This window comes from Dromiciops gliroides, chromosome 6 (genome assembly GCF_019393635.1).
Source record: "Dromiciops gliroides isolate mDroGli1 chromosome 6, mDroGli1.pri, whole genome shotgun sequence".
In the NCBI taxonomy this organism is placed as follows: domain Eukaryota; kingdom Metazoa; phylum Chordata; class Mammalia; order Microbiotheria; family Microbiotheriidae; genus Dromiciops; species Dromiciops gliroides.
The window spans coordinates 24,761,072-24,820,758 of NC_057866.1; the positions used below are offsets into that span (position 1 = coordinate 24,761,072).

Consider the following 59,687-nt stretch of genomic DNA (forward strand, 5'->3'; position numbering starts at 1 on the left):
AGGACAGTGATTGTTATTAGTGACAGGCAATCTGTTTGAGTTGCTGTGGCCAAAAATAATAATCTAGTGGCCAGCTCCCTGGTGAGCAACCTGGCCAACCCAGCCGGGCTGGTCCTCAGTTGTCAGGCACACAGCTTGTCCCCGGGTCAGGACTTGAAATGTCTCCAGCTTGGCAGCACCCGCAGGAACTGGAGGTCTTCCGTCAGAGCCTCTCGGAGCCCAGGAAACTTCACAGAGGATGAGGACTTCAGTGGGGATCGGCCTTGCTGAATGAGCTCCGGAGCAGAGGCAGGAGAGGATGTAGAGATGGTGCTCCTGCCTGTCTGTGCTCCCAGAAGAAGGAGCGTCTGGTACAGGGTACCAGCGAAAGTGTATTGCGGGGTGGAGTCAGAAGCATTCAGGATGGGTCACTCGTTAATCGTTCATTGGCCTCTCTGAGCCTTCAGTTTCCTCATGTGTATAATGGGTTGTACAAATCTGGCAATGTCCTTTTACCAGAGCTGTGGTTAGTGGAGGGGGCGGGGGATGATGGTCATTTCTGACTCTATTTAATTTATCAAGAATTCATTAGGTGGGGCACAAAGACCACACTGTCTTTGCACCGGCGGTCTCTCATGCCTGGAATGCTCTCCCAACTCACCTCCACCTCTTAGCTACCCTGGCTCCCTCGAGACTCAGCTTGAATCAAACTTTCTTTTGTCTTGTTTTGTTTTGTTTTGTTTTTGTTTTGTTTTGCAGGGCAATGAGGGTTAAGTGATTTGCCCAGGGTCACACAGCTAGTAAGTGTCAAGTGTCTGAGGCCAGATTTGAACTCAGGTCCTCCTGTATCCAGGGCCAGTGTTTTATCCACTGTGCTACCTAGCTGCCCCCTCAAACTTTCTCTAGAAGGCCTTTCCCAGGCTCTCTCTTTCTTTCTCCCACTCTTTCCTCTTTCTCTCCCTCTATTTTCTCCCTCTCTCTCCTTCCCACACTCCTCTCCTATTCTTTCCTATTCTCTCAGTCTCTGTCTCTCTCTCTGTCTCTGTCTATGTCTCTCTCACTCTTTGTCTTTCACTCTTTCTGTCTGTCTGTCTCTCTCCTCATCCCACCTAAGTTCCTTCCATCTATTTTGTAGATACATTGGATAGACAGTACATACTTATTTACCTGTAGTCTCCTCCTTAGAATAGAATCTTCTGGAGGGCAAGGGACGGTTTTTGCCTTTTTTTGTTTTGTTTTTGTCGGGGCAGTGAGAGTTAAGTCACACAGCTAGTAAGTGTCACACAGCTAGTAAGTGTCAAGTGTCTGAGGCTGGATTTGAACTCAGGTCATCCTGAATTCAGGCTGGTGCTTTATCCACTGTACCACCTAGCTGCCCACCTTTGCCTTTCTTTGTATCCCCGTTGCTCAACACAGTGTCCAGCACAGAGTAAGCACTTAATAAATGGTCATCGATTTGATTATAGAAATGTAAGATTGTTCAGAAGAATCTGGCCTTGGAGGCCAGCTATTCCAACTCCCTCACTTTACAGATGAGGAAACAGAGACCCAAAGAGGTTGAGGACTTGTCCGAAGTCAGAGGGGAAGCATCAGAGGTGAGATTTCACAGATTAGGGCTAGAAGGCACTTTAGAAACAACTGAGTCCAATCTGCCCATTCTACACATGAGGAAGCTGAGGCACAGAGTGAAGCTGTTTATTGTTAGCCAGGTGTCAAGGAGGAGGACCTACCTAACAGTTACATGAGGGATTAAGATTCCATTCCATTCAACAAGCATTTATCAAAATGGATTGCATCCCTCAAAATGATACTATATCACATATTTAGAATTTTGCAAAAGTGAAAATAAAATGGCGTATGCATGCATGTATGTAAGATATCAAACAACCCTACTTCAAAGTAATCAAGGAGTTGTGGAAAGACAGACCTATAAACACACTGTTGTTGAAGCTGTGAATTGGTTCAATCTTTCTGGAAAAACGTTAGGAATTATGAAAAGAAAGTGACTGAAATATCTATACTCTTACCCAGAAATTCCATGACTGGTAATTTACCTCCAAGGAGGCCATTGACAAAGAGAAAGGCCCCATTTACACCAAAATATTTATAGCAGTATTTGTTGTGATTGCCAAGAACTGGAAAGAAAGTAGATGCCCATTGTTAAGGGATGACGAAACAAAATGTGCTGTAAGAAATAACAAATATGATGACTATAGAGATACAGAGAAACAAAATAAGATTTATGCCAACTGATGCATAGCATAATATACACACAAAGACCACAACAATGTTAATGGAAGGAACAATGATAATAAAAACAATTGAAACTGAATGCTGCGAAGTTACAATAACCGATCTGGGCCTCAAAGAAGAGATATGAGATGGCATTTTGGAAGGGAGGGGTCCATAGATGTGCGATAATTATAGATGTTAGACTTTTCTCATATCTTGATTTATTTTTTTGAGGTGTTTTTTTCTTTTTTTTTTATTACAAGAGATGACTCCTTAAGAGGGGGAGAAGGGAACGATACATTGGGAAAAACAAACTATTTCAGTAACAATTTATCATTTTAAAGAGAGTCCACTGTGTTTAGAGCACCGTGTTAAGTACTGGGAGTGAGGGTAGATATAAAATTCAGGCTAGAATGAGTCTTAACTTCATGAAGTTTATTGTAGTCCAGTGGGGAGGAGAGGAACACAGGTAGTTATCACCCCCACACACACCCACAATATGACTATAGAAGCACAAAAAAGTTCTTTGTGAAATTGGATGGGGAATATGGGAAATTTGGCATCTTAGATAGCAAATGTACTCCAGACCACAGGTTTCTACCTTGTATGGACTTGGAGAGCAGAATCTGATAGTATAACCAGAGATAATTGGACAGAGGTCCCACTCAGTGGAGACATGGTGGGATCCAGTGTCCAATGTCCAGTACCCAGAGCAGAGATTTACTAATAGCTCCCCTCCTCCATTGTGCAACTGTGAAATCAGCTACATTTATCTTTAATGTCATAACCTACTTTTGATCCCTCCATGATGTGTATGTCTCAATTGCTTATCATTATGCATCTTGTTTCCCACAATGGACTGTTAGCCCTCTGAGGGCAGAGTCTATTTAAATTGTTTTAATCTCGGTATCTCCAGTGCCTGGCACACAGTTGGTGATTAGTAAATGTTTGTTGAATGAATGTATAAGGTCTCTCTAGCCCCAAGGTCTTGTATGCTCTGGACAGCTCTCCTACTTCGGAGTCTGATAAATTCATTCATATTGAAGTACTAATACTAAGAGGAACCCCTTTTCTACAGTAAAAAATGTTAAAGGTTTACAAAGGCTTCCCTCACCATAGCCTTGGGGGAGATGCTAAGAAAGTGAAATGGATTGCTCAGGCACCTAGTAAACCTTGGAGCCAGGGTTCCTACCGGGGCCTCCTTACCCCAAGTCTAGCAAGCCCTCCCCCATAGCTTCCTGAATATAAAGAGCTCCTTGGTCTGGAGTCAGGATACCAGGATTGGAATCCTAGATGTAGGACTAAGGGAAAGTCAGTGCACCTCGATGAGCCTCAGTGATTTAATGTGTAAAATGAGTGAAGTAATCCTTATACTACTTGCCTTATAGGGAAAGTGATGTAGAATGTGAACTATTAGTATTTACTACCATAGTCTCTTCCCAATTCTCTGTGCTCTTCCCTCATTGACCCAAGGAGAGGCCTGGATCTGGGGTGGACCAAGGGAATACCAGCAAAACTTGAGAAATTTGAGAACATCTTTGTGGGAATAACAAAAACAGTATTTGGCGTTTATGTGTATAACCCAGAAACTGCTGCTGGGCTGGGGTCCAGTGTCTTCCCCTCCTTCTATAACCGGGCGTATGGCTTGTATTGAATTCAGTCCCGAGGAGCCTGGCTCCTAGTGAGGGGATCATTGATTTAGAGCTGGAAGGAACCCCTCATTTTACAGATTTGGAAACTGAGGCTTAAAGAGATTAAGTGATTTGCCTAAGGTCACACAGCTAGTAAATGTCTGAGGCAGGATTTGAATCCCCGACTATATAGCCAAGTACCATATCCACTCTACCACTTGGCTGCCTCTCTGTTCTCATACTCTTGGTTCAATAAACCCCGCCCCCCCCCCCCGGAAGAATTTACTAATAGCTTAGGTTATGGCTCACTTCTAGAGTTTCCTTACAATGGGGGATTTAAAATAGTATGAATTATGAATTAAGTATGGAACAGGTAATTTATTCCTACACACAAAAGAAATGCTAAACATAAAGAACCACACCATACATTAACAGAATTACTTAAAACAGGTTTCAACTCACAATTTATAACCACTGATACAATCTTCTAAAGATTATGTCTGCTGGTACTTAAATGTCATTAGAACACAAAGAACATTGCAAGACTGCCAATCAGGTACTTTGTATTTCACCTCAGTTCTGCACTGTCCAAACATCTCCTCCTAATAGTTTGCTGGTAAAACAGCTGGACTGGCTTAAATCATCAGTGGCTATCCTTTCCAACAGCCCTGGAGTAGTTTCCATGGACTCTAGCCCTGTCATCATTAAATTCTGATCTGATGAGACCCAGGATCTTTAGACCCCTTCATCTTACAAAATCCCCTCCAAGCATTCATGTGTCCATCTTGGGATGGTTACTCATTAGACCTTAGACCGGGAAAGAACAAACTAAAATGAAAAAATAGTGAGGTAACTTGAGTCCCCCTGAACTAGCTGCTATGTGGGTATGGTCAACATTATGCTGGGGGTTGGGGGTGGGGAGGGTGTTGTTCTTCACCTCCTTGAGTCTGAATTTCCTAATCTGTAAAATGAGGCAGTTGGACTCAGTGACTTCTAGGTTATGTGACTTGCCCAGAGTGTCATAGCTGCTAAGTGTCTGAGACCTGAATTCCAAACCAGGTCTTCCAGACTTTCATTCCAGCCCTTCAACATGACTACAAGAGGAAGAACAAACAAAAGAAAGGAGGAGGGGTGGAACTAGAGGGGCAAATCTGACCCCAAATGAAAGGTGGCCTGAAGTTTGGAGAAGGGGAGGTTGGTTTTATATGTGTAAGTGTAAGAGATGGAGTCTTTTTTTTGGGGGGGGGGCAGGGCAATGAGGGTTAAGTGACTTGCCCAGGGTCACACAGCTAGGAAGTGTCAGGTGCTCTATCCACTGTGCCACCTAGCTGACCCTCCTGGCTCTTATGAGAATGTGTTCATCCCCTCCTCCAACTTCCTTTATTGGACATAAGGAAACTGAGGTTCAACAATGAAAGTTGTTCAAGGCCATCTGGGAGGACAGTATTCCACCCTAGGTTTTCTGACTCCATCTCCCCTGCTCTTCCCACTGCACCCCAGAATGCAGAAAGGATTGGGGGACCCTTCCCTGTGCCCCCGAAATCCCGGCAGGCAGGCAGGCTAGGGGCTGCCTCCCTCCCTTATTCCCACAAGTGTCCTCCATCCAGGTTTTCGAGGCTGTGCAGGGGGTGGTGGAGCAGCCTCTAGAGACTGCTGAGCTTTCCTGGGACTCTGGTGGGCGGAGGGGTCAGGCAGCTGGAACAGCCAGATACCACAGATGTCCCACGTTTCCTGGATCCCAGCCTGGGCTCCTACTCTCCCTAATTCCAATATTTGGCTGCATCTCTCCCCTCATTCATATGCCAATGTCAACACTGCATAATCTGCCCCAAACACTGACAGCTCTGGGGCTGGGAAAGGGAAAGGACACGGGTGGGGAGAGAGGAGGCTGGGGGCCGGAGGGAGCAGGAACCTGGAAGTGTTCGGTCTGACCCTGTGGGGTCCTGACGCCTTCCCCGGGCCTCCTCTTCCCTCTTGGAGCACCCAGTGTTACTAAGGAGACCAGGAGGGCAGCAGTGAAACAATAGTGGGTGGTTGGGGCCAGAGAGTGGGACCCAGGCAGGCAGGGCTGAAGGAGGTCAGAGAAATGTGAAAAAAATGAGGTCCAGAGAAGGGAAGCAACTTACCCAGGGTCACACAGCTAGTTAGAGGCAGAGTCAAGATAAGACTCTAGGATCTCTTGAGGGAGACTTTATGGAGGAAGACAGACGTGTGTGAGGGAATGCATGAGATGAGGACCCAGGCCCCTGGAGACCTGGGTTCTAGTCGGGATCTGTTAATTCAGCGAGTGGCCTTGGACACGGTACTTCCTCACCTGCCTCATGAAGAGGGCGACCTGGATGGTTTCTGGGGTTTTCTAGCTTTGGTTTCCTAAGAGCTCTATCCTTCCTTCCCCCGGTAACACCTTATGATTCCTGTGAACGGAGCATTGAAGGACGGCTACCTTTGACCAGTCAGAGAGAAGGGGGGAGGAGTGAGTTTGAGGAACGGCAGCAGGATTTCGGGCAGAGGAAAGCCTTAGGAGGGAGGGGGCTCAGTCAGGGGAGGGTGTGGTCAGGACAGGGAACAGTAAGGTCACAGATCTGATGTTTAGCAGAATGTGCTCACAGAACACCTACTGATAGAATGTCAGAGGTGGAAAGGACTTTAGAAAGTCAAATATAAAGTATTAGAACTGGAAGACACCTTCGAATCCAGAGCAGGGAATGTTATAGTTGGAAGGGACCTTAGAACATAGAACATGGAATGTTATAGCTAGAGGGACTTTGGAACATGGAACATAGAAAGTCAGAGGTGAGAGACCTTAGAACATAGAACATGGAATGTTATAGCTAGAGGGACTTTGGAACATAGAACATAGAAAGTCAGAGGTGAGAGACTTTAGAACATAGAACATGGAATGCCAGATCTAGGAGGGACCTTAGAACATAGAATGTTAGAGGTGAGAGACCTTAGAACATAGAACATGGAATGCCAGAGCTAGGAGGGACCTTAGAACATAGAACATAGAATGTTAGAGGTGAGAGACCTTAGAACATAGAACATGGAATGCCAGAGCTAGGAGGGACCTTAGAACATAGGCTGTCACAGCCGAGAGGACCTTAGAACACAGCATGTCAGGGCCAGGAGGGATCTTAGAACACAGAATGTCAGAGCTGGAAGGTGCCTTGTACCTGTAAAAACTAGAGATAGAAAGAACATTATACATCACCCAGTCCTACCCCGTCATCTTATGTATTATGGGGAAACTGAGGACTCCAGGGTTGAAATGATTTGCTAAGTCAGTGCTTGCTGGGAAGGCTTGGGAGCCAAAGCTGTCGGGCTTTGAATGTTGGCCTAAAGAGTCTGAATGGGATCCTGCTTCCTCTGTTCTGTCCTAAGTCCATCAGTTTCCGTCTTTTCTCCGGGGGGATCTCCCCATGCTGCCGGCCTCCCTCCTTGTCCCCGGAGACCATCTCTCATCTGGCTGCCGCTTTCAGTTTCTCTCTGGCCCTCCTGAAGTTTGACTGTCAAGTCTTTTTCTAACCAGAGAGTCCTCCCTTCCTCCCTTTCCCTTTCCCTCAATTTCCCAGGGGCCACTTATAAATTTGCATGTGATTTAAATCACATTTACATATATTTACAGGACCAGAAAACCATTTTCCCTTGAAATCTTTCTCATGATTCTCCTTCAGAACCCTCAGCTCCTCCCTTGTTTCTCGTTCTAGCTCTGTACCTAAATCTGTAAGACAGGAGGAAATTTGGGATGGGGGAATGACTTGTCTCAAGTCACACAGCTAGCCAGTGGTATAGCCAGGTTTCCTGACTCCCACCCATTTCAGTGAATTTCCCATCACACCATCCAGTCTCCTCTCTACTCATTTGTGGTCTTTCCAGGGGAAGTGGGAGCTAGCTGGTGAGCAGACAACATCATTTAACACTCAGGTTGAATGCCAGGCATGACCCTTAGCTCTGTGACCTTAGGCAAGTCACAACATCTAAGAACCTCTGTTTCCTTTGGAATCAGAAAGACCTGGGTCTGAGTCCTCCAACAAACATACTATCTGGGAGGTCATAGGCACATAATTAATCTCTGTGTTCCAAGAAACTTATTAAAACTACAAATTAGCTCCTTAGCACCAATCTGTGTATGTGGAGGGAGTTTGTTCATTGGGTAAGTGAAATCACAGGTCCAGACCCTCCATTCCTACCATTTCCTCAGTCTTGCACTAAATATCAACTAACAAAGTATGATGAGGAAAGCACTTTGTAAATTTTTTTTAAGGTAATTGGGGTTAAGTGACTTGCCCAGGGTCACACAGCTAGTAAGTGTCAAGTGTCTGAAGCCGAATTTGAACTCAGGTCCTCCTGACTCCAGGGCCAGTGCTCTATCCACTGCGCCACCTAGCTGCACAACACTTTGTGAACTTGAAAGCTCCATAGACATACTTCTTTCCTCCTCCTTCTCCTTCTCCTCCTCTTCCTTTTTTCTTTTGTTCTCATACTTTCACAAGTGCCAGTGTTTTCTACCCAATCAGATGGTAAGCTTATTGATGACAGGGAAAATTCCCTATAGCATTTTATGATTGGATAACAAGAAAGGGATCCTGGAGGTCATTTAGTATAAGTCCTTCATTAAAAAATTTTTAGATTTAATTGATGCCTTTTATTTTTGTTTTTTTTTAAAGCAATTTGGAGGAGTGACTCACCAACCCATCCCAAACCCTCAGTAAGCCTTTTTTGTAACACACACACACACACACACACACACACACACACACACACACACACACAAAATAGTTAATCAGGGGCCATGTAAGCCACATTCTGAATCCATAGTTTCCCATTTCTCCATCAAGAGGAAAGATGTGTTACTCAGCTTTTATCAGGGTCATCCTAATTACAGAATTCAGTCCCCTTACAGTGTTAGATTTGTGTACATTACTATAAGCATTGTGTAGATTGTTTTCTTCCTGCTTGCTTCCCTCTGCATCTGTTCAATAGGTCTTCCCATGTTTCTCTGAATTCCTCACATTCACAGTTCTATATGGTCCATCACATTCAAATACCACAATGTCATCACACTCACCATCACATTCATAGAATACAATTCTATCACATTCTTCCATCACCTTCATATATCACAATTTTGTACCTGGTTCCCAATCTAAGGGAACCCATTTTGTTTGAAAATTATATATATATATATATATATATATATATATATATATATATATATATATATATATATATATGGCATCTTTCTTTCTGTTTTTGCTTTCCTTGGGTGGAGGCATCTATGCCCAGCTGGGATCTCTGAACTAAAGCAATCCTTTCATTAAAAAAAAAATTCTTTCTGCTGTTCATTCATTCATTCATTCATGCATGCATTGGCAATATTTGTGTGTGCATGTATGGGGGGAAGGTGGTTCTTCCTGGGTCTCTAACTCAAGTATTTTCACGTAATTCATTGTAGGCTGGAGTGGAGGGGGGTGGGGGAAGACTTATGACTCCATTTTACAGATGAGGAAATGGAGGACTTATGAGCTGAAATGACTTATCCTAGGTCATAGAGGTAGTAAGTCATTAGATCAGAGCTCTGGATTGGGATGGGGTTACCAAGTCCAACACCTTCATTTCACAGAGGAGGAAACTGAGGCAAACAGAGGTTAAGTGACTTGTCCAGAACCAAACAGCTAGTGAGTGTCTGAGGTGAGCTTTGAATTCAGGTCTTCCTGACTCTGGGTCCAGGGCTCTTTCCCCTACACCTCACTCATGACTCCCAACTTCATCCAAACCCAAACCCTCAAAGAGTTCATGGGTTGGAAGGGACCCTTAGAGGCCATCTGCTACAGAAGCCCCTCCCCATTTGTTTTACAGAGGAGAAAGGTCCACAAGGGGAGGTGCCCAAGGTCAGGCAGGTAGTGATGAGCAGGGCTGACTCCAAATGCAGTGCCCTTCCACGCAGCCCCGACCTCCTCTCCCAGCAGCCCATGCACACAAAGCTGCCTGGTCAGCTCCAGAGAGGAAGGAAGCAAAGATTACAATTTGTGGTGGGCTAATCCATAAGATTCAGTTGTGGTTATCAGACAATTAGGCTCAAGCAGCCCAGGTGTTGCATAATTGATGCTCAACCCTAGTCTCTGTAATTTATGGAAATGAGGCACCTGGGAGAGAGTGAGAGTGAGACAGAGAGAGTGAGAGAGAGTGAGAGACAGAGAGAGAGAGAGAGAGAGACAGACAGACAGACAGAGAGACAGAGAGGGAGACAGAGACAGAAAGACAGAGAGAGACAGAGACACAGAGAGAAAGACAGAGAGACAGAGACACACAGAGACAGAGAGACACAGAGAAAGACAGAGAGACAGACAGAAAGAAACACAGAGAGAGAGAGAGAATGTGTTTGGGGGAAGGTTCTGGAAGCTTCTGGAGAGCAGGCAGGGTCTGTTCCCATTTATCTTTCTTCTTTTTTCTTTTTCTTTATTATTATTATTATTATTTTTTTAGGGAGGCAATTGGGGTTAAGTGACTAGCCCAGGGTCATACAGCTAGTAAGTGTTAAGTGTCTGAGGCCGAATTTGAACTCAGGTACTCCTTACTCCAGGGCTGGTGCTCTATCCACTGTGCTACCTAGCTGCGCACCCGCCCTCCCCCCCCATTTATCTTCCAATCTCTTGGTTCTTAGGGAGAAGAAATGATTTAATTCTGGTCACTTTTTTTTTTTTTGGTGAGGCAATTGGGATTAAGTGACTTGCCCAGGGTCACACAGCTAGTAAGTGTCAAGTGTCTGAGGCTAGATTTGAACTCAGGTCCTCCTGAATCCAGGGCTGGTGCTTTATCCACTGCGCCACCTAGCTGCCCCTCCGGTTACTTTTGTTTTTGTTTTTTTTTTGCAGGGCAATGAGGGTTAAGTGACTTGCCCAGTGTCACACAGCTAGTGTCAAGTGTCTGAGACTGGATTTGAACTCAGGTACTCCTGAATCCAGTCCTGGTGCTTTAACCACTGTGCCATCTAGCTGCCCCTCCCGGTCACTTTTAATAATGGTGTATTTATATAGCTAAAACCAACCAACCAACCAACCAAACAAACAAAAACAAACCCAAACCACGAATGTTACCTCATTTGATCATGACGACGACCCTGTCAGACAGGTGCTGTTATCTCCATTTTACAGATGAGGAGATTGAGGTTCATAGAAGTTAAATGATGATTTGCACGTGAGGCAGGATTTGAATTCAGGTCTTCCCGACAACAAGTAGAGCGATTTATTCACTGTGCCAGCCTGGCCGTACCCATGTCTGGAATGTTCTCTCTCTCCTCATCTTTGCTTCTTAGAATCTCTAGCTTCCTTCAAGGTTCACCTCCGGTAATGCCTCCTACATGAAGCTTTTCCTGATCTTTCCAGTTGCTAATATTCTCTCTCCTCTCAAACTGTCACATGTACAAACGCCAATCAATCAATAAGTATTTATTAAGTGCCTCCTATGCTGGGGGCAGCTAGGTGGCGCAGTGGATAAAGCACCAGCCCTGGATTCAGAAGGACCTGAGTTCAAATCGGGCCTCAGACACTTGACACTTACTAGCTGTGTGACCCTGGGCAAGTCACTTAACCCTCATTGGCCCCCCACCCCTCAAAAAAAAAAAAAAGAAAAAAAAATAAGTGCCTCCTATATGCCTGGCATTGTGCTAAGCACTGGGGATACAAGAAGAGTCAAGACAGTCCCTGCCTTCGAGGAGCTTGCAATCTAAGCAGGGAGACAACGTACAAATAAATACATACAGAGCAAGCTATATAGATAAAGAACAGAGGGAAGGCCCTAGAATTGGGGCGGGGGGGGGTTGGGGAAGCTTCCTGTATTAAAGGAAGTCAGGGAGGTCAATAGTCAGAGCAGCGGAGGAGAGCGTCCCAGGGACCCACAGAGAGAATGTCTAGAGCCAAGAGCTGGAGGCTGGGGTCACTGGATCAAAGCATAGGAGGGGCTGGTTTACGGAGGGCTTGTCTGCTTATGCCTTGAATCCCCCCCCCCCACATCCGCCTCCACCCACTACCACCCCCACATCCAGTGGGAGGGAAGCTGCTTCAGCAAGACTGCTTCAGTTTTGGTTTGTATCTCCAGCACCTGGCACACGGTAAGGGCATAATAAGTGCTTATTGAATAGGATTAGGTTAGAGAAAGTTACCTAGAGAGTATGATTTGAGGGCTATCCTCAGTAGGTTCCCTAGCCAGTTACAACTTTCCTTAACCTCAGCTTTCCTGCTTCCTCCCTGTCTTGAAGCTCTCTCTGCCCTTGGCTTTGAAGACACTGCATTGTCCTGGTTCTCGTCCTCCCTCTCTGATTCCACCTGTAACTCTTTTTTGTTGGCTTCCCCCCTGCCACCCTCTCCCCAGCCGGCAAGGCTCTAACCTCCCTCACTCTCTCCCTCTCCCTCCCTCCCTGTCCCTGTCTCTGTAACCTCCCCCTCTCCCTCCTGCTCCCTCTTTCCCTCCCCCCCCTCTTTAAGGAAAATAGGCATGATATCGAAATCTTCTTTCTCTCTTTTACTTTGTGTATGGAAATGCTCATGTTATTTGGTGTTTTTGGTTTAAAATAAAAAAAAAAGAAATAGACATAATACTTGCACTACCTACATCACAGGTTTGTTGTGAGAAAAAAGGGATTGGGAGAGAGGTCAGGGCTTGAGAGATAGCTGTATGGTTAATGTACAAAGGGCGAGAGTGAAAGCCCCAAGACAGAATGAGATCACTAGGAGGGATTTTTCTTTTTTCTTTTTATCCTTTTTTTTTCAAACATGAAAAAGAGAGAGACAGAGAGAAAAGACACAGACACACACAAAAGACAGACAGACAGACACACAGATATATATAACTGTAGTTATATATGTGTAGTTATGTGCATATATGTGTATATATAGCTCTATCTCTATATCTATATAAAATTGGTGACATCTAGAGAGTCAGAAGGCCAGCTGGGAGGGGAAGGTTCAGAAGATGGATGGGTTGGGGGTGGGGAGGGAGAGGGGATAGATAATTAGTTCTTTTTCAGATCATAGATTTGTGGCTGGAAGGGAACTTGTTTTGCAGATGAGGAAACTCCAACTCATAGAGGTTAAGAGCCTTGCTCACATACCACGGCCTCATAGCTAGTTAAGTGTTCTTAACTTCAAGTTGAGGTGCTCATGCGACATGCAGTTACTTTCAGGCTCTTCTATTTATTTGTAAGGGGATTTCTTGCACACACACACACACACACACACACACACACACCCTTGGAATCCGCCACCAGCTCTCTCAAAATCGACTTTGAAAGTTTCCCATGCATTCATTCCAAAATCAGCCCAGGCTGTGATTCTAGAATGATCCACCAGAGGGCGCATGGGAATTGTGATCTCAGGGTCGCCCAGAGTCTCCCCTTAGGCGGTTACAAAGCATCGGTATGGAGTAATTCTCCAAACCCCCACCCCTCGTTAGCCCCGGCAAAGCCGTCCCAAAGCACCCACCCAGGGCTGGGCCTAAGCTGCTGCCGCCAGACATCTTGGCAGGAACCTGCAGGCCTGAGAAGGCCCCCACCCTTCCATCCCTCCAATCCCAGCCTCCAGAGGTCTGGGCAGAGTGGGGGGCTTTCCACAAAACCCTGTGTGGTTTGCTGAGCTGTAGGGGAGTGGCTGCATCATTCCGGGAGGCAGAGGCCAGGAGAAGGTGGCCACCAATGTTGGGACCCAAACCATCCAACACTAGCCCCCCTCTCTCCTGAATACTTAACATTCCTTTCAGGGGAGGATGCCCTGTAAATCTTAAATTATGAATAAGGTCATAGAAAGAAGGGACTTCAAAGGTCATCTAGTTCAACATTCTCATTTTATAGATGAGGAGTCTAAAGGACTAGGGAGATGAAATGTTTTGCCCAAGGTCAAATGCCTAGAAAGTAGAAAAGTCAGAATTTGAACCCATGCCCTGTCATGCCAAAGTCATCCCTTTTTCCAGGGAGCCACCTTGACCTAAATGCAGGTAATTGGTCTAGGGCTCTATGGTCCCCCAGAGGACACTTCCTGTGGGGCCTGCTCGGCCTTTTAGACCTTACACCCCTGTGCATGCCATGCCTGGAATGTTCTTCCTCCTCACCTCTGTCTCCTGCCTTCCCTAAGCTTCCTTCAATTAATTATTATTATTTTTTTTTGGTGAGGCAATTGGAGTTAAGTGACTTGCCTGAGGTCACACAGCTAGTTAAGTGTCAAGTGTCTAAGACCGGATTTGAACTCAGGTACTCCTGAATCCAGGGTCATGCTCTATCCACTGCGCCACCTAGCTGCCCTCTAAGCTTCCTGCAAGTCCCAGCTAAAATCTCACTGTCTCCAGCCAGTCTTTCTGAACCCCTCCAATTCTAGTGCCTTCCCTCGGTTAATTATTTTCTATTGATCCTGTCTATAACTTGCTTGTACAAATTTGTTTGCTTGTTGTCTCCCCCATTAGATTGTAAGCTCCTTGAGGTCAGGGACTCTCTTTTGCCTCTCTTTGTATATCTGGGGATTTAGCACAGGGCCTGACATATAGTAGACGCTTAATTAATCGTGGTATTGACTGACTGACTATTTTTTTTTTTGTGGGATGTAATTTTTTTTTTTTTTTTTTGGTGAGGCAATTGGGGTTAAGTGACTTGCCCAGGGTCACACAGCTAGTAAGTGTTAAGTGTCTGAATCTGGATTTGAACTCAGGTCCTCCTGACTCCAGGGCCAGTGCTCTATCCACTGTGCCACCTAGCTGGCCTGACTAATTTTTTTTTTTTGCAGGGCATTGTGGGTTAGGTGACTTGCCCAGGGTCACACAGCTAGTAAGTGTCAAGTGTCTGAGGCCGGATTTGAACTCAGGTCCTCCTGAATACAGGGCCAGTGCTTTATCCACTGAGCCACCTAGCTGCCCCCCGGACTATTTTTTTTTAATGTGACTGATTGACTATTGAATGTAGAATGTTGGGGCCAGAAAGGACCTTAGAAGATAGAGCATAGACTGTAAGAGCCAGGAGGAAACTCAGAACACAAAACATCAGGACTAGAAGATGCCTGAGAACAGAGGCCGTCAGACTTGGGAAGCACCTTAGAACCTGGACTGTCAAAACTGGAACCCAATCCAATGATTTTATATGGAAGGGAAGCTAAGGGCTAGAGAGAGGGAAATGATCTACCCCGGAGCATCCAGTGCATAATGGGAGCCCCCCACAATTTAGCTCCCATCTGCCTTCCCAGTCACGTCAACTTTTGCCTCGTTTTCATGCCAATCCCAATGGCCCCCTAGCTGTTACCCCAACTCAGCAGACCATCTCCTACCTCTGCATCTTTGTGTGGGCTCTTTCCACCATCTCTGTCCCTTGGAACCCTAATTGTCTTCTGTATTTTAGCTCAGGCCTGTGTCCTACAGGAATCTCGACAATTGTTAGTGTCTCGAATTCTCTTGCTTCCTGATCCCATATTGTGTTCCCTTAGTCAAAGGAAAGCTTGTGACTGGCAGACATCGTTGCCTTGTTTTTGTCTTTGTAACCCCAACACCCAGCTAGCATAGGGCCCTGCACATAGTAGGCACTTAATAAATGCTGGGTTGGCTTTTTGTGGTTGTTGTTGAAATGAATGCTTAGAGCCTCGCAGGAGGGAAGCCCAAGTCCTCTAACCATTCCCAGCATTGAGGGAGTGAGCCTGGCAGGGTCCCAGCATCTACTTGCCACTCCATTAGGTGCTTTCTCTTATCCTCTCTCCTCTGCCTTTCTCCTTCCCAACTGAGGCAGCCTCAGGGCTGGATTTAGAGCTCACTTACTCTTGGAACTATTCTGGGCAAGTCGCTTCAACTCCTTGGTCCTCAGTTTCTCCATCTGTAAAATGAGGGTGTTAGATTAGCTGGCCTCTAAGGTGACTCCTAGCTCTACATGTCCTGTGGCTATCACAGCCATTATAACCCTTACTCTGAGAGGCCACCGTGCTACCTACTCACCTTATCCACCCCCTCCCAGGAGCTGGAGTGGAAAAAACCCACTGGATTTGACGCCAGAAAGCCCGCTGTTTTCTATATCTCGGGCAAGTCCCTTCATCTCCTTGGGGCTCTGTTGGACCAGAGGGTCTCTGAAGTCCTTTCAGGCTTCAGTTCTAAGATCCTGTGGCTAGATAACTCTAAGGTCCATTAGGATCTGGAAACACCATGTCCAGTTTTTCTTCTTCCACACTGCCCCCTCTCCTCTCTGTCCTCCAGCCCTGTTCCTAACTAGGTTCCACAAATCCAAAGGCTGCCTGGAAAACAGTGATGGAGAGATAAGGTCAAAACCTGTCCCGGGGCCACCTGAGGGAAGCTCATTCTTTAATCCTCCACTAATCCATACTTAGCCTCCAATTCTCTAAACCCATTTAGGACCATTGAAAACCAAGTAAAGGGAAAGCAAGTCCTGCAAACCCCAGACTTTCAATTGCGGAGTAAAGCAAACCAGGAAGGCGGGGAAAATCAGTTTTACACGAGATGCCTTAGAAAAGCAGAAACAAGTAACTGCACTACTGGGGGTGGGGTGGGGTGTTTGTTTATTCTGCTTGGACCAAGACACTTCCTTGACTTCAAGAGTTATCTTTGGAGTATATAAATATTTAGATCCCAGATCCAGAGCTTAAAGTGAACTCAGTTCAGTTGTTTTTTAGTTGTGTCCGACGCCTTGTGACCTCATAGCAGAGATACTGTAGGGGCTGGCCACTTCCTTCTCCAGCTTATTTTACAGATGAGGAAACTGAGCCAAACAGGGTTAAGTGACTTGCCCAGGGTCACAGAGCTAGTAAGTGAGGTCAAATTTGAACTCAGATCTTCCTGACATCAGAGCTGGTGGTCTGTGCACGGTGGCGCTCCCTAGCTGCCCTAAAGGGACCTCAGGAGTCATCTAGTTCAGACTCCTCATTTGACAGCCCAGGATATCCGGGACTAGAAAGGTGCTTGCCTAAAGTTACTAAATGGGAGGGCTTGGATTTGAATGCGAATCCTCTGACCTCCCAGACTCCAAAAGGACTTTCAGAAAATTTACTAAATCTCAGCTTTGACAAAGATTTACATTCATCATCTCACTAGGTCCCAAAGATGGATCCTCTTCCCTTCCCAGTGTTCTTACACTTTGCCACTCTATAATCCAGCCGGCATACTTTCTGTTTCATGAGATGACCCTCTATTTCCTGTCTCCATGCCTTTGCCCCAGCCGTGCCCATGCCTGGAATGCTCTTCTGCCTCGCCTTTTCCTCACTCAGATTCAGTGCCCCCTTCTTCAGGACACCTTTCCCAGTCCCTCCCAGCTCCTGGGGCAGCCCCGCCCCCCCATCAGTTACCTGCTGTCTGCTCTGTAGGTATCTTTCGTGTGCTCCACTATTTCCATTAGATTGTGAACTCCTTGAGGGCAGGGATGGTTTTTGGCTTTCTTTGTATCACTGGCACTTGGCACAATGCCCGACAGAGAATTAGTGCTTGCTAAGTGCTTGTGCATTGACTAACTCTGACGAGTTGCAGGGGTGGGCATTATTATCCCCACTTGACAAAGGAGGAAACTGCGGCTCAGAGAGATGAAAGTATTTGCTACAATTGCATCACTACTTGGTGGTACGGATCCCTCTCTTAGTGACCCAGGCAGGACGAGCACCCAGTGCTCTTGACTCCCTCTGATACTGATGATCCCTGGGACAGCCTGCATTTGTTCTCTCCCATTAGTCAAGAGAGGGCAGCTATGTAGTGTTTTAAAGCTTGCAAAGTACTGTACAAATATTGTCTCATTTGATCCTCACAAAACTGTAATCATCCCCATTCTGCAGATGAAGAAACTGAGGCAGCCAGCGTGTCCCACAGCTAAGCCAGTGTCTGCAGCCATCTTTGATGTCCGGGCTTCCTGGCTCAAAGTCCAGCAGGCTTTTGCCTCGCTGTAAGTCCTATGAAGGCAGGCACCCCAATTCCTTGTTCTCTTTGGAGTCCCAGAGTACTTAAAGCAGGGCAGAAGGTCGGGTTAAAGGGAAACTTCCAGAATCTGGATTGCTGTGGCCCTACCCCCACCCACTATCCCAGTCCTTTATTGACTTTAATAATCGTGTGCTGGGTGAAATAGCTGCTCGCTACTCGAAAAGTTCCTGTGGTCACACCCTCAGCTACTCTCTCCTTTGGGAGTTCAGGGCTAGAAGCCCTTGGAACAAGCTCAGTCCTCATGGTCATTCCTGGGATGTTTTCTAGAGCAGAGCAAAGCCTTGGGGGACAAGGCCACAGGGCAGTCTCCAGGGGGTCTCCCTGACCAACTTCCCCTTCCCGACATCTGCCTTTTCCTTTGGTTCTCAGATGATTATAGAATGTCAGAGCTGGGAGGGATCTTAGAACAGGGAATCCATATACACACATACATATGCATGTGCCCACATATACGCGCGCACACACACACACACACATGCATATATGTACATATATGTACATACACGTATATGACACATACACACATGCACACGTTATATGTGTGTATAAATAAAATGTTATCTTTCCATCTAGAATGTAGGCCCCCTGAGGCTGGGGGATTTTCATTTTTTGTTTCTGAATTCCATGGAACTTCCTCCACTTGCTCCCGTGTGAGCTTGGGCAAACTGTCCCTCAGGCTCAGTCCTCATCTGCAAAATGAGTGGGCTGGACTAGATCTCTTGTTTCTCTTATTATTGATCCAGTGAAAATCAGGAGGGAGGTGGCACGATGTGGGGGGGTGGGGGCAGAGCTTTGTCTCTGAACTCAGAGGACCCAAGTTCAAGTTCAGCTCTGCCGCTCACTTCTCAGGTAACTGTGGGCAGGTGTTGTGTCTCCTCTAGGTCTCGTCATGTACAAAGTGAGGGGGAGGGGTTTGGGGGGATGAATTCTCCAGTTCTAAATCTATGATCCTATGAGGGACCACTGGGCTACACTTTCAGACCCCAAACCCAACCCACACTCTTCTCCTCTTCTGAGCTTCAGAGGAGGGCCAGTGAGGCCCGGGAGAACCCAATGGAGGGGCAGGAGACTTCCCCTGACTTCTTTCCTCTCAATCCATCATCATTAGTAACCATAAACGTCAGAGCTGGAGCCATTAGACGGCTGCTCCTGGATAAATAACGCTTTTCATATTTAATTTATGAGTGGTTCTGCTGCCTCTTTGGGGTGTGCTGGGTTAATTAAGAGTGGAATTAGATGGAGATGCAGCTCCCTGAGGAGACTCAATTAAACTCTTTTTGGCAAAAAAAAAAAAAAAGAAAGAAAGAAAGAAAAAGAAAAGAAAAAGAAAAAGAAAAAAGAAAAGAGAAGAAATTAAAAAGGGAGTGTACAAGAATAATGACAGGGCCCAGGCCTGGTCTATTCGGGCAGGAAGATCTTGATGGTGGAAGAGATGGTAGAAAGAGGAGCTTGGGTCTCATCATTCTGGGTGGGCACTTTCTTTGGGGGAAACATTTCATATTAGGGGAAGAGTGGCCTCTCCATTGGCCTCCCTTCTCCCCACCCTTCTGACCCTGCCTGGGAACCGGCCTACGTGCTAGGAATTATCTGGAGCTGGATGCAGGGCTCTGGGAAAAACAATCCCGATCCATCAATCAACCAGGCTTTATCGGCAGTCAAGGCACTGTGCCGATCCCTCAAGGTACAAGAAGAAACAAAACATGGCCTCTGCCCTCAGGGACCTTACATTCTAAAGGGGGAGACATTCATTCTCTACAAGAGAAATAGAGTAGGGGCAGCTAGGTGTTGGAATGGATAAAGCACCAGCCCTGGATTCAGGAGGATCTGAGTTTAAATCCGACCTCAGACACTTGACACTAGCTGTGTGACCCTGGGCGGTGGCTACTACTACTACTACTACTACTATTAGTACTACTACTACCACCACCACTACCACCACCACCATTACTACTACTATTAGCTGACATTTATATAGTACTTTAAGGTTTGCAAAGGATTTTACAAACTTGATCTCATTTAAGCCGGACAACAACCTTGGGAAGTAGGTGCTGGTTATTATCCATATTTTACCAATGAGGAAACAGGGCCAAGGGAGGTCAAATGATTTGCCCAGTATCAAACAGCTAGTATGACTTCTGAGGTAGGATTTGAACTCAGGTCGTCCTGACTCCAAGTCTGGCACTGTCTCCCCCGAGAAGGACTGCTGCTTAGATGCACAATAGACTAACCAACTTTGTAACCGAAGTCTCCGAAGCCCCAAGAGCCCACATTCACAGGCCCTCCCTCAGGGTCCTCAGGACGGTCACGGCCATTCTGGGCACACTGACTGTTAGAGGGTGGCCCCTGACACGGGCTCAGGCGATGTTCCCCGCAGGCTGAAGGTCACATGCTCAGATGGTGGCCAAGAGCATTACCCTCACCTTACCCACCTGGGCTGCAGAGGGCGGGGCCCAGGGTGTGCACTTTCTCTACCTTTGTTCTTTGGGGTAAGGAGAAGGCTGCCTTTGATATGCTAATAGAGGCTGCCCCACTTCTCCCCAGCTGAGCTTTGAAGAGGAGTTCTGGGGAAAGTGAACCTTCTAGTGAAAAACTAGAGAAGTCTCCAGAGGGTGGGGGGGGGGGCAGAGGGTGTGGAGGTCAGCCTGGTGGGGAGGGAGCTGGCCACTGATCTGGAGGAGAAGCGTCTGCCTCCAGGCAGCTGGACACAACAGCATCTTAGTCTTCTAAGGGATCTCAGAGCAAAGCAGGCCCAAACAAGGCAGTGCTATCCAGTGTATATAGGGGAGAGGAGAGGGTGGGAAGCAAGAGCCTTAAGGGGGTGAGGGAAGACAGAAAGGCCCCCCGTCCCATGATGTACCAACCAACCAGCCAACATTTATTAAGCATCTACTATGTTCTGCCTTTTGTGGCCCAACAGCTCAAACCTGGTCCCTTTTCCACATGACAGCCCTGGGGATACAAAGAGAAGCAAAAAGACAGTCCCTGCCTTCAAAGAGCTTACCATCTAATGGGAGAGACAACATGGAAACAAATGCGTACCAGGCAAGCTGGCACAAGGTAAACAAGAAGTAATTAACAGAAGGAAGGTACGAGAACTAGGAGCAGCTGGGGAAGTCTTCCGGTAGGAGGTGGGGTTTGAGGTGGGCCTCAGGGGCAGCCAGGGAGGTCAGTTGTGGGAGCAGAGGAGGGGATGCATCATAGGAGAAAGATCCCTGGACTTAGAGCTTCCAATCATGGCTGTGCAACTTGCAAAGCCGTGTGACCTTGGGCAAAGTCTCTTGTCTTGTCTCTCCAACGAGGGGGTTGAGTTGGCTCATCTCTAAGGCCCTTTCCTGCTCTGAAACCTACCTAGGAGTCCCTAGACCAGAGTAGGGTTGGAGAGATGGAGCCACATCCATCTTTCCCTAGCATCTCCCTCATGTCCTGGGGCAGCTTCCAGACCATCTAGGCCAGGGGTAGTCGGCTGTGGAAAGCAGATGGAGGGACACCCTTCCCCTAGGGCAATCAAGGAGGCCTCTGTCTCCCCTCCCTCATCACAGACCCACTCTTCCTATGCCTGATGCCCTATTTTCATATCTTATTTTATTCAATGGGCATGTTCATAAAAAGAGTTGTTTGTAAATCAGACCCCATACTAGTTACCTCAGAGGAGCTTGATCTTGGAAGAAGCTCCACAACAGCCCCTTTTTTTTTTCAGGGCAATGAGGGTTAAGTGACTTGCCCAGGGTCACACAGCTAGTAAGTGTCAAGTGTCTGAGGCTGGATTTGAACTCAGGTACTCCTGAATCCAAGGTCGGTGCTTTATCCACTGTGCCATCTAGCTGCCCCCTACAGGCCCCTTTTATAGGAGTTTTATAGAATAAAAGTCCAAGGGCAAAGTAATCTTTGGCAAGTGAGAGATTTCATATATTCATTCAACAAACATAATATTAAATACTTCCTTTGTGTATGGGACTTCGGTGGATTACGAGGAAGGTTGAGTCATGGTCCCTGTCCACACATAGTCTCATAAAGGAGTTAAAATGGGTAGACATGGGGCAGCTAGGTGGCACATTGGATAGAGCACCGACCTTGGATTCAGGAGCACCTGAGTTCAAATCCAGCCTCAGACACTTGACACTTACTAGCTGTGTGACCCTGGGCAAGTCACTTAACCCTCATTGCCCCGCAAAAACAAACAACAACAACAAAATAAAATGGGTAGACATTTAGCTTTTTGACAAATACCATTTTTGTTTTTACCCTCACAATAATGGGAAGAAATTGAGGAAGGTCCCCATCACACGGCTCCTCCCTGTGCGACTCCTCTTTGTCAGACATTGGGAAGGGTCTGGACATTCACTAGGGATGGCCACTGATCTGCTGCCATTCACTCCTGAATGAGGAGAGGATGAGAACATTTGAGTGAGGCTGAGGAGCCACCACCACAAGTTAGAAGGTGAAGAGGCTTCCATTGTTTATCTGCTGTATTTACTTAAGGTTTTACAACCCACTTTTATACACATGATCCCATCCTCACAACGGTCCTGTGGAGCAGACAAGATGGATGTTAGCCCCATTTTACAGATGAGGAAAATGAGGTCTGGAGAGGTGGGGAATGGAATTCAGAACCAGCTCCCTCCCCCTTTCTGGATGAGCCTTGAAGAACGGTCCAGCCAAAGTCTTCTTCGACTTCAGAGGAGGGAAAGATATTGGGGTGGGGTGTGGACATCAAGGAAGGCTTCGTGGAGGAGGAGACAGTCTATCTGGGCCTTGGATATAGTTGCTGGGTTGGATTTTGACAGGTGGCAATGTGGGGGGAGAGGCTGGAAGAGAGAGAAAGAGGAGGGCATATTAGGTGTAGGGGGCAGGGTGAGCAGAGGCTAGGAAGCGAAGGAGTGTTTATATAGTGCTAGGCACCAGGCTTGACAAGGCGTATCGCATTTGATTCTCACAGAGACCCCGCAAGGCAGGTACTGTTCTTATTTTTTATTTTATAGTCGAGGAAATAGGCAAACAGAGGTTAAGTGACTTGTTCAGGGTCACACAGCTAGGAAGTGTCTTGCTTAAAGACCAATGAAATCAGCTTAAACAGGTGGATTGGAGCTAGATTGGAGGGACTTGAATGACAGGATAAGGAGCATGGGCTTTCTTTGGGAAATCACTGGTTTGTTTTGTTTTGTTTTGAGTTTTATTTATTTATGTATTTTTAGTAGAGGAGGTGTGTGTGTGTGTGTGTGTGTGTGCGCGAAGGTTGGCTTATTTTTTAAAAATGACATGTGATCAATATGCATTGTTGCAAAGGTGGGGCAAGAGGGATGGGCAAAGGCCGATTAGGGGGTAACTGGATGCAGGGGGGCTGGTCAGGGGGCTGCTGCAGCCCAGGGAAGAGAGAATAAAAGCTCAAGCCAGCATTGACGGAGGGAAAATGGACCAGAGTCAGGGAAGCACAGATCTAGAGCCAGAAGCAACACGGACAAGGGAGGTAAATGAAGTGACACAGAGAATAAACATTTGAGGTAGGATTTGAACCCATGCCTTCTGAGACTCCAGAGTCAGGGCCTTTATTGTTGCAGAGATGATTGATGATGAATTTGAGGAGACAGAGAGATAGATAGGGAGAGACAGAGAGAGAAAGAGATAGACAAGGAAAGGGGAGAGACAGAGGTACAGAGACAGAGACAGAGAGATAGGGAGAGAGGGAGAGAGACGGGAAGAGAGAGAGGCTAGAGTTTGCTTTTGAGTCACGGCAGCCCCTTTCTCTCCCTTTCTTCTTTCTTTTCTCCCCTTCTCCCCGTCAGGGGCACTGTTTGGCCCGTCAGGGACCCATGGAGTTGGAAAGCAGCAGGGAGAGAATGAATAAAGGACTCCGCCGCAGCTCAGTTTCCTGCGGCTCCTCTTGCACCACATTGTTTCTCCATAAGGGGGAGCCCGTGAGAGCAGGTCATTGGGAGCCCCTGACCCCAGCCCTGGGGCCCCACAAGCGGGGGCTGGATCCTGCACAGCTGCCGCAGATGTAGATGAAAAAGAGCCGCCTACACTCTGCTCTAATGGAACTCATTAGGAGCTGTGCAAACAAGCGGGGGGCCCTGGAGAGCAGGAGGGAAGACTCCCCTACCCCCACCTTGCCTTGGAGAGAAGGAGTGGGTGGAGGGGGTGACGGGCTGGAGAGGGGGGAGGGCAGACACAGCTCCCGAGGGGATACCGGCGGAAGGAAACTCCGCGCACATTAGTGCAAGCATCATCCAGGCCAAGCGGTTCTTACTGGAGGGCCTCCATGTAAACAATGGTGGGGCTGGAGCCTGGATGGAAGGGCAGCCCCCCTTCTCTCCCCGACCTCCGCCTGCTTGGGAAAGGCTACCTGGGAGGGACTGTGCCGAAGCGGGAGGAGCAGGAGATGAGACCCAGTCCTGCCTTGGATCAGCCTGAAGAGAGAGAGGCAGGCGGGACAGCAGGGTAGTGGCCAATTCACAAGTGCCGAGGATAATCCCCGCCATCAACCTTTTACGTTCTTGTTCTAAGGTCCCCTTCAGCTCTGGCATTCTGGGTTCTAAGGCCCCTCCAGCTCTGATATTCTAGATTCTAAGGTTTCTCCCAGGTCTGACTTCTATGTTCTAAGACCGTTCCAGCTCTGACATTCTGTGTTGTAAGGCCCCTCCTAGGCCTGACATTCTTTGTTCTAAGATCTCTTATAGTTCTGATAGCCTGTGTTCCGAGGTTCTTTTCAGCTCTGACATTCTGTATTCTAAGGAGCCTCCCAGTTATGGCATTTCACGTTCTAAGGTTTCTTTCTTGCTCTGTCATCCTATATTCTAAGGTCCTTCCCAGCTCTACGGTCTAAGTTCTAAGCTCCCTCCTCTCTCTGACAGTCTACGCCCTAAAGTCCTTCTGAGCTTGGGATGTCTGTGATTATGAACCCCCATCCAGAGTGTCTGGTGTGCCTGACCAACAGCACTAGCCTTCCTTTCCTTCCCAGCATCTCTCATGACATTGGGGAGAGTTGGAGCATGCAACAGTGTAAACCGCAAACACAAATGGATCCTTCCCAGCCGCATATTGACTCAGAAAATTACAAATTAACATCATCTACGTTGAGTTATATTTTTATAAACATTTCCCAATTACATCTTCTAGCTCACGTCTCACTCGAAAGTTTTGCATACATGATACCTCTGATAGTACACCCCCCTTCACTTCAGAGGTGAGGAAACTGAGGCCCAGGGTGGCTAAGCGACTTGCCCAACATCACCTCAGGGGAATTGAACTCAATACATCCGACTGCAGGGCCAGTGTTCTTTTCACTGGACTGCCAGGCCTGGCTTCTGAATGAGCCCATAATCTCTTCCAGATCCAAAGTTAGAAACCAAGAGCCAGCCTCAGAGTGCTCCCCACGCTCAGGGGCTTCAGAGGTGACCACGGATTCTAAAGCTCCCTCTGGGGCCCTTGGGAAGCCCATGTGTCTCTGGCTATGGAGGCTCCAAAGGTGGCCCCCCGAGCCTGGCAGCCTTCCCTAACATTCCCAGGGATTGCAGCTGGGGCTGGGATTGGAACCCTGAGAAAGAACCCTCCTAACCCTCCTAACTGAGCTGGGAAAACTCTGTCCTAGGTGGGCTGTGTGGGTGAGTTAATATTGCTGCGGGAACTGGAATCTTGGCATTTCCTGACATGTGTATTTAATGGAAAGCCTCACTTGGGCAGTAAAAACAAAAAGCCTTGCCGCTCGAAGCCTCCCTCTGAGATTTTATACACGTATGTATGTATGTATGTATGTATGTATGTATGTATGTATGTATGTATGTATGTATGTATGTATGTGTTTATGTATGTGTGTGTGCGTGCATGTATGCCTGTGTGTATGTATGTATGCATCTATATCTATCACAACAATATCTGTAATCTCTACTCATATTATACCCATTTCTATGTATATCTATCTATCTATCATCCATCCACCCATCCATCCAGCTATGTATTTTCCACTAGAAAAGGGGGCTGGGGCAGCTAGGTGGCACAGTGGATAGAGCACCGACCTTGGAGTCAGGAGGACCTGAGTTCAAATCCGACCTCAGACACTTGACACTTACTAGCTATGTGACCCTGGGCAAGTCACTTAACCCTCATTGCCCCACAAAAAAAAAAAAAAAAGAAAGAAAGACAAAAGAAAAGGGGGCTGGAGGTGGCACTTTAGCCCTGTGATCCCTGGGAAACCGAGTCGCCACAATCTCTTGGGGGTTTGTGGACCCCAGGTTAAGAACCCTGATCAAGTCTAATGCTTTATTCAATACCTCGTTGTATAAGGGAGTCAAGGGAGGTCCAGACAAATGAAGGGACTACCCAAGCTCGCAGAGGTGGTTGGTAGTAGAGGCTGCTTACACTCCAAGGTCAGGAGTGACCTTTCCACCACCCCATGCTGTCTATGCTTTGGTCTTGAATCAGGTTCAAGGACAACGATACAGGGACAGAAGATATGGGACCCGAGGCTCTTTAGGATGTTCTTTCTAATACGAGAGTCTCCAATTTGGCCACTGTGACCACTGGCTCCTGGGTGGTTCTTAAGGGGTATATAGAAATTGAACGTCCAATCACATGCAGACCTGTGACGGTCCTGACTCTCCTGGGGAATTAATTACCAACTCAACAATCCATGTACTAGGATTCCTCATGGCAAGAATATTCCTGTTTCCTGAGCAAAAAAACCCAAGCAAACCTGGAGAACCACCGACTTATTGGACAGTCTCCCGGAGAGTTGCTCTCTCTCAAACCTCCAGTCAAGTTTCCGAGTGCCCCTCTGAATGTTAGTTGTGCCAGACTGTCAATCCGCAGCCCACCGCTGGACATCAGTGACCGATGCCTCCCTGGCTTGGTAGGACCTGGCTCAGTTTGCCCCCCTCGGATCTTGAGGCTCCAAAGTCTAAGGAAGTGAACATGGCTCTTGGCCAAACCTTAGCAGGTCAGTCCCTCGGCACCTTTCTGTAGCATGGTGTGCATGCAGGAGAAACACCATATGCTGGCTTTACTGAGCCTTCTGCTCAGGCCTCGGGATTCCCACCCAACATGTTCACGAGCTGAGGTTAAAACACTTGGGCTGCTGCTCTCCCGGAAGGTGTTCGTTCCTTTCCCAGGCTTCTCCAGCCCTGCCAAAGCTGACACCTCCTTAAGTAGCTCGTTCCCAAAGCCTCTGCTTCGGTCAGAGTGGATCCTGGCAGGGAAGTCAGAAGCCAGCAGGTTCTTTAACCTTGTTTCTGCCATGGACCCCTTTGGCAGACATCTAGGGAAGCCCACGGGTCCTTTCCCTGAATTGCATTTTTAAATGCAGCAGATAAAGCACACAGGATTGATTCTAAAGGAAACTAATCATCTTGAAATAAAGAAGTAATTTTCTTCCCATCCAAGTTTATAGACTCCCTGAAATCTATGTAGGGACCCCCATGTTAAGGATCCCGGCCACAAATGTCGAAACACATCTCCCATGACACCTTAAGCCACTTCTCTTTCCCTGCTTTGTATGCCTGTACCTACCAGGTGAGATAGTCTCACACCTGGATTTGAATCTCACTTCTGCCACTTACTACCTGTGTGGTCTTGGGACAGATCCTTCCTCTTGTTGGGCCTCAGTTTTCTCCTCTGTAAAATGAGAGGGTTGGACTTGGCTGTCCAGGAGGTCAACTTCCGACCCTAACCCTAATTCCATTTCTAATCCAAATTCAGTGTCTAATATAAACCAACTCAACCTGACCTAATCTAATCTTTCCACCTCCTTCTAGACATCACAAGTCTATGGGCAGGAGCTTCAGCAGCTTGCTGGTGTTTATCCTCACTCTCCCTGCCTCCCTTCCTCCCTCTTATTTCTCATACAAGTTGGGAGTAGTCCCCTGGGAACCCATTAGTGCACATTTCCTACTTTGTGCAGCAGACTGCTGCTACCATCTTGGCCCACTAGAATGGGGTGTTTTTGTTTTTGCTTTTTGTTTTTTACAGGGCAATTGGGGTTAAGTGACTTGCCCAGGGTCACACAGCTAGTTAAGTGTCAAGTGTCTGAGGCTGGATTTGAACTCAGGTCCTCCTGAATCCAAGGCCAGTGCTTTATCCACTGCACCATCTAGCTGCCCCCCTAGAATGTGTTTTGTATCCCTTCTACATAGAACCTGCCCCTGACCCACATGTGAGTGATTGAGGAGAAGGAGAATGGCTCCATTGGAACCCTATTCAGGACTTCATTGCCCTCAAAGATCCATGTGGCCTTTGAAGATGTCTTCTTGAGGTGCTCAGATGGAGAAGAGTCATTTCTCTGGTGGTCAGCCTCCAGGTGATAAGCCGCCTGATCTTGGCTTTGTTGGTTCTTCAGTGGTGGGCACATAGTTTACCACTGGGCACAAAGACCTTCCAGACTGGTAGGACCTTCTAGCATTTCCTCTCCACTGCCATGGTCCTTAAGAATCTAGGACCACCTCCAAGCTATGACCAGGTATCATCGGAGGATGTCCTGAAGGAACAATGTTATTATAACATGGAGTTTCAGTTTCCTTAACTGGGAAAGGGGAATAAGAGCTCTTATCTTACAGGGTTGTAGTGAGGCTCAAGTGAGATAGATGTAGGCAGTCATGAGCAAGAGTAGACAGTGGGCTGGACCTGGAGTCAGGAAGACCTGTGTTCCAATTTAGCCTTAGATACTCACTAGCTGGGTGATCCTGGGCAAGTCACTTAACCCTATTTGCCTCAGTTTCCTCATCTGAAAAATGAGCTGGAGAAGGAAGTGGCAAACTATTCCAGGAACTCTGCCAAGAAAACCCCAAATGGAGTCACAAAGAGTCAGTCATCACTGAAAAACAACTGAACAACCCCAAAAGGGAAGGTATTCCAGATCGACAGGAATGGTAAGAGTAAAAAGTATGGAGGATCTGGAAATTGGTATGACCTGGACTTCAACTCTTCTCCTTCCAGAGATTTGTTTGCACAATTCTTCATTTTATTGATTTTTGAGCTAGTTCTTAGAAGATTCTCTAAGTGAATAGACTCCCTCCTCACTTCCTCATCTCTTCTACCTTCCTTCAAAGCCCAGTTAGGTTCCAACTTTCATGCAAGGGCTTTCCTGACACCCCCACTGGTGAGTGTGCTAATTTCCTTAAATTACTTCCCATATATCTTGTATTTACTTGTTTAGTAAAATAATAGATAGGGTTGATTTATTCTTACTTGTAGGTAAAAACTTACTTGTTGCTATTTTCAGAATTTATCATCCTGAATTCCTAAGCAATCCAGAGGCATGTTAGAGGTTTCTTATTAGCTAATAAAATGGAAATTTCTTTTTAATTAATTAATTAGTTGGCTAGAACTTTAATATGCATATTTAATAAACTGGAGAAATTTCCTTTCCCAGTAGTAGTTACTCACATACAATTTAATAACAATTGAAATCAATCATAAAGCAAAGATACAGGTGACTGTTTACAGTATTTTAGCTATGAAAAAGATCTTAGCCAGAGTTACCTCAAACCTTCATTATAACAGAACAATGCCTGACTCCCCTTCACCATTCAGTTCTTGCCAGATAGAATTAAAATGTCTTAAGTATTTCCTTCATGTTTCAAGGTAAGAGTTGTGCTCAACCTCTCAGTAAATAAGATTAGTTAGTCTTTTTTTTTTTTTGGGGGGGGTCTTATCTTCAGTTATCCCTGGAAACAGTTTCTCTAGAACACACTGTACTTACCATCTCCTCATAAACTCTTTGGTTTTTTGCTTTGTTTTGTTTTGTTTTTTTTTGTTTTTTTGTGAGGCAATTGGAGTCAAGTGACTTGCCTAGGGTCACACAGCTAGTAAGTGTTAAGTGTTTGAGGCTGGATTTGAACTCAGGAACTCCTGACTCCAGGGCCGGTGCTCTATCCGCTGCACCACCTAGCTGCCCCTCCTCATAAACTCTTAAGGAATTCACTTTATAATATTTCTTTATCTTAAAATAATTAAGACAGTTCTGACAAGGAAAAAGTTCATCCTCACCTTCTCTCTGTCTTCGACACAGATTCTTCATAGATCAAAGACAAAACACACACATTCCCCCTCTACTCCATAGACAGAAGTTCCTCAAAGCAAGATGGCCATCCAATTGTTGTCACAAACTGCCTTTCCCAAAGCATTCTGTTTGCCTCTTAAAGACACAGTGATAACATTCATCGTCATTGTGGAAGAGCCTTGTAACACAGGTATTGACCTGGAAGGAATCTCAGAGGTCGCCTAGTCCAACTTTGTCAGGGACATTAAATTATTTGCCCAAGGTCATACAGGTACGTGTCAGGGGCAGGACATTTTTCTCTGGGCAGCTGGGTGGCACCATAGTGCATAGAGCAATGGGCTTGGAGTCAGGAAGACTCACCTTCATGAGTTCAAATCCAGCCTCAGATACTTACTAGCTGTGTGACCCTGGGTAAGTAATTTCGCCCTGTTTCCCTCAGTTGTCTCATTTACAAAATGAACTGGAGAAGGAAATGGCAAACCACTCCAGGATCTCTGCCAAGAAAACTCAAATGGGGTCATGAAGAGTTGGACATGACTGAAACGAGCAAACACCACCACCAAGAATAGCAAAAGCTCCTTGAAATCAGGGCTTGTTGAATTTCTTTCTTGATATCCTCACTGTCTAGCATGATACCTGGGCAGGTATGTAATAAACGTTTGTTGAGATAAAATGAAAATAAATCTAGTCCATACTCCCCCCCATTTTATAGATGTAGAAGCTGAGGTCCAGAATGGGGGTAGGGGTGGAGAGGCCAGTCATTTGTCCAAGGTCACATGTCCAGGTAGTAGCAGAATGGGGCCCAGAACCTGGTTTTCCTCACGCCAAGCCCAGTGTGCTTTCTCCTGTGACACTGTTTTCAAAGATCATTTAGTCCAGTGATAATTTTCTAAATGTGAAAAACTGGTTGGTACCTAGTGAGAGAATGCTCAAGACCTTCTAAGTCCAAGAGCCAGGATTGGAATCCGGATCATAGGCGCTTAAATCCAAGCCTAGAAGGGACCTCAGTGGTCCTTGGATCCAGCTCCCTCATTTTAACAGACAGGGAGAATGAGGCCCAGAGAAGGGAAGTTATTTCTCAAGGTCGAATGAGGAAGTTAAGAGCAGAGTCGTAGATTTGAACCCAGGTTCCCTGACTGCATATCTAGTGCTCCTTCTACAGCCCCATTGGCTCATCTTTATTTTCTTCTCTCAACTGGAGACCGGCTTGATTCAAGGGTCTTATCTCTTAGTCCATCCAGCAGTCCCATTGCCTGCCCCTGTATTTTCACCTAATTTCTCTCTAGGCCCTCCCTGATCTGCCATATCCCCCATCATCCCCTTCCTGGTCCTGGATTCCGGACATCAAAATCATGCCTTTGCTATTGCCTCATCCTGAAATTTCTCTCAGTTCCAGGAGGCCTCCTCATCCTGGAATGCCCAGCTAAGCATCCCTGTGGCCTTCTCCACATGGAATCTCCCCTGGTGAGGTCTGCCCCCTTCTCCCACTGGTGAAGTTCTTCCTGGAGTCTCAACTTTTTTGTTGCAGGGCAGTGAAAGGTTAAGTGACTTGCCCAGAGTCACACAGCTAGTAAGTATCAAGTGTCTGAGGTTGGATTTAAACTCAGGTCCTCCTGAATCCAGGGCTGGTGCTTTATCCACTGTGCCACCTAGCTGCTCCCATGGGGTCTCGACTTTGTGAAAGATTTCTTCCCAACCCCTGGTTTCTAGACTTCAAAACAATGGCTCCTGCCAGTTATTTCCTTCCTTCCCCCAATCCTTTCCCCTTCCTTTTGTGTGGTACCTTCCTCCATTGGAATTAGTTTCTTGAAGGCAGAGACTACTTTTTTGGGGGGTTGTATTTTTTTGTTTTGTTTTTGGGAGGCAATGGGGTTGTGACTTGCCTAGGGTCACACAGCTAATAAGTGTCTGAGGTTGGATTTGAACTCAGGTCCTCCTGACTCCAAGGCCAGGGTGGGGTTGGGTTATATTTATATTGCTTAGAACACTGTTTGGCACACGGTAAGCACTTAATACACGCTTCCTTCTTTCCAGTCAGAGCCCTTTTTCATCCTCATCCCCTCCATCCTCTCCACTACCCACTGGCCCTACCTGCAGACTCTTACCTGTTCTTTGTAGCCCTCTCTCTCTGTCTCGGCCTCTCACTCTTTTCCCCTCCCTTCTCTTCCTTTTGTCACCCACTTTAGACTTTTGGATTCCTCTTTCTTCAGTCCCATTGGTCCTTGTTTCTCTTCCCTGACCCCAACCCCTCCACCTGTTTAGTCTCACCTGCTTATTTTATTGATGAACGACGGGCAGGTCGTCTTATGCAATGACAGGAGTGTTGGATATCAGAGGATACAGATTTGAATCGTCACCTGTGTGATGATGTCTCTGGGTCTTGGTTTATTCATTTGTAAAGCAGACTAGAGTTAATTTCATGACAGCAGAGACTGCTCCATTTCTTTATTTTTTTTGGCAGTGCCTAGAAGTGCCTGATCTACAGTAGGCACTTAATAAATGCTTCTTGTTTGATCCCCAAAGTCTTTATTGAGCACATACTATGAGCCAGGCATTGTGTGGGGGTTGCAAAAATAAAAAAAGAAACATTCCATAACCTCAAAGAAATTACATTTTACAGGTCTTCTAGTCCATTTTACAGATAAGGAAACTGAGCCTCAGAGAGGTTAACTGAATTACCCAGGAATTAAGTGGAAGAGTCCAAATCCTTCATGGCCACCCTCCCTTCTCCCTCCTTGGTTCAATCTCTGTTTGGGGGCATTTCCCCCCTTTTCCCCCCAGAATTCTCTTCTTCAAACAAAGGTCAGATTGGGGGTAATTTAGAGACTTGGACCATAGTCTGTCCCTGTCTTCAGAGCCCGGCTCCCCTTCTGCCTGGCTGCTGGTTTTATTGGGAGTGGGGGAGTTATTCATGCGTGTGGATGAAACCCCTAGAAGGGAGGCAGACGACACACACTTTCTGTCCCTGACTTTTGCCAAACCTCACAAATGGTTCAGTGAGTTTGACTTAAATATCCGAGGGGTGAACCTGGCAGCCCAGCACCCCTGGCCACAGGGAAGGAGGGGGCACACTGAGGGAGAGAGGAATTTCCCACTATATTAAGTACACTTGGGTCTCAAAGGTCCTGCCCCTCTTCTCCGCCCCCCCCCCCCCCCGCCCCCATCCAGGGGCCTCTCTTCCCTTACAAGCAGCTTGAAAATCTGGTATCTTCTGGAGAATGCCCATCCCCTTTCTTGTTTTGGGGCTCTCACGATTTAAAGCTAGATTTGACCTCTGAGATCGGCTAGTCCAATCCCCTCATTTTACTGGGGGGGGGGTGGCTGAGAGCCAGAAAGGGACGCGCCCGAGGCGTGTTACTCTTGGGCTGTGGTGTGGCTCCTCGGGATTGGCCCTGCAAGCCTGGGCTCTTCCACCTCTCTTCCTCAGTGCCCCCTTCTCCCCTTTTTCTGTCACGGTCTCTCCCCATCCCCTCCCCCCTTGCTCTCAGCTGGATGTCATCAACTCATAAGTATTTATGGGTAAGGGTTGTGAGGTTCTCCCTCGACCTAGGGGTATTTGGATGAAAAAGCCTTCCTGGCCAGAGGACCGAATCTCTAATGATAGCAGAGGCCTTGCGGAAAGCGTGTTGGCTTTGGGTTCAAATTTTCTTTGTTTGGGGAAAGTGACTTTCGTTCTTTGGCTCTCAGTTTACCCAATCTGTAAAAAATGAGGAGATTGGATTATAGAGAACTTCTTAGGCCCCTTCTAGTTCTCAACCCGATCAATTGCAGGCATCTTTGATAGGCTCTATTTATCAGAAACTTTTTTTTTAATAGAGGGGGTAGCCTTCACTTTTGACTATTAGGGTACTGAGGCTCCCAGATCTGGGGAGCCCTTAGATTCAGTGGCCAGTGCTGGGAGATGAGCAAAGGTCCTATGCTCCTCTCCACTCTTGATCAGTCCTCCCCTTCCCCTTCCCCTTCACCCCCCTCCCATGTCTCCGTGCCTAAAGTACCACACTGGGTGACCAACAGGAGGAACGAGAATGGGCAGCCGCCAGCGGGTTTACTCTCTGCCATAGGTTTCCAGCTGACGGATGTGGTTTGTGTTAAGATTTTAATCTGCCCTGCTTGTTCCTTCTGCTCAATCAAGTGGGAAGTTGGAGAGAGCAGGGATGCGGGTAGGGGTGGTGGCTGGCAGGAACAGCTTGTGTCTGTCTCTGACAGGGCTCCAGAACCCAGCTCTGGGCACAGGGGAGGCTGGGACCCTGGGGGGACTTCCCTAAGAGTGGTGGGAGGGAGAAAGACTCTTTTGCAGGGAGGCCCCTCACGGTCTAGAGCTCCTGCCTGGAGATTCTTTCTATTTCCCCCAAGCATAGGAACGTGTGAATTTCTAACCAAATCCTCTTTGCCCCTGCTTTTTTTTCTTCCTCTCCTCTTTCCTTCACTCTTACCTCGTTTCTCTTTCTTTCTTCCTCTCTCTCTCCTCTTTCTCCCTCCTTTTTCTTCTCTCTCCCTTTCCCCCCTGTCTCTCTCCTGTCTTTCTGTCTCTTTATCTCTCTCTGTCTCTCAGTCTGTCTCATATTTTCTCTCCTCTTTCTTTATCCCTCCTTCTCACTCTTCTCCTACTCTCTAGCTAGAATTAGACGGGGTTAATTTCATCTCAATAGAGATGGCCTCTTTTTTGTCTTTTGTCCAATGCAGACCCCTAGATCTCTCCACTTTTTCCTACTCCCTCCCTCCCCCGTGGCTTCTCCCTGGGTATAAGCCTCACCTCAGGAGCAACCCTGCTGCAGCACAGCTGGAAATGTGGAAGTCCAGCCACCAGACACACTGGGAGAGAGTGTGGTCAGGGCTCCCGCCTATCCAGTACTTAGCAGCAGTGGTCCCCACTCTTTCAGATTCACTTAAAAAGCACCAGACAAGAAGGAGTTCCCAGCAGCTAAACCCTAAGGTGAAAAAACGCACAGTAGAAACTTTCAGAACTCGGGGCCTAGAGAGTGGAAATCCCAGAGTCTGAGGGAGAGGTTACTTGACAAAGACTCTCTTTGTTCTCCATCCCTCCATCCCTTCCACTGCTCTGGCCCCTTCTCCTCAACACTCATCAAATTACAGGTGCTTCATTCCTATTGAAGTCCTAAAATCTGGAATGGAAGAGCTGGATAAGACCTTAGAAAACAGAATGTCAGAGGTGGGAGGGACCTTAGAACAGGGGATGTCAGATCCGGGAGGACATTAGAATCTATCCTTCAATCAACCGACTGACAAATATTTATTAAGCATCTACTACAAACCAGGCTCTGTGAAAAGTGCTGACAATAAAGATGACAAAAATGAAAGTCCCTGTTTAGTCTCAAGGAGTTAGAACATGAAATGGAATATCCAAGCTGAAAACGTCATTTTAGACCTGGAGAGAACATTAGCATCCTAGAACTGAGACTGTTAGAGCTGGGAGGGACCCTGGAGATCACCAGGGCTTTGAGGGAGACATGCCACTGGCAGCCAGTGTTAGCTGGAGACGAGCTTCCATTTTTTCCAGCAAGTAGCACCATTTGTAAAAGTCACAGAGGGGAGAAAAATCAATGATGCTCTAAAGCAGACACAATAAAGCAACATTCAGGGAGCAGCCTGGAAACAAGCCGTGCCTAGGACACAGGGGAGCAGTCCTTGGTGGGCAGGACCTAGGACAGTGGGGGGGGGGAGGGAGGGGAGGGGGCAAGGCTATGGTTTTGTATCTCATCCTGCTGAATGAACAGGGACGGGGCATAGTTGGGGTCAGCACGCTCTGGTTTGTTCCTGTGGCTTCAGATCTTTGACCAGGAGTAAGTAAAAAATACCTTATACTTGTCTTGTTCTTTACATATTTCAGTGCTGTTTCATATGCCATCACCCTGCTTCCTTCATAACCCTATAGGCAGGGTGAAATTCTCATTATACGTATGAGGAAATCGAGGCCCAGAGAAAAACATAGACTATAGGTCTATAGATTTTAGAGCTTAAAGATGATATAGTCTTCTAGGTGGCACAGTGCACAGAGCCCTGAGTCTGGAGGTGGGAAGAACCGAGTTCAAATGCAACCTCAGACACTTAGTAGTGTGTGATCCTGGGCAAGTCATTTAACCATTGTCTGCCTCAGTTTTCTCATCTGTAAAATGGAGATAATTATAGCACCTACTTCTCACCTACTTGTTGTGAGGATCAAGTGAGTTGATAATGGCAGAGCTTAGCATAGTGTTTGGCATGTGCTGTATCAATGTTATTATTATTACTGATGAAGCAACTGAGACCCAGAGAAAGAGGAAGGTGATTTGTCCAGTATCTCATAGCAAGAACCAACATGAAAACCCAGGTCTCTGGTCTTTTTTTCATTTATGATTTTTTTTTTTTTGGTGAGGCAATTAGGGTTAAGTGACTTGCCCAAGGTCACACAGCTAGTAAGTGTTAAGTGTCTGAAGCCGGATTTGAACTCAGATCCTCCCGACTCCAGGCCCGGTGCTCCATCCACCATGCCACCTAGCTGCCCATCTCTGGTCTTTTAACCCAGTATTCTTTCCCTCCCATGTCTACTGTTTTTCAGAGCTCCAGGCAAAATCAGAAATTTGGATGAAACATAGCCAGTCAGACTCAGGGTCTGGGAGAAGCTAGAAGAAAGAGATGTTTTGTTATGGGTAGAGTGATGTGGATTCCTATACATTTCTTTAAAAAATTTTTTAAAATTTATTTCATTAAATATTTCCCAATTACATGTAAAAAAAACCCCTTTTAGCATTCATTTAAAAAATTTTGAGTTCCAAATTCTCTCCCTCACTCCCTCCCTTCCTTCCTCCTATCCCCCCTCCCTCCCCATCTCCATCCTTGAGAAGGCAAACGATTTGATATAGATTATACTTGTGAAGTTAGGCAAAACATCTCCACAATAGCCATATTGCAAAAGAAAACATAGACAAAAAACCTCAAGAGAAATAAAAAAAAGTGTGCTTCAATCTGCATTCAGAGTTCATAAGTTCACTCTCTCTCTGGACATGGGTCCTTTGAAATTGTCTAGAATCATTGTCTTGATCAGAATAGCTAAATCTTTCACAATTGATTATCCGTACCATATTGCTATTACTGTCAACAATGTTATTCTGGTTCTGCTCACTTCACTTTGCATGAATTCATATGAGTCTTCCTAAACTTTTCTGAAATCAGCCTGCTCATCATTTCTTATAGCACAATAGTATTCCATTACAATCAAATAGCACAACTTGTTTAGCTGTTCCCCAATTAATGGACATCCCCTCCAATTTCCAATTTTTAGCCACCACAAAAGAGCTGCTATAGATATTTTTGTACATATGGTTCCTTTCCCCTTTTCTTTGATCTCTTTGGGATACAGACTCAGTAGTGGTAATGATAGGTCGAAAGGTATATGGGCATAGTTCAGAATTGTTCTCCAGAATAGTCAGATGACAACTCCACCAACAATGCATTAGTGTCCTAATTTTTCCACATCCCCTCCAGCATTTGTCATTTTCCTTTTCTGGTATGTTAGCCAATCTGATAGGTGTGAGGTGGTGCCTCAGCATTTAAAAAAATTTGTATTTTTTCTAATCAGTAGTGATTTAGAGCATTTTTTCATGTGACTATTGAGAGCTTTGATTTATTTTTCTTGTGAAAACTGTTCATATCCTTTGACCATTTATCAACTGGGGAAAGGCTCTTATTTTTTATAAATCTGACTCAGTTTCCTACATATTTGAGAAATGAGGTCTTTTTCAGAGAAACTTGCTGTAAAATTTCCTCTCAGTTTCCTGTTTTTCTTCTAATTTTGTCTACATTAGTTTTGTTTGTGCAAAAGCCTTTAAATTTCATGTAATTAAAATTATTCATTTTACTTCCCATACTTCTTTCTTACCTTTTGTTTGGTCATAAACTCTTCCTTTATCCATAGATCTGACAGGTACATTTTTCCATGCTTCCCTAATTCACTTATGATATAATTCTTTATGTCTAAATAATTTGTCTAGTTTGATCTTATCTTGGTATAGGGTATGAGATGTTGGCTTATTCCTAGTTTCTGTCAAACTGTTTTCCAATTTTTCCAGAAATTTTTGTCAAATGTTGAATTCTTACCCCCAAAGCTTGGATCTTTGGAATTATCAAAGGCTACATTACTGTGATCATTTACTACTGTGTATCACATACCTAAACTATTCTTTTGATCCACCATTATTTCTTAGCCTGTACCAGATTGTTTTGATGATTACCACTTTGTAATACAATTTGAGATCTGGTATGGAGTCCAGGCCACCTTCCTTCACATTTGTTTTCATTGATTCCCTTGATATTCTTGACCTTTCATTCTTTTTTTTAAAGTTTAGATGTTAATTTATTTTATTTTATTTTTTGATAAACATTTTTATTTTTATTTAAAGTTTTGAGTTCCATATTCTATCCCTCCTTCTCACCCTCCCCTCCACCCTCCCTGAGGCAGTAAGCAATCAGATATAGGTTATACATGTGCAATTATGTAAAACGTTACCATATTAGTCATTTTGTGTAAGACAACTTGAATAAAAGAAAAAAATGAAAGAAAAAGTGAAAAATAGCATGCTTCAGTCTGTGTTAAATCAATATCAGTTCTTTCTTTGGAGGTAGATAGTTTGCTTCATCATTAGCCCTTTCGTATTGTCTTGGATCATTGTATTGCTGAGAAAAATTAAGTCATTCATTCTTCTTCATCAAACAATGTTGCTGTTACTATGCATATTTTCCTGGTTCTGCCTACTTCACTATGCATCAGTTCATGTAAGTCTTTCCAGGCCTTTCTGAAATCATCCTGCTTGTCATTTCTTATAGCACAATAACATTCCATCACCATCATATATCACAGCTTGTTTAGCCATTCCCCAGTTGATAGGCATCCCTTTGATTTCCACTTCTTCTTCTTCTTCTTCTTTTTTTTTTTAAGTGAGGCAATTGGGGTTAAGTGACTTGCCCAGGGTCACACAGCTAGTAAGTGTTAAGTGTCTGAGGCCGGATTTGAACTCAGATACTCCTGTCTCCAGGGCCAGTGATCTATCCATTGCTCCACCTAGCTGCCCCTGATTTCCACTTCTTAGCCGCCACAAAAAGAGCTGCTATCAATATTTTTGTACAAATACGTTTTTTTCTCTTTTTGGGGATGTGTTTGGGATATAAACCTAGCATTGGTATTGCTGGATCAAGGGCTATGCATGGTTCTATAGCCCTGTGGGCATAAGACCAAATTGCTTCCCAGAATGGTTGGATCTTTTCACAACTCCACCAACAGTAGATTAGTGTCCCAGATTTCCCACATCCCTAAAATATACAGGATTATGAAGGATGCCAATTATATAAAAATACAGATATTAAAAAGTATTAAAAACTTCAAGGACCCCAAGTTAAGAATTCCTGGTGCTCAAAGAATCCTAGTGGTTTCTGGGTGTCCATTGCTAGACCCTAAGGGGTTTTACAGAAGAATCAGACCAGTGGGACAGTGCTGGAAACAATAGGCCCTTTTATTTGGTGAGTTTAAGAGAAGGCCATGGGACTTAACTGGAAATACTTGGGGAGCACAGAGGAGAAGGTAGCAGTAAAAATTATAATAGTTAACATTTATATAATGCTTAAAGGTTTGCAAGGTGCTATATATGAATTTATCTTATTTGATCTTCACAATAATTCTGGGAAGTGGGTGCTATTATTATCCCAGTTTTACAGATGAGTAAACGGAGGCAGACAAGTTACGTGACTGGCACAAGGTCACACATCTAGCAAGTGCCTGAGGTACAATTTGAACTCAGTTCTTCCTGAGTTCAAGTCTAGAATTCTACCCACTACATCACTGACCCTTCCAAATAAGAGCCCTGGAGGCTTCCTGGTCACTCCCAATGAGTGTGGGGAAGAACTCATGAAGATGAATCTTCAAAAGTTCATGCCCAGCACTCTATCCACTACCTTGCTTGGCTGCCCTATAATAAGATTAATAGGATACAAATCCCGCACTGTGATCTTGGAGCCAACAGAAAGAAACTCAGAGTGGGAAGGGACCTTAGAACATAGAACACAGAATGGCAGAGCAGGAAGGGATCTTAGAACACAGAACATAGAACACAAAATATCAGAAGCAGAACATACCTTAGGACGCAGAGTTTTAGAACTGTAAGGGACATCAGAACACAGAACAGGAAGGGACCTTAGAACATAGAACACAGAATGGCAGAGCAGGAAGGGATCTTAGAACACAGAACATAGAACACAAAATATCAGAAGCAGAACATACCTTAGGACACAGAGTTTTAGAACTGTAAGGGACATCAGAACACAGAACAGGAAGGGACCTTAGAACATAGAACACAGAATGGCAGAGCAGGAAGGGATCTTAGAACACAGAACATAGAACACAAAATATCAGAAGCAGAACATACCTTAGGACGCAGAGTTTTAGAACTGTAAGGGACATCAGAACACAGAACAGGAAGGAACCTTAGAACAGAATGTTAGAACTAGAAAAGATCTTAGAACTGGATGTTTGAACTGGAAAGAATGCTCCTGTGAGTGCATCTCTTTGGCTAGTCCCTTGTGACATTTATTTAGTCTAATCACCTCAGTTCACAAATATAAATAAAGTTATGCCAAGAAAGAAATGTTTTAGCCAAGGTGGCACAGATAGGCATTGTCAGAGGGGGAATGTGACTTGAGGCTCCCGAGTTCTAGGACAGTATTTTTCCCACTTCCTCTCTGATCCCCAGTGAACCCCAGTCCTTCCCCTTCCTTGGGCTGCCTGCTCCGTTGAACTCATGACATGCCAGGGCTGAGGTTAGGGAGCATTTTCTGCATGCCTCGAGTGGGGCCTCCTGCTGGGGTCCACATCCATTGACATTCCCGTTTCAGATCCGTCCCAGCTGCAATAGGTCTTTGAGGTCAACTGACCTGCCCACTTGACAGAGGAGGAAATCGAGGCCCAGACAGAACATCTTGCTCCAGATTCCCCAGGTAGGAAGCGGCAGATCCGAGACAAGCTGGGTGGCTTCCAAGCCTGCTCTTTCCCCTGTTTCCCAGCACTCTGAGCATCAGAGCATCTGGGTGTCATTGGCAGCCTGATCCCCAAGAGGGGAAGCCAGCAGGGAACCTTATTTCCAAGCTGAGCCAGATTGGGGGCAGGGTGCAGACCAGAGGTCTTGGAATAAATATTGCTAATAGCTTACATTTACACAACCTTCTAAGGGTTTCGAAGCTTGCAGAACACTTTACAGACTTCATCTCATTTGAGCCTCAGAACAAATTGGTGAGGTAGGGGCTATTATCATTCCCATTTTACAGATGAGGGAACTGAGGTTAAGGGGACCAGTTCTAGGGAATGTCCGTGACAGGATTTGAACCCAGGTCTTCTTGGTTCTAGTTCCGTACCCACTACAATTCACTCCCAGAACCTTGCCCATACCACATCTCCAGGTCTTTTTCTGGAGAGAGAGAGAGTCCCCGGGCAATGCTGCTTTAGCCTGTGGCCCAGGGGACAGCAGTCTGGCTCGACTGGCCTTGATCAGTCACCCTGGGGGAGGGCACTGCTCGGAGGCTTCTGGTTACCTTATGTCTTACTGGGCACACACACACAAACTCGGGCACACAGCAGCACACAGGCACACACACACAGACAAGCAGGGAGACAGACCAAGAGGGACATTGTGTGCGATCCAGGGAGGATTCAGTGGCCTCATTGTTCTCCTCCTCATTTCTCAGAGTTCTGTGGGGCAGCATTGACCAGGGTTGGGCTGCTGGTGTCCACAGGCCTCTGACTAAGGGTTGCTCGTGCCCTGGGAGGGCTCCACTGCCCCAGCTCAACAGACTGGGAGAAGTCAGGGGAACTGAATATTCAGCTTTCCCGATGAGCCAGCCAGCCAGACTGCCCGTAAGACTGAACCTGGGACTAGGAAAACTCTGCAGCCTCTCCCTGGGTTGTTTATTCTTTCCTGTGCCTGGTGTCAGGCCTAGGGTTCTGATTCTGGGCTAGGGTTTGAACTCAGGGCTTCCTGCCTCCAGCCCCATCTGCTGCACCACCAGCTGCCGCTGGTGTAATGGAAAGAATGTTGGATTTGGAATCAGACAACCTGGGCACCGATCCTTATTATTCATATGGTTTGGACACATTATTTTCTTCTTTAGGGCCTCAGTTTCCTTCCCTGCAAAATGAGGGGCTTAGGACCTGTCAGGCTTGAAGTCCTATGGATGTTCAGAGATTAAAGGCAGCCTGGGAAAATGTTCTGAGCTCAGAGCTCCTCTGAATGCTCCTGAACTAAAGAACATTGCTTCAGGTGGAAAAACTGAGGCTAGGGAGAAAATGGGTCTCCTGCAAAACAGTCAGTGATGATAACATCTACTCCCTACCAAAGGGAATAGTCCTGTTCCTCTCCTCCCAGACAAAACTGTCTCTTCCCAGATCCCTGGAAGGAAATGGCAAGCTGGGCTAAAAGGAGAGAGGGGAAGGTGAGGCAGACCTGAGGAAGAGGAAGAGTTTAGAGATTTGGTGGAAAGGGGACTCCCTGGTCTTGCAGTTAGAGGCCCTTGGTTCAAATTCTCTTTCTGACAATCCTCTGTATCACCTTGGACAAGTCATTTAACTTCTAAGATCCTCAGTTTGCTCACTTGTAAAACAGAGGGACTGGACTAGAGAGCTTCTGAGGTGCCTTCCATTTCTATATTGGGGTCCTTTGATAATTGTTCTGTGGGACTGGGTGGGGAGAAGAAAGATGGGGGAATGGGCAGAATACAGGGGTAGTGAGAAGAAAGGCTTAGGGTTTAGAAATGTAACCTGCCATCAAACTGTGAACCCTCATCTTATACACAAAGAAAGTGCAGCTCCTAGAGATAAAGTGATTTGACCAAGGTCACAAAGATAATGGCAGGCAGTCAAGCATTTATTAAGCACCTACTACATGCTGGCACTGCATTAATCACTGGGGATACAAAGAAAGGCAAAAACCTCATCTCTATCCCCAAGGAGCTCATCTTAAGGGGATGACATATAAACAAAATACTGCATATACATGACACATATGGCATATACAGTATAAAATTCTAGATACGTGATATAGATCCTATATGTACACAACTTATGCAATGAAAGATAATGATGTATGCAATATAAACACTGTGTATATACATGTGTACATGTATGTGTGCATATGCACACATATACATACATATGTGTATGTGTGTGTGTATATATATATACTCACACACATATATATGATAAGGTGGTACAGTAAATAGAGAGCTGGGCCTAGTCAGGAAGACCTGAGTTCAAATCTGACTTCAGACACTTACTAGCTGTGTGACCCTGGGCAAGTCATTTCACCCTGTTTGCCTCAGTTTCCTCATCTGTAAAATGAGCTGGAGAAGGAAATGGCAAACCACTGCAGTATGCTTGCCAAGAAAACCCCAAATGGGGTCACAAAGAGTCAGACAACTGAACAGTGAACATGTTATAAGATACTATGTGTATCAATACATACAATGAAAGATACTATAAATAGGATTTATAAAATGTAAAACCCTGTGTAGGTATATGATATGATACTATATGTCTATAATATATACAATGAAGGATATCATAATATGATACATATGATGTAAAACATTGTGTGTGTATATATATGAGAATGAGACAATATGTCTATAATATATATAATATAAAACACTGTGTATATGATACTATATCTATACGATGAAAGATATTGTATATATGATATAAACAATGAAAAACACTGTATAATACCATATGTTTATCACATATACAATTTAAAATACCATATATGTTATATATGCAATGCAAAACACTTTGTAAAACACAATGTAAGATTCTCTGTTTCCACAATATATACTGGCATGTATGTGTATGTTAATCTCAGAGGAAGGGTGCTAGCCACAAAAAGACTGGGGAAGACTTCTTGCAGCAGGTGTAATAGTAGAACTGAGACTTCAAATCCAGTCTTTCTTTTTCATACCTGATGATGCTTCTCAAAAGGGAAGAGAGTCAGTGAGTGAGAGTGGGACAAGACCCAAGATGTCCTCAAGTCTAATTCCTTTTTTTCTCCTTTGAGACTGGATTTCACTGCCTCACTCAGGCTGGAAGCATAGTTGCCCCTGATCCCAGTACTGCCAAGCATGGAAGTTTTATTTAACCTGTTCCTTCTTTCTGACCTGGGCAGATTTGCTTCTCTCTAGGTAGACCGATGACCCTCCATTTCTAGTGGTTTAACACATTGGTGCTTGACTTAATGCAGATTCCCAATGGATGTTAGCCCTGCTCTGGCCCAGAACTCCTAAACTCAAGCATTCTGCCAGCCTCAGGGACCACAAGTATGTGCCACCTTACCAGCTCACACACCCTTCCTTTTACTGTAGAAAATAAACTTTTTGAGAGCTGTGGTGGTTTCATTCTCTGAATTTGTATTTCTTTTTCTTTTTTTCTACAACGTAGGCATTTTTTGGGGGTGGGGTGGGGCAATGAGGGTTAAGTGACTTGCCCAGGGTCACACAGCTTTATCCACTGTGCCACCTGGCTGCCCTGAATTTGTATTTCTAGTGTGCTTAGTACATAGTAGGTGCCTAATAAGTGCTTGTTGATTGATTATAAATGAGAAAGGGGCAACTAGGTGGTGCAATGGATAGAGCACCGGCCCTGGATTCAGGAGTTCCCAAGTTCAAATCTGGCCTCAGACACCTGAAACTTATTAGCTGTGTGACCCTGGACAAGTCACTTAACCCTCATTGCCCTGATATATATATATACACACACATATATACATATATATGTATACACACATACATATATATACACATACATATATATACACATACATACATATACACACATATATACACACATAGACACACACACACACACACACACACACACACACACACACACACACATATATATATATATATATATATATATATATATATATATATATGAGAAGCTGAAGCTTGGAAACCCTGAGACTTTCCTACATTTTCCCAGGATTCATCTGTGATTCTCTCACTCCACGTCTTATCACTTCATCATAGCTACCTCTCATTCATACCTTCTCAGTTTGCTGATGCTTTGCTTGGACCTAAGGATATTGGGAAAAGAGAATGGGCCATGGGAACTGGGCTGGTGGGGTAGTAGGGAATGGGGATCTGATTTACAACATAAGATGTCAGAGGTAGAAGGGACCTTTGAGGTCATAGTTCAGTTCCTTTATTTTGCAGATAAGAAAACCGAGTCCCCAAAAGGGAAGGGGCTTGCTCACATCCTACAGCTAATCTGTGGCAGGCAGGGATCTGGAATGGAGAGCCTCTGAGGTCCCTTCGAGCTATAAATCTGGCCATACACTCTTCTGGGCCTAGAAGGGTTTGAAGGAGTGAAATGCCCAGGCTTCCCTGACTAAGGCACTGTCTGTCCCAGGGGCTGAGTCATCTGTTGATTGGATCAGTGCGTCTCTGCCCACTTCTGGCTTCAGGCTCTGTCAGCCCTGAGCCCCCACCCTTCCACCCTGGCCTAGGTGCCCAGTTTCTCTGTACCTCATCAATTAATACTGGCTTTGGGCCCAGGGGCACCTGGCACAGCATGAGGTGCTGGGGAAGTTCACAGAAGGAGGAGGTGTCTCTGTCCTTCCCCGCTCTGGCTCTTGAGTCTGCTGAATGTCTAGATGAGAAAGTGCTTTCAAAAAAATAATAAAAAAAATGGGATGGGAAGAAAGAGAATTGATAAAGAGCTGATTTCTCTTTAAAAATGAGATGCCAGTTACTGCTTCTTCCCTGCTGCTCCCCAAGCCAGCTGAAACCTAAAGGTGTACTCCAAGTCAGCTGGGGACATGAGGAAGGGGTGATGGGGGCCGAAGATAGTGTCCCATTTCCATTTGGGCAGGGTGTTCCATATCCAGGAGGTGCAGGGCTCCCCCATCCCTGAGCTCCATCAAGGATTGCTGGGACCCTTCGTTGGGAAGAATGGCAAAAATGGGGGGACAGCTAGGTGACACAGTAGATAAAGCATTGGCCCTGGATTCAGGAGGACCTGAGTTCAAATCCAGCCTCAGACACTTGACATTTACTAGCTGTGTGACCCTGGGCAAGTCACTTAACCTTCATTGCCCTGCCAAAAAAATAAAAAAATAATGATGACCATGGTAACAAATAAAAACCAAACAACAACCACCACCACCATAACTTCCTCAAAGCTGAACCTATCCTCCATGAAATAAGGAAGGGGACAAAGGCACATTAAAGGGATGCCAGCCATGGCGATGTACAGTGGGGAACTTGTGCCCTGAGATTGACACATTAGCTGTTTAGGCTTAGTAGGGACCCTGGTCGCTGGCAAATTGGGCTCTGGTGATACCATCAACTGGGTAAGCATTCTTGTCAGTGTGATGCAGCTTCTCCTAAGAGCAAAAAAAAAAAAAAAAATAGGCAGGGCAGCCTAGGATGGTCCTCCTCAAAACTGGTATTGATCACCTTGATGTAGGAAAGGGGAGTTGATGATGTTCTTTTGTGTTCCAGTACCACAAGAACACAAGATATATGGGAACGAATTGGAAATACCAATACTTCACCTGCTAGAAATGTAGTACAGTTAGCACTGATGGCTAAAGTGGGCAAATAAGAATAATGGTGCCTTGCATTTATATAGAATTAAAAAAACCCAGGTCAGTGGGGGTTAAATGACTTGCTCAGGGTCACACAGCTAGTAAGTGTCAAGTGTTGGAGGTCGGATTTGAACTCAGGTCCTCTTGAATCCAGGGTCGGTGCTTTATCCACTGCGCCACCTAGCTGCCCCTCTATATAGAGTTTTAAAGATAGCAAAACACTTTACAGATAGATATTGCATCCTCTCAGCAACTCTGGGAGGTAGGTGCTATTATTATCCCCATTTTACAAATGAGGAAACTGAGGCAAGGAGAAGTTAACATTAAAAGGACCAGGCATGTTAATGGAGGCATTTAAAAAAATAACACTATAATTTCTCCTATCTGTGCAAATGTACTTTAAATGGAAATAATTACAAGTAGATATCATAATATGATGTTGAAATATATTTTTTCATTTTACTATCTCCATTTTTTTGCCTTGTGGGTAAAAAAAAAGCACTGCAGTGGTCCTTCAGGATATTTTAAGTGATTTGCTCAGGGTTACATAGCTAATAAGTATCCACATCAGGATTTGAACTCAAGACTTCTTGACAGGAAGTACAGCATGCTATCCTTTATTCTATGTAACTATCTAACCATGATTGTTCAGGAAATGGACTGACATGAGCACTTTCATTATGTTATGTTTCATTATGTTAGATATTCCAACACATTAATGGATCTACTATCCTATCAATTTGGGCATTCCCTCCAGTGGTGCCAATGATAAACCATCTATGTCTGTCCATTTTGTCCCTAGTCCTATTCTGTCCTAAGCAAAACTAAGTGTGACTTTGTTTTTTTCCAACATAGTATTTTATTATTTTCCAGTTACATGTAAAGATAGTTTTCCATATTTGTTTTCATAAGATTTTTAGTTCCAAATTGTTCTCCCTCCTTCCCTCCCTAACCTCCCCCCTCCTCAAGACAGAAAGCAATCTGACATAGGTTATATATGTACCAGGATGACTTTGAAGTTAAAAGGGAAATCATACCCAAACCTAATTAATTGATTAATAATGGCTAGCTAACATTTCTATAGAGTTTTAAGGTTTCTGAGGTGCTTTACATAGGTTATCTCATTTGATCTTACAAGAACCCTTTGTGGGAGAAAGGTGCTGTTACTACCTCCATTTTTACAGTAGAGGAAACTGAGGCAGACAGAGGTTAAGTGACTTGTTCAGGGTTACAGAGCTAGTAAGTGTGTAAAGCTGAATTTGATCTCAAGTCTTCCTGACTCCAGGTTTAGTGCTCTATCCACTGTGCCACCTGGCTGTCTCATTAATCATCCGATGTCACATCAGAAAAGAAAAAATACAGTAAACAGCTTCATTTTGTGGAATCTTTCTCCAATTATATTAAAGTGCACTTGATCAGGGTAAGTTTCTTTTTCTTTTTTTCCTTTTTTGGTGTGGCAATTGGGGTTAATTGACTTGCCCAGGGTCACACAGCTAGTAAGTGTTAAGTGTCTGAGGCAGGATTTGAACTCAGGTGCTCCTGAATCCAGGGCCGGTGCTCTATCCACTGCACCATCTAGTTGCCTCGGGGTAAGTTTCTTAACGTATATCAAAAATAGAAAATGAAGGCTTCATGTTTCAATCTGAAGGTCATACTGAACCAATGGACAAAGGTGATAATTACAAATACTTAAGACATTTGGGGCATAAAGGTATTAAGGAGAAAGCTATGGTGGTGGATGTCTTGAGACCGACTGGCATCCTCAAATCAAGGGTCAGTAGGAAGGACGCACTAAAAACAATTGATATCTATGCCATACCAGTCTTAATATACATGCTCACATCTGTAAACAAGACTATAATAGGTTTGCAAAGTTTCCTAACAGAAATCTACAATATTAATGAGACGCAAGACCCGTCCCCGTAAGGGAGCTTTGGAAAGATGAACACATCTTAATCTAATCATTAGGAAGAGGAGAACGAATAGTCTCAGAGCATATGATGTACAAGTTAAAAAACCGACAAAAATTCTTTTGGAACAAGTAGGTGTCACCGTGTTGGATAATAGTAAATGCCGACGATGGAGACGTGCTCTTGCATCTGTCTAAAGTAACTGAGAGAGGCTTACTTCCCAACGGAGCCTACGAAATAGCTGAGATCAAGAGAGAATCCAAAGGTCTGCCTATAATGGGTGACAGCCACATGACCTTGGCTATCAACAAAGCTTTGAGCAAAGGGATGTAATGTGGATTTACTTATAGGAATGGGGGGATTTTAGCTGGCAATTTGGGACCAAGTCATTGCTGCCAGAAATTCCAAAAGAGTTACCTTAAGAAGCCCAGGTTATAGAATTCAGAGCAAGTAAGGAAATAATAGAAATTGTACAACACATCACTGTAAGCTGCAAAAATTTAGCACTTACCTAATACTTAAGCAAGACAAGATTTGGTGGTTAGAATGACTCTCATAAACTAGCAGATGACAAATCTCCAAGCTACAAAGTCAGACATTAAGAATTCAACAACTAGACCATCAACACAGGCAGAATTGGTGTTTTTAATGGCTCAGACACACCACTGATCTCTAAAAACTTAAGAATAGTATATTGAGCAGCTAGGTGTCGAAGTGGATAGAGTGGATAGAGTGCTGGACCTGGAGTCAGGAAGACTCATCTTCCTGAGCGCAAATCTGGCTTCAGACACTTTATTAGCTGTGTAACCCTTGGCAATCACTTAACCCTGTTTGCCTCAGTTCCTTATCTGTAAAATGAGCTGGAGAAGGAAATGGCAAAATCAAATAGGATCTTGGAGAGTTGGACATTACTGAACAACAACTGACTGGGCTTGTGATTTTATTGGCATAGGGAACTCTAGGGTGAGGAAACTCTTTCTTCTATTGCATATATACAACTATTTTGTAATTTATAGTCTTAAAGAGTTGCTTAGAGGGGTGGGAGCTTACATGATTTGCCCAGGGTCACACATTCAGGATGTATCAGAGATGGGAGTGGAACCTAAGTCTTGTTCTCTATCCATAACACCACCTTGTCTCTCCAAAACCTAAGAACACTATTTTTTTGCGTGTGAGGCAATTGGGGTTAAGTGACTTGCCCAGGGTCACACAGCTAGTAAGTGTTAAGTGTCTGAGGCTGGATTTGAACTCAGGTACTCCTGACTCCAGGGCTGGTGCTCCATCCACTGCGCCACCTAGCTGCCCCAAGAACACTATTTTTGATAGACGTTACCATACCAATACACGTAATCTTGTTCCCCATAAAGAATCAAACCGTGTGAGAACCTGATAAGTTCCACATAATTCTCATTGTTTATGTGCAAAGATGCTTTCCATGAGATTTCAGAAGATGAATCTACAAACCAATGCTTTTACTCGATTACAAAAGAAGAATAATAGCAGGATAGTGACTTGTCCCAGGATGTTTTCTATATAAATTCAATCTAAAGGGATGAGATCAAGATGAATGATGGTGGTGGTGGTTGGTGATGATGACGACAACATAACAACAACATCAATAATAAGCTACATTTATACCATACTTTCCTCTTTCAAAGTGCTTCATTACTGTTAAGGACATCACTGAAATTGGGATAGAAGCACTCAATCAGAGATCTGAAGAACAGCAGTGCTGCTGGTGACTCCAGAGACTATCTAGTCCAACAAACACCTGACCATGACTCCTTTTGACAACATCTCCAAGAAATGGTCAATAACCTCCATTAAGGGGAAAATCTCCACCTACCTCTGGAGACTGTTGATACCACTTTGGAATGGCTCTAATTGTTTTTCCCCAGACTATGTTAACATCTGCCTCTCTGAAACATCTACCCATGCCTAGCAGTTTTGTCCTCAAGCTATGATGTCAATCGCTTCTCACAATTATCTGGGTAGTTCAAGCATTATCTGTATTTTGTAGATGCACAGACTGGGGCTAAGAGACTTGACTCAGAGACCTTGCCTAAGGTCACACAGCTTAGTAAGTGAAAGATGGACTTCCTGATGGGACACAGCATTTGGATCTGCTCTGGACAATAGGCACAGCTCCTTGTTTCATTGTGGGCACCATTCCCAGGATTCGGTTATAAAAACACATGGGATTTTAGAGCTGGAAAGAACTGTAGAGATAATTTTGTATCATCTCCCTCAATTTGGGATAATTTTGTATCATCTCCCTCAGATGGGAAAACTGAGGCTCAGAAAAGGGAGAGTACGGTACCATGGAAAGGATACTGATTTCAGATGCAAAGAAACCAGTTTCAAATTCAACCTTTGAAGATTTCTGGCTGTGTGACCTCAGATGAATCACTTACTCTCCTTGTGCCTCGGTATCCCCATCTGTAAAAACTGAAGGAATTGGATGAGGTAGCCTCTGACATCTCTTCCAGTGCTAGATCTGTGAACCTAGGAGCTGACTCATTCAGCATGAACTACTGGAAAATGGATGAGCCAGGAATTAAGTCCAGCTCTTCTAAGCTGAATTGTGTTCTTTCCACTACAACACACTACCACCCAATAAACATAACTCCTGTTTATATTGCACAAAGGGATGGTATCAGGGGTATGCTCATAAATGTTTAACAATTGGCTCTCCCACCCCCCAAGCATGTAGGACACACTTTAAAGTTTAACTTCTATTATTAACATTTTTTCTTCATCACTTTCTTAAGTTTATACAACCAACAATACAATAAATTGAGCCCCTATTTCTAGCATTTGTTTATTTCTAAGATGTAAATGCTTACACTGAAAATTTAGGAATCAGCTCTCACAAGGCCCAGTTAGACCCAGCTCCAGCACTCCTCTGGATGGAATCCTACTGTAAGGATTCCCTTAGTCCTTGCTGAGTTAAAGTCCTTTTCTCCTCTCCTACTCTGAGATGATCAAGCCAGAAGGTATTTCCCATGGGAAAAAAGCATTGAGTCCAGCTCCCTATGCTTCAAGGATTCCCTATATCTTCAAGGTTTCTTGACTCTCTAATCATAGAAGCAAAATCTTAAGGTGGTTCCATGAATTGCCCAGGATGGGAAATGTAATTAAAGTCAATGAGTTTATACTGTCTATCCTTCACTCCTCCCTTACCACCCCCTATTAACAGCCTATAAAATATTTATGGCATCCTATTTTTCTATTTCTAATTGGAAATCTGATCCATATACTTGTTGCCTGTCCATCCATCCATATGTCCAGCTAACCAGCCACCCATCCATCTATCCATCCATCCACTCATCTATCCATCCATTCATCTGTCTATCCATCCATTCACCTACCCATCTATCCATCCATTCATCCACATACCTGATCATTTATCTATCCATCTACTCACCCACCTATCTATCCATCCATCCTTCCATCCACCCATCCATTCATCCATCCACTCACCCACCTGCTCATCTACCTACCTATCTACCTACCTACCTACCTACCTACCTACCTACCTACCTACCTACCTACCTACCTACCTACCTACCTACCTACCTATCTATCTATCTATCTATCTATCTATCTATCTATCTATCTATCTATCTATCTATCTATCCATTTATCCATCCATCCACCATCCATTCTCAAGTATGTATTTAGTATTTACTATGTGCCAAGCATTGTATTAGGCATTGAGAATATCAAGTGATAATTGATACAGTTCCTGCTCTTCAGCAGCTTACATTCCACCAGCCGGTCCTTGAGCCTTGCTGATGCCTTTATCTGATTGGCTCCTCTGTGATGGGCAGGTAAAAGCACCTTGGAGTCAGGAGTCCTGTGTTTGGGATCTGGTTCTTCTAATCCCTAGCTGTGTGACCCTAGGCAAACCAAATAACTTCTTTGGGCTTCAGTTTCCTTATCTGTAAAGGATGGGAACAATAATGCCTACTTTACCTATCTAGAATCACAGAATTTCAGAGTTGGAAATAACCATGAAGTCCTTACAGTATCCCCCAGAGAATCTCCCAGTACAACACACCCAACCAGTAGCCATCCAGTCTCTGGATGAGAGAGACCTTTTTTGTCTATATAAAAATATAATTTATTGCAGAGACTTCCAATCCCTCTTGTGAGGTGACACACTTCACTTCTGGATAGCTCCAGATGGAAGTTTTTCCTTATCTGAAGCCTTAGTCCCTCTCTTTCTCCTAATACAGATGAAGAAAACCCCATTTTGTTGTCCTTACCTTTCTTTATCAGCCTCAGTTTTGAACCTTTTCATTCTTGAGAGTTTCCCTCCTTGTGTGACTTCTTTTGAAGAATTTTATCTCCATAGTCTTGCTGGGAGTAAAGTGTTTTGTAAACATCAAAGCCCTATTAAGTTATTTTTTCCTATTAAGTTATCAATAAATAACTCAAATAAATGATTAACTTATCAAGCAATACCAACACATGAAGGATGTGATTGCCTCAGTGCGGAGAACTCCTTTAAGATTTATCCATGAAATCCTAAAGTGTACAGAGGTTAGCCGACTTGGAAAAGCTGGAAAGAGATGGCAGAGGTCACCTAGGTCAACTCACTCCTTTTACAGATAAACAAACTGAAGCCCAGAGAGGTTGAGGGATTTTACCAAGGCCACTCAGCAAGTAGGTGACAAAGGCTGGGCTTGAACTCAGGTGCTCTAACTGCATAGTTAGTTACTGAATGTCCCCTGGTTTACTTACCCAAGTTCATACAGCTGGTGTAAGGATTTGAACCCTGCTCTTTCTGATTTCAAGGCAGCTAGGTGGTGCCATAGTGCATAGAGTGCTGGACCTGGAGACTCATCTTCCTAAATTCAATCTGGTATCAGATACTTAACTAGCTGTGTGACCCTGGGCAAGTCACTTGACCTTGTTTGCTTCAGTTTTATCATCTGTAAAATGAGCTGGAGAAGGAAATGGAACCACTCCAGTACCTTTGCCAAGAAAACCACAAATGGGGTCACGAAGAGTCAGACGAGACTGAAAACAACCAAACAGAAACAACTTTCTGATTTTAAGCTCAGCATTCGATCCGCTACAAATACCATTTTTATCAGTAGTAATTAATTCTATTGATTATAATTGCCAAATGAGAAGCACCATGGTATAGTGACAAGGTATAGTGCATTAGAAGTGAGCAGGCACTTCTAATGCATCTGACTAGATGATTCTGGGCAAATCATTTAACCTTTCAGTTGCTCTGTAGCTAAGACTATAAGTTGCGTAGCAGGTGCCCATTCATAGGGAAAATGTTTCACGAGGAGCTCTTTATATGGATGAAATAATAGGTTTGATTAAAAAAAATAACATGAATAACAATAACTTATTTTAGCCTCAACATTTTTATCTGCAAAATGGGGCTAATAATGCTTACATAGTTATCCTTTCTACATCTCTATGGGGTTTTGATATATCTTAGGTCACCATAAGCAATTAAATGGGATTTTGGGGGGCCTAGTTTTAGGAGTTTTGCAAAAGCTGCAGACATCACAAGAAGGCCAGTAGACAACACAGAAAAGATTTGGAAGCTCAGAAATGCACAAAATATTTGTATAGTATTATATAATATCAACATATTTTATCTTTTAATACCATAATAATTCAGACTTCTTCTCTGGTATGAAGGGAGGGCCAAAATATTTTACATGGATTTTCCACATCATGGGGAACTATTTATCCCATAGGATCATTGTGAGGTAAGCATTGGGCAGGCCATTAAGTTCGATGGTCTATCATCATTATTTTTTAGTGAGAGTTGTCTCCTGTTCCATTCTAGCTTTCATCAATGGAAGCTACTTACCTCTCTCCTTCTACACTTAAGCTTGGAAGTACTCCCTACATTTTATGGAAAGGGAAACCGAGGCTCATAGAAATTGGAAATATCTTTTGGCAGAACCAGGGGCCAAACCCTGGATCTAGATTCAGAAGATTTGGGTTCCAGTCCTGGTCTTTTTCTGCAACCTTGGAAAAGTCCCTTTCCCATCTTGAACCTCAGTTTCCCCAGGTTTAAAATGAAAGGACTAGCTTAGATCAATAATTAGTCAATAAATATTATTAAGCACCTACTGCTTGCCAGGCACTACACTAGGCACTAGGCATAGAAAGGCAAAAGTGAATCAACTCCTGCCCTCAAGGAGCTTATAGTCTAGCTGAGGGAGATGGGGTGTGAATCTAGAGGTACAGGAAAAATAGATATGAAATTGATGCAAGATCATTTTGGGGGTGGGAATCAAGCAAATGTTTATTTTGAAGGGCAAGCTGAGTTTCGAGGAAAACTTTGTAGTAGTTTCCATTGTCAACAGCTCATGGTTTTTGAATAGCTATCATTCACTCATTGATTCAACAAATATCTATCAAGTATACACCGGGTATAGGGCTCTGTACTGGATGTTGGGAAGAGGGTCTTTGGAAGACCTTCTTTGCTCAGGATCGTGTCCACTGGCAAGAGAAGCCCTTTGCCCCTGAACTTTTGTTTGTGCCAGGACGTTTCAACCACTTTTCCCGGGACAAGAGACTTGAGGGAGCCACCTCTCTTATGGGAGAGAGAACTTGGGGTTTCCAAATAGGAAAGCTGGGAAAAGGAGCCTGCCGGGAATTAATCCCTTCTCCAGCCCTAGACTGCTCTTGCCCTTTCACCAGATGGGAACAGGAAGGCCAAGAATTCCTGAGAGGAAGGGGCCGGTGTTTGGTCACATCAGTGCAAACTCAGGTGCCCTCATTACTCACATCAGTCACTATAATTTTAGAGCTGTAAGGGATCTTAGAAAATAGAATAGAGAATATCGGAACCAAAAGAGCTAGCTTAGAACACAGAATATCAGAGTTGGGAGAAGCCTTAGAACATAGAATGTTAGAGCTGGGACCTTAGAGCATAGAACATAGCATATCAGAGCTGGAAGGGACTTTAGAACATAGAATGGATGTCAGTGATAGGAATGACCTTAGAACATAGAATGTTAGAGCTGGGATCTTAGAACATTGAACAAAGCATTTCAGAGCCAACAGTGACCTTAGAACAGAGAATATTAGAGCTGGGAGGGACCTTAGAATATATAACATAGAAAGTCATTGTTGGGAGGGTCCTTGGTACCCAGACCATAGAAGCTTAGGAACCTTGGGATCATCTAGTCCAACCTCCTTATATGGGGGAAACTGAGGCTCTGAGAAGAGCAGCAGCTTTATTAAGATACTGGAACCAGTGAATACCAGAGTTGGGACAAAAAGCCAACTCTCCAGACTCCTAATCAAGGCCACCTTATAGTGTTGGTTGAGATCTGATTTGTGTGTGTGTGTGTGTGTGTGTGTGTGTGTGTGTCTTTTCCCTCCTGTCTTCTGGGACTGAAGTTTGGGTGCACCTGGGGGCCACTGTTTTATTTCGAGAGCACTCAGAGAATGAGTCAGGTGGTGGCAGATGAAATCAAAGCCCGAGCCTTCAATCTCCCCAGCTAAGTATAATAATGAGGTGGGTGGCATAGGCAGCCAACACTATGGAGATACTCAAAAGCAGTCTTCAAGGACCCAAACCCCAATAATTCTCCTGCTCTTCCTGGAATTGCTGCATGAAGGGAGGAGGAAGGAGGAGGAAGAGGGAGGAGAATGAATAGCGTCCCCTTCCCCTTTCCAAGCTGCCTTCAGAGGAACAGGAGGGTCTGAGGCAGCCTGTCACAGCATCCCTGGATCTGGAGTCACAGAGACCTGGATTCAAGTGCTACCTCAGAGCCCCACCATAACTGCATGATCCCGAATGATTTCCAGCCTCAGTTTCCTCAACTGTAAAATGGAGGTAAGAATAAATCTAGCTCTCACCTCTCTAGTTGTTGTGAGGGTCAAGTGAGAAAGCACTTTGCAAACCTTGTAGTGCTATCTAAAGTTTGGTGATTATTCTTATGCCATTGATGACATTAACCAGCTGTGTTACCCTAAGCAGGTCACTTAACTTTTTGGAGGCAAAGTAGCTTGTAAATGTTCTCAGAATTCCAGAGATTACTGGGAACATTGATTTCAATCTGGAAAGGACTTCAGCATCTTGCCCAATCTTCTCATTTTTTTTTTTTTGGAAGGGCTATGGGGGTTAAGTGACTTGCCCAGGGTCACACAGCTAGTAAGGGTCAAGTGTCTGAGGCTGGATTTGAACTCAGGTCCTCCTGACTCCAGGGCCGGTGCTTTTTCCACTGCTCCACCCAGCTGCCCCTCAATCTTCTCATTTTGCAGATGAAGAAATTGAGGTTTAGTGGCGAAGTGCTTGCCTGAGGTCACATAGGCAATAACTAGCAGAGTTAGGCTACTCTGGCTCCCAATTCAGCACTTTTCCCATCATGTCTTTCACCAACTACTCCTACATGTGTCAAATTCTATTCATCTACTCATTGAGCCAGTGATGCTCATTCTCACCCCCTTGTTTTCACTCACGTTGTTTTTCTTTTTGTCCAGACCTGCGGTTGATTGGTTTGAGGAACTTTGGGTGAGGAAACTCCATCTATCAATGCAGATGCCTGCCTTCCTGGCAATTTCCAGTCTCAAAGATTTGCTTAGGGAACTGAGAGTTGAAGTGATTTGGTCAAGGGTCACACAGTCAGGATCTTGTCAGTGGGAGGACTCAAACCCAGTTCTTTCTTACTCCAAGGGCAGTTCTCTACACACTACATTAGGCAGCCTTTCTCATTCTTTCACTTGGATTACCCTCCCTTCTCTTTTTGCTTCTCTAAATCTTACCCCTGTAATAAGGCCCAGTTCAATTTATTAAATTCAATTCAGGTGGCACAGTGGATACAGTGAGTGCTCAGCCTGGAGCCGGGAAGACTCATCTTCCTGAGTTCAAATCTGGCCTCAGACACTTCCTGGGTGTGTGACCCTGGGCAAGTCACTTAACCCTGTCTGCCTTAGTTTCCTCATCTGTAAAATGAGCTGAAGAAGGAAATGGCAAACCACTCCAGTATCTCTGCCAAGAAAATCCCAAATGAGATCATGAAAAGTTTAACCCCACTGAAACAACTGAACAACAACAATTCATTGAACCCTCTAACATGACATTGTGCTTGGAGCTTGGGGTACAAAGACAAAAATGAAACTCTTCCTTTCCTCAAGGAGTTTGCATTCCAGTCAGAGAATAGACGATAAGGAAGTAAATACAAATGATATATAATATAATAGAAAGTGAAGTACTGCTAATAGCTGGGGGAAGGGGAATCAGGAAATGACTGATAAAAGAGGAGGCAGCTGAGTTTTCCTTTTCCCAAGGATACAAGGGAATGAAGAGAGGAGCATTCCAAATATAAGGGTCTGGCTCAAGTCTCACTTCCTCCATGAAGCCTTCCCAGATTACTTCAGTCCTCACTGATGCTCTATACTCCAGCAGTCCTTCTCATCTGGGTCACAAAATTTAGCTGTGAATCACAGATGGTTTCACGTTTTTCCTTAATTATTTTATGAATGCTCACTCTCTCTAAATGGGGGAGCTCCTTCCTGGTAAGAACTGGGTCTTCTATATCCTTGCAGCCAGCCATCATTCAGAGCTGAAACACAGTAACAGTGAGGACATATTGATTGACTGATTCCAGGAAACTAGAAAGAAGGTCCTGGCATCCTTCAGATTAGCTCTGCCAAATTGTAGTGCTCAAATAGTTTTCTTAAGAAAAAAAATAAGCTTCTGGATTCTATTCTCTTTACTACTTCCTTAATCCCTTTATTTTGGCTATTTGTTCATTTCTCTTCTCTTTGCCCAAAAGGTAGCAGAGTTTGAGAAAAAAACTTACCATCAATCAATGAGGTCAACAGCAGAGACAGAGGCAAACAGATGGGGGGGGGGGAAAGAGAGGGAGAGAGAGAGAGAGAGAGAGAGAGAGAGAGAGAGAGAGAGAGAGAGAGAGAGAGAGAGAGAGAGAGAGAGAGAGAGAGAGTATTTTGTTCAATTCGATTCCACAAGTTTATTCCACAAACATTAAGTGCCCATGAATGAGTCCCTGTTGAAGTACAAACAAAACAAACAAACAAACAAAAATGGTCTTTACCCTCCAGGAGCTGAAATTTGACTAACATGCATTCACTTTATTTTCTGGTTATGCCTGAAAATTCCAGAAGCAACAAATATCTCTGGGCAAAAGGGGATTCTAGAGCTATGTGGCATCAGTCTAGGTTTTCCATAAAAACATCACATGGGCACTGGCAGGTAGAGATGTCCTGACTTCTGGGCTTCTTGCCTCAGACTTGCCCATGGTGCCTGTCATCTCCTCGGTGGCCCCCCATCCCCTTCCATTCCCCCCAATTCTCCCCATCCCCCCTATCCCCTTCTTGAACTGGATTGCATCACCTTGAGTTTCCCAAAGCAGAACAAACAGGACTTTTCACTATGGAGTCCCAACGTAGAGAATGGCAACATTCTCAGTAAGGATTCCGGGGGGGTATCACATCTTGGAGAGGAATATGAAAATATTGTGGTTTTGGCACCTGGAAACCCTATTCTTTTATTCTACCAGATGAATATGGCCTTTCACATGGTCCAGGGCTCTGCCCACCAGTCGTTTCTTGGGCCTCTCTAAGGCTGAGGGAGGTTCTCACCAAGGGATGGTTTGCCCCACCCCAATTCATGCAAATGCCCATTCCTTAAGTCCCTGGGCAAGGGGTTGGAAGCCCCGATGGATAGGCTGGGTATTCAGCCTGAGGGCTAGACAGGATCTGAAAGAAAATAAACAGTAATGACCTTCGCCCTGCCAGCCATAGGCCTGGGCTGCTCTGAGTGGGAGAGAGGGAAGAGATTTATAGAATTAATACAATCATGTGTCCTGAGGGAACTGAGGGAGAACTCTGCCTATCTTGAGCCATCTGCCAAGGGACCGTCATATCTTTTTGGTTCTGGGCCTTGGGCTGCAGCGATAGACAGCCCATAGTGCAGTCTCTCCTGGTTCTTCTTCGAAGCCTGGAGCTGGCAGGAAGGTGGGGCCGATTTTGTTCCAGAATTACCTGGGGAATTCATTCATCTATGCTCACTATTGGATGTGTACAGTTCTGAGACTGACTTTCCTCCCTTCTCCATCAAGTAAACTCTCTCTCTCTCTCTCTCTCTCTCTCTCTCTCTCTCTCTCTCTCTCTCTCTCTCTCTCAGACAGAGACAGAGACAGAGTACTTGGGGGCATTGTCTGGGGTATGGGGGAGGGAAAATGCCAACCTGTTAGGATGGCAGCTTTATTCCCTCATTCCCCTTGCTCTTTCTTGGCCCTATACAGGGTCAAAGAATTGAGAATAAAGACTAGGTGTGTTTTCTCTGTCCTTAGGAAAGTTGTGTGTGTGTGTGTGTGTGTGTGTGTGTGTGTGTGTGTGTGTGTGTGTCCCAGGTGAGGGGGGCGTTGGGGGGCTCAGC

General features: G+C 44.9%; 1 long non-coding RNA gene across 1 annotated transcript; it reads left to right on the forward strand.

The window, feature by feature from the left end:
- Positions 1–20,750: 20,750 nt before the first annotated feature.
- Positions 20,751–47,796, forward strand: LOC122730396. The gene is made up of 3 exons (XR_006353501.1): positions 20,751–20,831; positions 40,639–40,740; positions 47,662–47,796. It is a non-coding gene; the product is annotated as an uncharacterized LOC122730396 (long non-coding RNA).
- Positions 47,797–59,687: the final 11,891 nt, after the last annotated feature.